This window comes from Rhinolophus sinicus, chromosome 1 (assembly GCF_057876585.1).
Source record: "Rhinolophus sinicus isolate RSI-liver-muscle chromosome 1, RSI-T2T, whole genome shotgun sequence".
NCBI lineage: Eukaryota > Metazoa > Chordata > Mammalia > Chiroptera > Rhinolophidae > Rhinolophus > Rhinolophus sinicus.
Window position 1 is genome coordinate 94,288,290 of NC_142501.1, and position 70,304 is coordinate 94,358,593.

The 70,304-nt window shown below is 46.0% G+C and overlaps 3 protein-coding genes and 1 non-coding gene across 11 annotated transcripts; 2 read left to right on the plus strand and 2 right to left on the minus strand.

Annotated features, from left to right (window-relative positions):
- Window positions 1-1,691: 1,691 nt before the first annotated feature.
- On the minus strand, window positions 1,692-1,763 carry TRNAE-UUC (transfer RNA glutamic acid (anticodon UUC)). The gene has a single exon. It is a non-coding gene; the product is annotated as a tRNA-Glu (tRNA).
- Window positions 1,764-2,752: 989 nt separating this feature from the next.
- VMA22 (vacuolar ATPase assembly factor VMA22) lies at window positions 2,753-6,967 on the minus strand. The gene is made up of 5 exons (XM_019718875.2): window positions 6,809-6,967; window positions 6,621-6,724; window positions 6,449-6,531; window positions 5,674-5,805; window positions 2,753-3,955 (listed from the first exon to the last, which is right to left on the minus strand). The coding sequence occupies exons 1-5, from the start codon at window positions 6,917-6,919 to the stop codon at window positions 3,843-3,845; spliced, it is 543 nt and encodes a 180-aa protein (XP_019574434.1). The 5' UTR covers window positions 6,920-6,967; the 3' UTR covers window positions 2,753-3,842.
- Window positions 6,968-7,049: 82 nt separating this feature from the next.
- IMP4 (IMP U3 small nucleolar ribonucleoprotein 4) lies at window positions 7,050-11,451 on the plus strand. The gene is made up of 9 exons (XM_019718873.3): window positions 7,050-7,679; window positions 7,821-7,929; window positions 9,489-9,572; window positions 10,262-10,371; window positions 10,443-10,575; window positions 10,663-10,817; window positions 10,903-10,997; window positions 11,106-11,179; window positions 11,263-11,451. Exons 1-9 carry the CDS (start codon window positions 7,677-7,679, stop codon window positions 11,373-11,375), a joined length of 876 nt encoding a protein of 291 aa, XP_019574432.1. The 5' UTR covers window positions 7,050-7,676; the 3' UTR covers window positions 11,376-11,451.
- Window positions 11,452-20,698: 9,247 nt separating this feature from the next.
- PTPN18 (protein tyrosine phosphatase non-receptor type 18) lies at window positions 20,699-47,932 on the plus strand. Of its 8 annotated transcripts, XM_074325084.2 has the most exons (16): window positions 20,701-20,891; window positions 24,024-24,132; window positions 24,403-24,479; window positions 24,558-24,653; window positions 24,754-24,792; window positions 32,346-32,414; window positions 32,974-33,036; window positions 33,252-33,394; window positions 33,750-33,816; window positions 33,907-33,984; window positions 34,080-34,169; window positions 34,419-34,507; window positions 35,238-35,440; window positions 35,814-35,888; window positions 44,874-44,979; window positions 46,196-47,932. In XM_074325084.2, the coding sequence occupies exons 1-16, from the start codon at window positions 20,799-20,801 to the stop codon at window positions 46,200-46,202; spliced, it is 1,404 nt and encodes a 467-aa protein (XP_074181185.2). In that variant the 5' UTR covers window positions 20,701-20,798; the 3' UTR covers window positions 46,203-47,932. The 8 variants fall into 8 exon arrangements, with proteins under 8 accessions (XP_088658089.1, XP_088658092.1, XP_074181185.2 ...); XM_088801963.1 differs by lacking the exon at window positions 44,874-44,979 and having other exon boundaries at window positions 20,699-20,891; window positions 33,252-33,379; XM_088801966.1 differs by lacking the exons at window positions 24,403-24,479; window positions 44,874-44,979 and adding an exon at window positions 30,606-30,640 and having other exon boundaries at window positions 20,699-20,891.
- The last annotated feature ends 22,372 nt before the right edge of the window (window positions 47,933-70,304 follow it).

Sequence of the window (70,304 nt, forward strand, 5' to 3'; positions counted from 1 at the left end):
AGTTTATTCAGTTTTTCTCTTGTGAGGACAGGAGTGATGAATTCCAAGCTCTTTGCATGTGTTAAAGAAAAGAATTCAACTTAGAAATCTAATTGGCTTTATTGAGCGATTCATGAATCGGGCAGCGTGCCATCTAGCAACTAGAAGGGTGCTCTGATGAGCTGTACAAAATGGAAGGATTTTCTAGGCAGAGAGAGGGTGACACTAAGAAGTTACGAGTGGATCATTTCAGGCAAGGACACTGTGGGGACAGAGTCCCATAGAGCAGTTACCGGTTAGCCATTAGCCACTGATATAACTGCCATGGCTAAGTTAGCAAGCGCGGATTGCAGTTAGCACGGCGATTGCAGTTAGTAAGGTTGGTTAACAGAGAAGTGGACGGCAGGTTGTGGATTGCATCGTGTGGCTCCTGCTTCCTGTGTCTCCAACCCAGCCGCCAGCGAGACTATAGTGGTGTGACTCCCCTACCTATGGCTCCGTGGGTGTTCCTTTTTGGCCTCACCATATTTTGCGTTCTTGTGTGGGGCGTGGGACCAGAGACCCTGCATTACAGGGAGTCAGGGAGGCCTTATAATGCAGATCTTATCAGGTCTTATAGGTTTAAAATTCCACTCCTGGGAGAAGCTGAAACTGCAATTAGGAAATTTTGGTTGGGTGACATAGCAAAAATGGCTCCATTTTGGCCTGTTTCTATTTTTAACACATGCCAGACCAGAAACCATTGTGTCCTATTTTACCGTTCACGCTTAAAATTAACATGATTATAAAAGTAGAGCAGTTCTTCAACTAATGTCCCTTTCAATTTAATGGTAATAAGATGCTGTAGACTCTTAACTCTTGTTTGTATCAATTAGCCTATGGTAACATTGGTTTCCTTATATGATGTTTCACTGCAGTTCCAAGAACTTATCATCTATGTTAAGTAAGAACTTACTGTAATGTCTCCCCCCCACCCCAACCCCGGAAAGTCTGTACGGATAAACGAGTGTTGTGCACTCCTGGGAGCGGGACCCAGCGTCCCTGATTAACTGAGCAGACCAGGGGGAAGAGGTGGAACGCTGAGGAAGGCATTTATTGACTCCTGTTTGTAGGTTTGGCTCTTCTTTGGGTGGGCAGCTTGCACGTGTGACGGGAGAGGGGTCATTTAAAAGTTTGAAGCTATTTCCATGAGGGAGTGGCAAGTTGGGATTGCTCAGGTGGAAAGAACGCTATACACTGAACCACAAGGGAATAAAACCCCGCAATACTACAGAAAGTTAAATTGTCAGGGCCCTCTTCCAACCTGCTCTCCGCAGTCTCTTGAGGTGCGCCTGACTTGGCTCAGCTCTTTTCCGCCAATCCCCTCTGCTTTGGGGGGGCGGCCCACCCGCAGGTGTGTGGGAGGGGCCCAGCAGGGGTCGCCTCTACAGGGAGTTTGACAATGAATTTTGAATATTTAAAATATTCTTATTTAATATTTAGATATTTATAACATTGTTCACATCTGTAATGTATATGGTATGTAACATAATTGAGCCATTGACAGAGAAAAAAACTAGCTAATGATGTGATGAATATGGACATTTCAATCAAAACACAGAACTTGGGGCCCAGACCTTCCCGGGCTTCAGTTTCTCCAGGTTTAAATGGAAAGACCTGAGGTGTTTTACTGCCGAGAGTCACGAAAAACAGGCTCCTAGCTACAGCTTCTGTTCCCATACCGGGAGTCGAACCCGGGCCGCCTGGGTGAAAACCAGGAATCCTAACCGCTAGACCATATGGGAACTGCCGAGTTGGCTTTCTCTTCGAAGTATTACATCATTTGAGGAGGCGCTCACGTTTAACAACGGCACACCAGCAGGCTTGCTCCGCCCCTGCGTAAATTCGTGCTGACTGCGGCTGCGCGAGCCGCAGCTCCTGGACCGCTTCCTCCGGAATCGGGAATCCGGTAATACACCCGGGCCAATCCTGGCGCGGGCAGTCTTCCTGAGCTGGAGCCCTTGCGGGTTGTAGAGCGTTGGTTGTCAGTACCATGCGTGTTTGCAGACCTCGCCGGGAGCACGGCCATACCCGAAACTTAAAACTGTAAATGCAGGGAGGCTATTGCTTGACTTTCGACATCAACTGACACCAAAAGTCTATGCAAAGGGCCCCGCCGGGGACCCGGGTTCCACGTGAGTTCCATGAACAGCAAAAAATGTGGTGTCTTGTATTTATTTTGCCTTCTAAATCTCACTGGTTAGCGCTTCGTTGGTAGCTGAAATTCAACCTTTGTGTGTGCAGAGCGGGATGTCTTTTTCTCCAGTCATGGGGTTTCCACTTGAGTGCTTCGTTTAGGGTTTTCACTGACAACTAGAGCTCAACATGGCCAAAAACCAAAAATGATCCCCCCCATTCCAAGCGCAAACCTGTCCTACAACGATTATAGCATATGTTAAAGGTTTAAGAATTAAAAGTCTGGTACCTGTGTGTTAGCTGACAGTAAGAGCAATGAAACAATATGGTATGGGTATACACTGGGATTAGATGAAAGAAAAAGGTGGCATCTCAAATCAGCAGAAAGGGTGGATTCAACAACACAATATGTGGACCTATGGTAGAAAAGACAATTGGATGAAGGACTCACCTCACACCTGAACTGAAACTGTAAGTTCTTGAGAAAAATTGGAGAATTCCTGTATCATCTATTACATTTATAACCTCAAATCCAGAAATCATAAAACAGCTGATAAATTCAACTCTATTAATAAAATTGACTAAAGAAACACACGAGTTTGGTGATGGTTACTATAGCTTTCACTTTAATTATGTTATTCAGTTGTTTTTTGTTGTTCTGTTCTTTTAGCTAAAAAGTTTTTTAAAAAACCACTGTAAGCAAAGTTAAAAGACAAACTGAAAAAACTATTTACATCACTTAGTATATTATGAACAAAGGGCTAAATTTCCCCAAGTATAAAAATTAGCTCCCAGGAACTGATAAAATATCAATAACCCAGTAGAAAAATGAAGCAAGGACACAGAGTTCTCAGAACTGGAAATATAATTGGCCCTTCAACAAATTACATGTTCAGCTTCACTCCTGGAAGGATAAAGGCAGGTTTTTAAAACCTGAAAGGTCTCTTCCTAGAATTCATTTGAAAATCTAGGTCATATTTTTTTCACTTTCTGGCTTAAAACCTGCCAAGGGCTGCCCATCTACACAGATGTTTGTATTTTTTATTCATGTGGAATCATCCTCTTCTGATCTGTTAGCCATGCATGCTTTTTTTCCTCCATCAAAGTCAGTTTTGACAATCTAGGGCAGGGGTGTCCAAACTGCGGCCCGCGGGCCAACTACGGCCTGCAATCCATTGTTAATTGGCCCGCAACAAATTCCCAAAATAGTTTACTTAAATAAACCAGGTGAGGCAATACGTACTTCACCTCGAATGAGTGGCCCGGCTGCTTATTTTACCACATATGGCCCTTGGTGAAAAACGTTGAAAAAAGTTTGGACACCCCTGATGTAGTGGAACCGAAGCACCTACTTCTTGTCCTTCCCGCCACAGCTGTGCAGCATGTCACCTATACTGATTTATGCTGAGGTTGTTCTAGTTGTTCACTAGCGTAAGCTAACCTAACAGCTTTGCACCTGTCCTATACATGTGTCCTAGAACACAGGACTAGAAGTGGTTTCATAGTGGTGACTTTCAATATCCCTCAGTTTGCCTCTTCAAACTTTCACACCTAACAAAGTTGGAAACACGCAGACCAGAGACGTTTTACAGAGGGGAATTCAGGCGGGGGGAACAGGGACAGGAAGGCCTAGACAAGGCAACCACACGGAAGAACAGCTGTGCTCATGGCCTGCCTCTGGCCACAGGTCAGGCGGCCCCGGACTCCAGCTGCTTGAGTGTGTCCTGGAGCCCCCGGAGCTGGCTTCGACCCCAGCTGATGCGGATCTGAAGGCTGGCCATGTCTGCAGCCAGCTGCAGGCCTAGAGGAAAGGGAGAGATTGTCACCGTGGTATCTGTGCTGTGACACACGATGGAGGGGACTCTGCAGAGCCTCAGGGACTGGAAAGGCTCCAGGCCTCTCTGGCCTTTGCACGATTCCTAACACTCCAGGTACAGCGTGGCACTAGCTGCTTTAGAACCTCATGGGACCCACACCCTTACCTCTTTCAGGTCTTTGCTAAAACGTCACCACACCTCAGAAAACGTCCTTGGCCCCCTTCTATCACCCACCAGCAGCTAAAAATCCAGATCATAACACTGTCTCATGCCCTTATTTTCTTTCTTCCATTATCACAGTTCCTTGCTGCTCTTGCCCTCACTCCCTACCCATTTTCTCTGCTCCACACGCTAGATTCACCTCAAGGTAGCTTTTGGCTGGTGCCTCTGCTACCCAGTCCTCTGGCCAGTACTGTCTCCAGCCTACCTGCATAGTTGGCCACACATCTGATCCCCTCCATCCAGGAAACACTCTCCTCCTGGCTTCTGGGACACCTCACCCTCTGGGTGTTGCTCCTGCTTCACTACTGCTTCTCAGTCTCCTCTAATGGTTTCTCACCTTCCTCTTCCTCACTTCCTGTCCATATTCCAGGCTCTCTGCGATCTTACCCCACCTCAGCTTTAATGCTGCATCTATGTCAGCAACTGGGGAATTTAAACATCAGTGTTATATGGTGGGCTCCAGAATTTCTCTCTCCAGCTCAGGCCTCTTCCAAATTCCAGATGATATGCTCAAATGCCCACTCAGGATCTCCAACACACAGCACTGGGAACACACCCACACCCAACTTCTTATGTCCCCTCGGCTGCTGCTCTGCAGCCTTCGCACACCAGGTGAGGGCAGCTCCATCATCCCAGGTATTCTGGCTGGACACTGTGGGCTCATCCTTCACTCCTCTCCTTTCCTTATTCCCAAACTGATCTGTCAGCACATCCTGGGGGCTTCTGCTCTCAACACACACGGGTTCCTTCACTTAGCCCCTCCTTCAACTCCACTTGCATCTCAAACCTGGATGCTCCCTGGCACCTGCTTCATCCCTCTTGCCGCTTCCAGCCCAGTATGCACTGTCACCCTGCTAGCCCACCCCGTCACTCCCAAAGTCCTCCTCAGGGCCTACACAGCCCTGCGTCCAGTCCTGTCTGACCTCAGCTCCAGGTACTCCCTGTTGCACTCCAGCCCACAGGCCTCTTCTCTGCCATGCCAGACCCTATGATCTCACCTTTAGGCTTTCGCCCTGGCTGGTCTCTCCGCCTAGAACACTGTTCCTCCAGGTCACCCACAAAGCTCCCTCCTTCATGTCTTCAAAGAAGCCTTCCCAGGCCACCCTTCTTAAAATAGCTCCCTCAGCCCACTTCTGTCCCACTCCATCCACCATAGCCTCTTATTTTTCATAACAATTCCCATTACTTATCTGCAGGTTGTCTTTCTCCCCTCAAGTGTATAACATTCTATAAGGGATGTTTGTCCCGTTTGTTTCCTGCTATATCCCCAGCACTTGTATCATAAGCCTGGACCATTGCCAACACCCAATAAATGCTTTTAGAAAAAATAGCAGGTATGCAACAAAAGTCTGCAATGGAGAAAATCTGCAAAGCCCTTTGAAGACTAACCCCAGCTTTAACATTAGCGCTCAAGTGCTCCCAGTAGGTAGAAGGTCCAAGTTTGGACCAGGGCTGCACGGCTGACACAGAGTACACTCACCCTCCCGGAAGCTGGCTTGGGCCTGCCGCAGACTGTGGGGAACCAGGATTCCAAACCAGTTCAGAGGGTCCTGGGGGGCTGGGGAGGGTTCTGGCTCCGGGGTTCTGGTGAGGCCCTTGCGCCTGCGCAGAGCTACAGAAAGAAAGGGTAGAGGTTGGGGTCTTGTTACCTGGCCCTTGTCTTCCAGGTCACAATGTTGAACTTGATCTAAGCTCATGATTCTGGAAAATACTGATGGTTGGAAAATCCCTCCAGCCTTTTATGTTCTGTAAACCAGCTTACCACAAAGAACCACCCTTCCCCACCTTATGATTCAGGTGAGGGTCTGTCCAAAATTGCTCATTACTCTCATAAAACCAACAGATGACACCCTTGTTTACCTGTGACAAAGCCACACACTGACTTTTCCCATTTTGCCTAAACATGCTCAAAGGCCAGACAGCCTCTCCAACTCTGTGTTCTCTGTCTCATGAATGATTAGCAAAGATTAAAACTTTGTTCTCCTGAAACTAGCTAGACAGAGATACACATTTTCTGTTCATTAACTGAGACTTGCCCTGATTGGCAAACAACCCCAATTGTAAAGAACTTCGCCTATAACTTGTCTATTTCTCCTTACAAAAGTCAAAGCCAAAACCACCTGCTAACAGTCTGATCTTTAGATCTAGGGCACTCTCTCTATCGCAACAACCTGAATAAAATCATCTTAATTGCCCTGTGCATTTTGTGTTTGCCATCCAGAAAGGGCCAAGACGTAAAGGAGAGGGCGGCTCACCTGCCTCGCGGGGACCCACGTCCTCTGGAGTCTGGGCGCTGGCTCTTACCACCCGAAATTTCTGGAGACCGTTTTGCGTCTCGCTAAAGAACGAAAAGGGAGAATGGACGTTGACAGTCCGGCCTGGGACACTGCCCGCCCACCCGTTCCGCCGTGCAAGGCTCCTCCTCACCTGGTACAGACGCAGACCTGGGGCTCCATGCGAGAGGCATACTGTAGGGGCCCTACCGACTTGGTACCCATGGCGTAGCGAGCTTTGGAGAGCGAGAGCCAGCCCTGCGGAGAGAGGAGAGGCGGTGAAAACTCAGTTTATCTCGGTGTGCCAGCCCGCCCGCCTGCCCGCCCACTCCAGGCTTCCACCTCCTCCACCCGGGCGTTCAGCGCCGCCCGCTTCGCCTCCAGTTCCTCCAAGTCCCGCAGCAGCTGCAGGAGCAGCGAGTCCAGCTCGGCCCGTAGGTCCGGTGCCGCCATGGGCCCGTAACACTCTGGTCTGGAGTCAGCCTCCTTCCAGGTCGCCCAGTCACCGCCCTCCGTGCGGGTATTTTGGCCAATAGCCGCGCGAGATCCGCCCCCGAGGGGGCGTTCCCAGCTGTGGGCCCACAGTGTGGAAGTCACCCGGTCACTGCTTTTAAAGGCAAGCGTCTTTTGAGTAGCATTTCGGAACTGGTTAGCCGCTTTTACCGTTTAGCACCCAAAGCGGATCAGCCAGTCAGACAGTCGGCGAGAGCTGTGGGTGGTTCCGAGTCGCTTCTGGAAGCGGCCGCTTTAAAAGTAGGGCTATCGCTGTGGCGATGGAAGGAGGCGTAGCAGCCATTTTAAGGGAGAAACGGCTTTAAATTTAATTCCCGAAGGAGCCGGTAAGCGACCCCATGGTCAAATGTGCTGCTTTTACAGTCGTTGCACTATTTGGAGCCGCCAATACTATTTTAGCGGTTCGTCATCTTAAAGTTGGGCATCCGGCATAGTGGCGATAGAAGGTGGTCACTGGCCGACATCTTCATTCACGGCTGTCCTAGACCACGTGACATCTTGACACTCTCTCCGCCTATTGGTTGGTCCAGTGAGCGTGCGCTTCCTGACTGACCCATCTTAACACTGGGCATCCTTGACCGCTGCTACTTTTAGTGAAGCCTCTAACGACCCTCTTGGTTGAGGGCGGAAGTGAGGGCTGCGTTGCGCAGGCAGCGCCTGCAGAGTTTCCTGGACCCACGTGGAAGCGGCGTTCAGGATGGTAGGGATGTTTGAGCTCTGGTTTTGGTGGTCGGGGGTTCGCGGAGGGCTGGGGACGTGGCCTCTGAGCTCGGGGGTGGGTGGTTCCAGGGCCCAGGCGTGCTTGGCGAAAGAGTGGCTGACCTGACCTGCTGTTCCCCAGCTGCGCCGTGAGGCCCGCCTGCGCCGCGAATACCTGTACCGCAAAGCCCGCGAGGAGGCGCAGCGCGTCGCCCACGAGAGGAAGGAGAAGGTGCGGCGCGCTCTCGAAGGTACTGCCCCGCCGCTCGGCGGCGCCAGACCAGTCTTTAGAAAGATTGGGTTTGCATTTTAAAAACCCCAGGGAAGGAGAGACCAAGTGGTATAAAACGCGTTTAATTAGCTTTTCTTCGTGGTAGTATGGCCGGGAACATCTTTTCGAGTATTTGTTGGCCATTTTCCTTGCCTGTTGGGTCTTCCTGTTGCCTTGCAAAGGTACTCTCCGTAGGATGGTATGAATTACTTGTGCTGCAGTATCCAGATTTTACAGCTTGCCTATTAATTTTGTTTACAATGTGTCTAGTTCTCAAATTTAAAATTATTACCACGGTCCTATAGACACTCCCCACATCCCTATAGATATTTCCCACATCTCTGTGGTTTTTCATCATGCTACCTTTTTCAGTACAAGCTAACAAGCATATCTTACTGTCTTTTGGCGGTATTATGATTCCCTTGCATTTTTAAAGTGTTAATCCGCGTGAAACTTAATTTTATTTGCGTTGTAAATTAGGAATCTAACTTTGCAATGTTTTCCCCACGTTCTGTTTGCTATACAAATGAAGAGTCTGTCACACATGCCTGATTTTTAGTTATCCTAATAGTGTTAGTTTTTGTGTCGGTGAAGTTTTGTTTCCTGTCTGATGGTACATGGACTCAATGTCTCTGATTATTTTTAATTCACTTTGATGTTCCTAGGTTTTAGATAAATAAAGTGTCTGGTTTTGTGTACATATGTTTACGTTAAGCATATTAAACACCTGTGACCTATCCGCCCACCTTAAGAAATGAAAAATGATCATCATACAGAAATTCAGGGATATTTTCCACAACTTACATGATCACAATATTGAATATTGTTTAGAAATAAACTGTTTCCTTGCTTGTCTTTGCGCTTGTGTCATACTTCTTTATATTCCTAAATCATAGTGGTCGATTTTTAGTTTTAAAGGTAGATTGTACATATTGTTTTGCAGCTTTACGTTTTTGTTCAGCAGTGTTTCTAAAGTATGTTGAGTGTAGTGGGGGTTTCCTTCAGGTGAATATCTTCATGTGCAAGAGTTCCTCCAGGGCACACTGGAAAGAATGCTGGGTCCAAGGGTATTCTCATGTTCAACTCCATACTGCAAAGTACACATGCCTGTAGCCTGCCCTTCGGCTGGCTGGAGCTTCAGTTCACAGAGCATTATGATTAGCAGGAGTTTTTGTTAGAGGGTTTCAGGATTTCTGGTCCACCTTCATACAGAAAGAGCAGTATGTATTCTTTAAAAATTAATTTGTTAATTTTTTTTCTAACTACAAAAGCAATACATGCTTGTGATTAAATATTTTAGAAAGCCTTCAAGCCATGAGACTCAGAAACCATAGAAAATGAAATCTGTAACCATTGTTAATAGCATGTAGACAAAAATAGTTTTGTCTCCCCACCCCCACCCCCAATAATTATGTATCATCTCTCTGCTCAGAAAGGAGTAAGAACGGTATTTTTTCCATCAAGTTTGTAAGCTACAGTGTTGTATTAACTGAGGGCTCCATGCATATGTCTCACTTGCCCCTCTATCTTCCCCTGCAGAGAACCGCCTGATCCCTACCGAGTTACGCAGGGAGGCTCTGGCCTTACAGGGATCCCTGGAATTTGACGACGCTGGCGGTGAAGGTGACGTTCCCCGACATTGGGCCACCTCCTTCCTGCACTCAAGCCCACTGGACTCCATGTCTTTTCTCAAGCACCTTGAGAAAAAGCTTTGCGATTCCTGATCCTGGAACTGTGCCCCAAGAGTCCTCATGGCTCTGCACCGATGGCACCTCAGGGAGCTCCCAGTTCCGTTTAGAGACACATACAATATTACTCTCTGCTTTGCTTTGTCTGTTAATTGTTCCCTTCACTGGAATGTGAGTTCTGCCATGGCAGGATGCTGTACATTTTGTTCACTGCAATTTCCCTAGCGCCCAGCACTTCACTGGCATCCAGGTGCTTCACTCATTGCGTTATTCAGCAAATACGAAAGGAATCACAGATGTTACAAATAACTTGTTCTAGAGATAGGAGTCTGTTCCCTTTGATCTTAATAGAATCTGACTTATGGTGACACGATAGCCACTAGCCCTGTGTGATTTAATACAGCTTCCATAACTGAAATTAAATCAAATTGAAAAATTTGGTTCCTCAGTCATACTTGTGCTTGTAGCCAATGTGGCTGGGCCCACCCTCTTGCCTAGGGTGGGTGTGGAATATTCCATCACTGGAGGTACTTAGATGGTGCTGTTATGGATGGATTCGTCCACCCTCAAGTTAGTGTTTCACTTCTCAAGACATTGTCACATTCTCGCTCATACTTCTCACAGGTGTGACCAACCATGTGGATGACGAGTATCGATGGGCAGGGGTTGAGGATCCCAAGGTCATGATTACTACCTCCCGAGACCCGAGTTCCCGCCTCAAGATGTTTGCAAAGGTACCAATAGTGGGGAGTGAATGGGAGACACCCAGTTACCGGGCCAGGTCCTAACCAGAGCCCATATGCAGGAGCTGAAGTTGGTGTTCCCAGGCGCCCAGCGCATGAACCGTGGCCGCCATGAGGTGGGGGCGCTGGTGCGAGCCTGCAAAGCCAACGGGGTCACCGACTTGCTGGTTGTCCACGAACATCGCGGCACACCTGGTAAGGCTGGTGGGTGGGAGCAGGCTGTCTGCTGGGGTGGCGTCTGAGAGCAGATGTGGTCTCTGACGGCCTGCCTGGCCCCACCAGTTGGGCTCATTGTCAGCCACCTGCCCTTCGGCCCCACTGCTTACTTCACACTGTGCAATGTGGTTATGCGGCATGACGTCCCCGACCTGGGCACTGTGTCAGAGGCCAAACCTCACCTCATCGTGCATGGCTTCTCCTCCCACCTGGGCAAGCGGGTGAGTCTTGAGCCGCAGGCATGGGACAAGGTTGGGGGCAGGGGTTGTCAGGCAGGGCATTCCCCTCTTCTTCCCTGTGCTCCAGGTCTCTGACATCCTTCGTTACCTGTTCCCTGTGCCCAAAGATGACAGCCACCGTGTCATCACCTTCGCGAACCAGGATGACTACATCTCCTTCCGGTGTGTCTCAGCTGGGCTCTGGGGTGATACCCTGACCTCTGTGTCCCTGTGCTGTTTGTTGTTGACTCACAGCTGCTCTCTGCCTCTCGCTCTTGCCCACCTCCCCAGGCACCACGTGTACAGGAAGACTGACCACCGTAACGTGGAGCTGACCGAGGTTGGGCCTCGCTTTGAGCTGAAGTGTGAGTTGGGGGCTTTATGTCATGTCTGGTGGTGGGGACATGGTTGCTGTATAGGTGACAACATTCCTGTTCTCCTCTACTAGTGTACATGATCCGCCTGGGCACGCTGGAACAGGAGGCCACAGCTGATGTGGAGTGGCGCTGGCACCCCTACACCAACACTGCGCGCAAGAGGGTCTTTTTGAGTGCTGAGTGAGCCCACTCTTCAGTCAGGATGTGGACTTGGACCCAGGAAGTGGGGGAGGTCAGAATAAAGTCTCTGCCACACCCCCTCTTTTGCCTCTGAGTAGCTTGGACAGGCCCGCTGTCAGTGAGAGTGTGGAGGACTGTCCGTGGTGCCCCCTCAGGAGGGGACCTGACGCTCAGGGACACTCAGGCCTGCTGTTAACACTGTGTCCAGGACAAGGCAGCCTGGTGTGCTGGCTTGCCCCTGAGCCACCAGGAGAGGTTGATGCTGCCCCTGAGAGATGTAGTGCTGCTTTCAGTTGGGAGTGCAGGTCCTGTGCTAGCTCGTCATCTGGGAGGGGGCATGGGTGCAGTTGGCAGGGCCTGTTGTGTTTGCTGCGAACGAGCCTGAGACTTGGGACTGACTCAGAGGACGGGACCTACTCAGTGCTCAGCAGGCTCCCTCTGCCTGTCCCGGTACACAAGCACACCTTTCCATTCACTAGGGACACAGTGACACTTTAGGGACTACCCACCATACATACCTCTAGCTCTTGTCAGGGAAGGGTTTATCTGACGTCACACAGGAGGGCCAGGGCTGCCCAGGAGAGACTGGGGTCTTCTGGCCTTGTCACACTCATCCACTTTGTCCTCCCTCTCTGCCCACTTCCATTGTCTGTACCCAAGGGCCCTGGTTTTACACACAGTGGGTGCCAGGACCCTACAGGATGCACACAAGTTGAAATCCATCACACCAGATGGAGACAGGCCTATGGAGAAACAAGTCAGGCAGGGTACGAGGGGCGAGGCCTCTGCAGGTGCTCTGAGAGCTACATGATGGCATGAAGTAGCAGGGGCCACCTGGCTGACCCAGGCAAAGACCCTGCAGTAGACAGTGCTCTTCAGGGCTCCAATGAGAGTAGGGGAGCGTATAGTGCCCACTGGGCTCAGCATTCAGAGAGAACAGGATGGGACCTAACAGGATGGCTGTGACATCTGGCTGCGCTAATACTAGTACAGTGAATTCCTTCTTCAGGGCCTCTCCCAGCTTGCCACAGCCTCACTTCACAAATGAAGACAATGCCATTAAAATATTTTGTAAGTCATGGAAATTCCAAAATACAAAAGGAGAGTAGTATGATACCGTGCCACAAACTGAATGGCTTAAAACAACACACTTATTCCCAGTTCTGGAGGCCAGATGTGGAAGATGAAGGTGTGGGCTCCACCCCCAGCTCCTCCATTCCATTGCCGCTTCAGCTTCTGGTGGCTGCTCCTTGATGTTCCTTGGCTTGTCACTGCATCACTAGTCTGCCTGTGTCTTCACTTGGCTTTCCTCTACTGTCTGTCAAGTCTCCACTGCATGCCTCCTACAAGGACACTTGTCATTGGATTTATAGCCCTTCGTAAAATCCAGGATGACCTTCATTTCACATATGCAAAGAACTATTTTCCCAAATAAGCCCACATTCACTGACTCTAGGGATTAGGCTGTGGGCATATGTTGGGGGCCACCATTCACCCAACTGCCTGTCCCCATACTAAAGGCGGGCTGCAGTAGGTGTGGGCCTCCTGCCCTTCCTGTCCTGTTTGCTTGCACCTCATGCTGATGTCACAGAGCCGTGACAAGACTGCGTCTGCCGACAGAGTGCCTAGGTTAGTGTCAGTTGGTTTCCCAGCACACAGCAGGCCCTTAGTCACGTGTTTTGTTTTTTAATGTGAACATAGACATATGTAGAGCGGGACTTGGCACTGGGGACCAGCTGCTGGCCAGGGACAGACAGAAAATAAGATGTAAACTACTTATGCACTTCTTGTGGCCTCCACTGTGTTAAGCATTTGAGTGTAGGTCTTTCCAAATCCTCAGAGAAGCCGACACCTCAGGCTCACCGACCTTGTTGGACTTTATGAAGGGTAATCAGGTCCATGTGTGCTCAGCAGTTGTGTTTAGCCGTTGGGGATGGGTGGCATCGAATGCTGGTGACATTGTGGGGAAACGGGTCCCCTCATACTCTTCTGGTGGAAGAACCTGTGGGTAATGGCTTTGTGAATGGCAGTTTAGTATGGTGGTTTCAGCATTTAAAATGTGGCTCTGCTTAAGTCACCATCCTAGGGTCACAGGGCTACTCCTGGGGCCATCCTGGACACAGCCGTGCCTGGATGTTTGAGTAGGGGCATTTGTGAAATGAGGCAATGAAATAACAGTAACTGAAGAGAGAAACAAGGTGGGGGAAATGTCCACTGGTGCCTTGTGTGGGCATAGGTAATGTCTTGAGGACTCATGGGGAGCCTTGGATTTGAGGGGTGGCACAGCATGCAGGGATGTCTGTCCATCTTTGCACTTTTCGAGGTAGAAATCAGTACCTGTGTAGTTTGGAAATGGAAAGGACAAGGGAGGAGACCGAGTAGGCATGGACTCTATTCCCAGTGCGGCATTCACCAGGGCCCAGTGGTGGCCCAGAGCAGGTGGCGCTTGTGCTCAGAAGCCCCACATGTCTGCAATTGACGTCTCAAGTTCTAGGGTTCTTCTCAATAAATTCAGAAATACTAACAACTGGGGAATCCAAGTGAATGGGCTTAGGGGAGATCCTGGCCCTATTTTTGTACTGAAATTCGACATCATTTCAAAGAGTTAACTAAAATCTTAAAGGGATTACTGTTAATCTTGTTGGGTGACATGGCATTGGGGTTACTTTAGAAAATGTCCTTAGCCTGTAGTTTTTACAGACATGGTGAAGTATTTGGGGGAGAAATACAAGCTTGGTACTTGCTTGAAAATGCTTCAGCAGAGGGAGAAAAAAGTAGCTGAAGCAAAATAATTGAGGTGATGCAGACGGGGTTTGTTGTATTTCTGCTTTTATGTGCATTTTAAATTTTTCATAGTAAAAGATTAAAAGGAAAATAATTACAAATGCTTTCATATTTTTGTTTCGCTTTAAATTACTAAGTTTTTAAATAGAAAGATCCAGAAGGAGACATGCCAACCATTAATAATGGTTGGAAGCCACTGAGAGGTAGAGGCAAGGGATAATGGAGATGTTTATTCCACATCTTTGTATCTGAAACTTTTAGGAGAGAGGATGTATTCTCTCTTGTACAAAAAGAAGTAAAAATGCAGGCTGACAGGAAGTGTCTTTTTGGCTGTGGTCCACCAAACTGGTTGCAGAGCCTCCTGCCTGCCATCCTTCATTCTTCCTTTAGGGTGCATTCCTAGAATTGGAATTTCTGCTCCACGGGGATGCTCAAGTCTGAGCCTTTAGATATTTACTACCAGTAAGTTTGTAGCAAGAGACCATTTTTATCTATCAGATTGGCAAAGCTGGACAAGATTAAATATGGTTGGTAAGGGTATGGAGGACAGGACCTGTAATAAGTTAGAGCTTGGGAGGGAAATTTCCTAATGGTATACCCCTACAAGTAATAATGTGCATCCACTCGTTGATCCAGTAGATGGACCTTTAGGCGTGTGCATGACACGCACACTCCAGTGGTGACTGTGCAAGGATCTGTCCCATGTTTGTAGCAGCAAACGCAGGGAGGCAGCCTAGATGTCCATCGGCAGGACTGCAGTTCCGTGAGTCAGGATGCATCCCCTGCAGCCATTAAGAAGAAACTCAAGATAGAATTGAATAAGCGTGTTGTGAACGCCATGTGTGACACGCTCCCAGTGTGCAGAAGAGGGAGGGCCTGTGCTTGTGGACCACGATGGCATGATATCGGCAGGGTGAGCATGCCACTGGTGCCTTGGGGGTTGGGTGGCACACTGGGGATCCAGGGAGGAGGGAGACGTCACTGAAATGCCACTGTGGGTAAACATTTCTTGTTGGCCACTTCTGTGAGCTGCCTTCTGGGTTTTCTGCCCACTTTTCTTTGGCATGCAGGGGAGGCACTTGGATTTTGTCTTTGGCTTTCCAGAGTTTAAAGATGATGCAAATACTTCTCAAATACTGATATTTCTTTAAATCGTAAAAGTAACGTACCTTCATGTTAAAAATAAAAAGCATACAGGAGCATATACATTGAAAAATAAACCACCTTTCTCCTCCCCATGCCCCCAAGAATCCAGCCTTACTTTCCAAAGAATATTGACTACTAACTTTTTAAAAATCCAGCCAGACATTTTCTATTCATGGTATTTTTTTTAACCCAAAGGGATCATGCTGTGCACACAATGCTGAGACTTGCCATCTCTCCCTCTAATGATCTCTTCAGGGTGCCCCGGGGTCACCGAGCATACTTCCAGGTTGTCTAGGAGATCCAGTACTTGTGGCTCCACCTCCTTGTAATGGCTGCACATTTAAGTTGTTTCCTGTTTTTATTTACTACCACAAACATTGCTTCAAGAACGTTATGGGATTTCAGTCTCATGGGATATAAAATAAAAAGCAACAAACAAACTCATAGATACAACAGAATGGTTGGTGGTTACCAGAGGGAAGGGGTGTGGGGTATGATCAAGAGGGTCAAATGTGAGGTAACATAGACTTTGGGTGGTGAGCACATGAGCACACGTGTCAGACGTCATATTATAAGGTTGTACACCTGAAATTTATATGATGTTACTAACCAGTGTTATCCTAGTTAATTAAAAAAAAAAATCATTGAACATACTTCTGTGCATTCTCATGCAATTATATCTGATGAATAACTTCCTACAAGTGGAATTTTGTCTTTAAAATGATCATACATGCTGCTGAATTGTCCTTCACGAGACTGTCCTGGCCACTACGAATAGATCTGTTTCTTGTGTCCTTGCCAGCACTGGGCACTATCAGACTTGTCATTTTCGCCAAGCTTTAGGTGCAAAATGTTTCCTAATTGAATTTGCATTTCTTTAATTATGATGAAAGTTGTGCATTTGTTCAAATGCTTACTGGCCATTTGTGTGTTCTCTGTGACGTGTTTGCTCTTTTTTTAGAAATGATTGTTCACCTCTCTACTGGTTGATTATTTTAAATCTTTTAATGGTAGCAAATTTCAAACATAGCAGATGGACGTGCAGGAGTCCATGAGCCCATCTATGTTGACCAATCTGGTTTCCTTCACAGCCTACCCACTCCCTACATCCACTCCACTCGCTTATTTTGAAGCAAATCTCAGACATCATTTCATTCATAAATGTTTTCATATATCTCTAAAACATAGGGACTCAACAAAAATCATACCATGATCACACATAAAAAATAAACAATTATTCAAATACATATTTTTATGTATCATATATTCCAAATATATTATTTCAGCTACTTAGTGTTGTTTGTCCTGAGTACAGGGCTAAAGTTGGGCAGAGATGCTGCAAGCCAGGATGCAGGGTGGCTTGACCCTGATGAAGGTGCTGCCCGCTCACTGTCAGGACACTGGAGGTCACAGGAGCCTGAGCTGTCAGCTCAGAGCCAGGGCTGAGTTGGCTGCCTCCAAAGGCGCATGCTCCCTTCTGGAGCTCACTCTGGGTGATGCCCAGGCTCAGCCCTGGAAGAGGGGGCCCAGCCCGGGGAAGAGTTGGGATGAACATATTAAGGATGTCATTTTTTAAAAATAGGTAAGAATGCTTTTTCCTTCCCTGCAGTTCTGCTGCAGGGCAGTTCCTGAGGGTGGAAAGCTGGCCTCTTCAAAGAGCAGGTGTGGTGGGGGTTGGGGTTGGCAGTGCAACAGAGAAAGAGTAGGGTGGCTTTCTTCGTGGGTTGTGTCCCCCCCAGCTCTGAGCTGCTGACCGTTTTCCCAGAAAGGGACCTGGAAGGATCTTCCATTCAGAACACAAACCAAGAACCTCTGAGGAGAGAGGAGGCTGTAACCAAAGCCCTCCCAAAGGCAGTTAGCTCCAATCACGGAAGCTGCCACTTTGTAACTGGAGTCACATTTTTCCTACTTGCCGAATGCCAGATTTGTGGATGGGCTATAGCTCAGCAGCCCAGACCCAGCTGCAGGTTCTTAATAAAGGGAGCAGTGGGAGAATATTTTTCAATTTTTTTTCTGCCCTGTACTGGCCTAGCAAAGGAAGGCAGAGAAGGACTGTTAAGTAGAGATGTCAATAATCTCAGAGTATCCCCCCCACAACTTCTCAGATTAAGGTGGTGTCTGCTAGGTTTCTCCACCATAAAGTTAGGATTTTCTCCTTGGCAACATGAAGGCAGGCTGGATTCCTCTCAGCACTGCGAAAGCATCCTTGAGTACATTCCAGCATCCAGTCCACTTGGCTCTGTTGAGTGGCCAGTTCAGCAAGCACTCAGGTGGCAGACTGTCATGTGGCATGTAGGCATCAGGGTGCTCAGCATATGCAGGGCCATGCCATCTGCACCCAGTGCACAAGACTGCCGCCAGTAGGGTGAACAAGAGAGCCACCAGAAGCAGCCCATCCCACTGCAAGAACACAGCTTGTAGTCCTCTGGGAGAAGGGAGAGGTGGACCAGCTGAGGCTGGTGTGGAGGTTTTAAGGCTCTTTCCATTCCCCACACCCAGCCTGAGTGGAAGACAAGCCAGGAGAGTTTGAATGTTTGGAGAGACGGAGGGATGGTCAGGAGGGCAGGCAGGTTAAACAATGAGGGGGGGCATGGAGTGAGGGTGAGCATGCAGCCAGAAAGACATCCAAACCAGCAAGAAGCATGACAGGTGGGCCACAGCCTTGGCCACTTGTGTTTACAGCCCATGAGATCCCAGATAGGCAGAAAGATCCCCAGGAAGACAGACTTCTAGATGGAGTCCTGGGGAGATGAACAGACTCCAGCAGGACAGCCAGACAAACGGACAGATTCTTGGACAAATGGTAAGATGCTTAGCCAGACATCTAGAAAGACCTGTGGCCTGACACATGGATGTCCCCCTTACTCCACGTCCAGACAACCAAAATACAGAATCCCTCAAGGACAGCCCCCCCCCACAACTGGACAAAGAGACGTTATCCCAGTGGAGAGGTACCCCACCTACCCAGTCAACTAGCCAGCCAGACCTTTAGCTTGACAGACTTAACCTCTGCCAGTAAGAAAGATCTCAGCCTATGAGGAAGCCAGGCCCCTGGCAGGATATACAGAGAGATCCCCTCAAGTCAGATGGATAGACAGACCCTGAAGTCAGGTGGACAGATACACGTCACCCTGTCAGACCAACAGAGCCTACACCCCTAGGTGGACAGAACATCCCCAGCTAGTCAAACCCCTGTTGCTGGGTCAGCCTCCCTTTCAGTCACTACCATGGATGATAGGGATGGCCCACTGATCCCTCAGTGTCACCTCTATCCCCAGGTACCACCAGTTTGCAGTGACCATTGACTTTCAATGACATCTACTACCACCAGGGTCCACAAAGCGCTTTCATGATCCCTCAGTGACTTCCCCATTTGCTCATATGCACTAGTCCCGAATGACTGCCATTAGTATCCATGAGGACTCAGAGACACAGGAGTCTCTGTGACTCCTCCAGTGACCTCTTATTTTCTCAGAGTTTATAGATACATCTGTATCCCACCTCCCTGACTATCCAACAAGCCATGACCATCCACGAAATCTCAGTGATTCCACCGACATTCACTATTGTGTCCTGAGTAGGAGCCCTCAGTGACCTCCCTGACTCTCTTGACCCCTCAATTACTTAAACTAAGACTCCAAATCCCAGGAGCCCCTCAGTTACTTTCACTGTCTTTTACTGACCTCCCAGTGACTGCTGTAACATCAACTGACAGTCCCCAGAAACATCCACGATCTCCTACTGGCCTCCAATGAATTCACTATCAATGTCCATCCCCAGTGATTCTGACCACCTTTGAACCCTCAAAAATGAAACTGACAAATGGAGTCCACAGTGACCCCCAGTAACTCCTCAGTAAACGAAACATCCCCACTGATCCACTTTGACCTTTCAGTCACAAACCAGGGTCAGCAAACCACAGCAGGCAGGCCATGGGGGGAAAAATAAAGAATATTTTTGTAACACATGAAAATTACATGAAATTAAAATTTTAGTGTCCACAAATGAAGTTTTATTGACACACAGCCACACTCCTCCCTTTATATATTGCCTATGGCTGCTTTCACACTGCCATGGCGGAGTTGAGTAGCTGGCACAGACCACAGAACAAAGTCCTTTAAGAAAGGGTTTGCCCATCCCTACCTTAAACATCATTCTGGTAATTCCCTAATGAATTAAATCCACAACATGAACCAATGACCCTGTTGATCCCTCAATGAAAAGGTACACCTCACCCACTGGTCACCTTTCGACACCTCAAGGACCTCAAACTGGATTCCACAGACACCCTCTCCATTGACAACTCCCTTCCCAAAATTCCTTCCGTGACCCCGGGAAGGGGCTGGGCTAGCCTACCTGCCCAGGACAGTCCTACGCCATGCCCCTGGGCTCCTATCTGCTCTTTCCAGCCTCTCTTTGGTGACTCCGGAAGCTGGGGCAGCAGCTGTCCTCTGGCTTTTTCCTGCACATTTTCTGAAGCCCAGGGTGTGGGAAGAGAAAAAAAGAAGCTCTTTGAAAGTGTTGATACCACCTTGTCCCTGGAACCCATTTCCAGGCCTCAGTTCTGGGTTTCTCCGTAGGTATATGCAGATTGAGATCCTCAAACTGTGTTTCCCAGAAAATAAGACAGGGTCTTATATTAATTTTTGCTCCAAAAGACGCACTAGAGCTTATGATTTTTGTCATCCTGAAAAGTCATGCTAGGGCTTATTTTCCAGTTAGGTCTTATTTTTGGGGAAACAGGGAAGGACTGGATCCTGGCGCTCCCAGCTCCTCCTAGCCCAACCTAGAAAAAGGACCCTCAGGAAATACTCGGATTCAGGAACATCTGCTTCCACTCGGTCTTTCTCACAGCACGGGTACCCGTGTGCCCGTGTGCATTCCCCCCCACCCCCCCGCGGTTACTTTTCCGACTTCCCTTGTACCACACCGGAACTCACAGAGCGGGATGTCCCCCACCCCGGGGTCCCCGAAGCAGAAGCGGCAGCTCCATCGCGGCGCCGTATCCACTCACAGCTGCCGCGTGCCGCCACTCCCCTCCACCCCACCCCCAGCCCGGCTCGCTCCCCGACGCAGCCTAGCCCCCAGGAGATGGGCCGGGGAGCCGGGTGAGCGCGCGCGGCCACCCACCCAGCTCGGGCACCATGAGAAAGGTGGGCCCCGGGCGCGGATCCCGGGTCCAAGCGGGAGGAAGTGTCCGTGGGACTGTGAGGCCTCAGTCGCCGGCGCGGCGGCCACAAAAGAGGGAAGCGCCAGCGCTGGACTCACTTCCCCAGCCCAGCGCGCGAGGACCAAGTCGGGAAGTTGCCTCCGGGGTCTGGAAGCTTGTGAAAGAGGCTGGGAAGGCTCTGAGTGTCATTGGCCAAGGGGCGCCGGCCGCTGCGCGCTCCCATTGGCTGGCGAAATCGGAGGCGGGGCCTCGACCGCGAGCAGCACCCGCTGGGGCTGCGAACTCCGGGCGCAGCTGCCCGACTGGACCCAGTTGGCCGGCGGCGCCATGAGTCGCAGCTTGGACGTGGCGCAGAGCTTCCTGGAGCACTTGGAGGCACTGGGCGACCGGGAGGGGGCGGTCCTCGCCGGCGAGTTCAGTGTGAGTGGGCGAGTGTGGACGGCTGCGCGGCGCGCGCTGCGGCTCCTCTCCCTGGACGGTCCGGTCGTCTGTCTTGTGCGCCCTGCCTCGCTTTGCCTCTGACTCTCTGTCTCGTCTCTCTCTCCCCCTCCCTCCCTCCCTCGCTCTCCCTCTCTCCCTCCCTCTCATTACCTCTCTCCTTTCCCCCTCTCCCTCTCCCTCTCCCTCCCCCTTCCTCTCTCCCCCTCTCCCATTCTCTTACCCCCCTCCCTCTCTCTCCCTGTCTCCCTCTCCCCCTCCCTCCCTCTCTCTCCCTCCCCCTCTCTTCTTCTTCCCCCTCCCTCTCCCTCTCTCTCCCTCTCCCCCCTCTCCCTCCCTCTTCCCCCTCTCCCTCTCCCTCTCCCTCTCTCCCTCTCTCTCCCTGTCTCCCTCTCCCTCTCTCTCCCTGTCTCCCCCTCTCCCTTTCTCTTCCCCCTCTCCCTCCCTCCCTCTCCCTCTCTCCCCCCTCCCTTCTTCCCCCTCCCTCCCTCTCCCTCCCCCTCTCTCCCCCTCCCTTCTTCTCCCTCCCTCTCTCTCCCTCTCTCCCCCTCTCCCTCCCTCTTCCCCTCTCCCTCTCTCCCCCTCCCTTCTTCTCCCTCCCTCTCTCTCCCTCTCTCCCCCTCTCCCTCCCTCTTCCCCTCTCCCTCTCTCCCCCTCCCTTCTTCTTCTCCCTCCCTCTCTCTCCCTCTCTCTCCCTGTCTCCCTCTCCCTGTCTCCCTCTCCCTCTCCCCCTCCCTCCCTCCCTCTCCCTCTCTCCCCCCTCCCTTCTTCTTCTCCTTCCCTCTCCCCCTCTCCCTCTCCCTCTCTCCCCCTCTTCCTCTCCCTCTCCCTCTCCCTCTCTCCCCCCTCCCTTCTTCTTCTCCTTCCCTCTCCCCCTCTCCCTCTCCCTCTCTCCCCCTCTTCCTCTCCCTCTCCCTCTCCCTCTCTCCCCCCTCCCTTCTTCTTCTCCTTCCCTGTCCCTCTCTCCCCCTCTCCCTCTCCCTCTCCCTCTCCCCCCTCTCCCTGTCCCTCCCTCTCCCTCCCCCTCTCTCTCCCTCACTTTCCCCCTCCCTCCCTCCCTCTCCCTCTTCTCCCCCTTTCTCTTCCCCCCTCCCTCCCTCTCCCTCCCTCCCCCTTCTCCCTCTGTCTCTCACCCTTTCTCTCCCTCTCTCCCTATCTCTTTCGGTGTCTAGAGTGTCTACTCGCCTAGAGGTCTCTCAGTTTTTCTCTCAGTAGCACCTCTCTCTCTGTCGCTCTTTATCCCTGTCTACGTCTTCAAGCTCTAACCACAGGGCCGCAGAGGGCGAAGTCCATTGCCGGGCTGGGAGGGGCCGCACGCACCCTCAGGCCCCTGTGCCGGGATCGTGTTCCCCGAACCTTCCGGCTGCTGGGTGGGGTGGGCGGGGCAGGCGCGCACCTGCTCCTGACGACCCGGCGGTGGTCTCTCACTCCTGTGGTCAGTGGAGGAAGCGTCTGGGGAAAGAGGAACCTAGAGGCCCTGTGGCAGCGAGGGTGTGGACGGATCGCCACACAGGCTCGGATCGCCTCTGTGACCTTGGGGCGCTTTACCCCTCTGGCCTCGGTTTCTCCTTGGGTGAAATGTGGATGCTGAAGACTAAACTGGCCTGAGGATGAAATAACTGGTGTGGGTAAAAAGCGCTTCGCACATCTTGCGCACTCACTCTGTAAGGAGTCTGTCACTAGTTACAAACATTCTAAACATTACATGGGGCAGTGCAAGCCCTGTGTAAGGAACGCTAATATAGCCTCATAAGCATCGTTTACTACACGTAATAAGATGTTTTAAATATAATTTATGTAACAGAAACATGCAAATATGTAAATGCAACATGATGACATATATCAAATTTAGGAATATGAGATATACAATAAATATATAAAAATAAGTTAGATACATTCAGTACAATAAAAATAGGTAACACAAATTTATGAAATAATTGTATTAATAAATATAAATATATAGTGATTATGTAAAAATAAATATAAATTATAATTTACACAAACATAACTTCATAAAACAATAGAATAAACATAAATGCAACATATAGAATTATAATTTATAAAATAAGCAGTTATCCAATAAGTTCCTAAGTAAATATAACATATATAACAGATAAAAGTGTAAAATAAATCTAAATAATTTACACAAATAAAATAGATACTTTAATGAGAAATGTACAATAATACAAAGTATATAATTTATTCAATATGAAAATGTGCATATTAGATGTAAGCATATAACACCCGGGTGGTATATGACGTCATGCCCATCCAGGTCTCAGTCCAGTCTGGGGCAGTAAGCAATGCTGAGGACCTGCTCTAGGGTGGGTGGGTGATGAGCAAGGCCAGCCCTCTACACTCACAGGAATCTTTGGGCCTCTCTAGGCCTTGGTTTCCTCATCTGTATAATAGAAATATCAACAGTAGTACCTACTACACTAGGGTGTCCATGAGGGCTTGCATGACCTGATGGGCATAAGTAAAGCACTTAGAATGGTGGCTGGCACCCAGTGGTGGCTTAGCAGGAGTTATTGTCATCATGATTGTGAATACCTGATAATGATGGTAATATGCTGTTTTCTAATTATAATAATCTAACAGTAAAAATGTTCCTATGGTATCTTATTATATGAGTAATGTTATACATTGTAATTCATACACATTGCATATTATATATCATGTTTTTGTTATATTAAATACATAATTTATCACAATCATTGTATACAGGGTAACACGGATTAAGTCTGTACAGGGTGGATGCTGAGAGGTCTGAGTTCAACTCTCACTGTACCACTTCCCAGGGTGGGACTTTGTGCAAGTCGCTCAAAAAAAAGTTGTGCTGAGCCATGTGGTGCCTCAGCTTTCTCACCTGCACAATGCAACATCAATAATAGTACCCACTTGGGAGGGACCTTGTGATCTAATGCTCTTAGCACAGAGCCTGGCATAGGGAAGGTGCTCTGAGTGGCAGTTGTTACTGTATCATTGTAATTAGCCGGGCCCTGTGCTATCTGGAGCCTGCACTCCCCTCTCACAAGCCACAGCCTTGTGTCTCTATGAGAACTCTGACCTGGCTCCTCTCTTCTCCTCCCTCCCTGCACTCACTCCCGCCAGGACATCCAAGCCAGATCAGCTGCCTGGAAGGCTGGTGACTTGTGCTCCACGGAGGCGGGCAGTCAGCCAGGAAACGTGAGGAAGAACCGCTACAAAGACGTGCTGCCCTGTAAGTCAGGGCTTCAGGGTGGAGAGCCACTTTGCACCCCTACCCCACCGCAGACCTTGTCACCACTGGACCCCAGGCACTTCCTCCCCAAGCCTGACTGGGTCACAGCCCAGTGGGGTACCTTTGTGGAGTCCCTGCTGGGTGCCCGCGGTGATGGGGAGTGGGGGAGGACGCGCCCCCTTCTCCACCAGCTTTCATCCAGAAGGCTGGCAGGGCCTTGATGCCCCTGTCACCCCCAAATTCCACGTTTCTCATCTCTCTTGATGGCAGATGATCAGACACGAGTGATCCTCTCCCTGCTCCGGGAGGAGGGACAAGGCGACTACATCAATGGCAACTTCATCCGGGTCCGGCTGCAAGTCAAGGAATGGGCGGATGGGGTGGGGTGTCAGCGGGATCTCAGTAGTGAATTTGGATTTTACCAGGGCACAGATGGAAGCCCGGCCTACATCGCCACACAGGGACCCTTGCCTCATACCTTGCTAGACTTCTGGCGCCTGGTCTGGGAGTTTGGGGTCAAGGTCAGGTTTGTGGGAGGGTGAAGTGGGGCCTTCCCTTTGCCCTGTTTTTCCTATCTCCTAACCCAAATCGCCTCCCTCTCCTGTTACCCCTCTTGTCTAGGTGATCCTGATGGCATGTCGAGAGATGGAGAATGGGAGGGTAGGTGTCCCTAACCCCTAGAATCCATGCCCTCGTTCAGGGAGGAGGCAGGAAAGTCTTGCTAGCTCCTCTCTGATCCCAGGACTCCAGGGCCCAGTTGTTGCAGTGACCTGACTGCACTGTAGCTCTGTTGGAAGCCCACTATTCCTCTCTTTAATTTTTTGTTGATCTTTTCCCTTTTATTCGTGAGGCTCATCTCTCCAGTGTTCACTAACTCTCTCCTGCTGGACTTCCCATCCCATTCCACAACACAGACCATAAGGCCCTATACTGTGGCTTCCCTGTGACAGCTCTCTCCTCTCCATCTCTTCCCTTCATTCACTCCACTCTAACCACTCCTGCTTTGCTGTTCCTCAGGTGCGCCCTGGACTGCTCTGCCTCATGGCCTGTGCCCTGGCTGTTGCCCTCTGAAAGAGGGGTGTTGGAATCTCCAACTCTGATTTTAGAGTTCTCGATTTTCATTTCTCTTAAGTTTTTGCTTCAGGAATTTTAAAACTCTATTATTGAGTAAGTGTAATACACAGTTAGGGTTATGTCTTTCTGATGAGTCAATCCCTTTTCCAATATATAATGTCCTTCTTTATTGCTAGTACTATTCCTTTTTCTAAAGTGTACTTTGATTTTAATACATAGCTATTTAAATTTCTTTAGATTAGCGTATGCATAATATATCTTTTCCCATTCTTTTACTTTTTAATCTATGTTCATCTTTATTTTTAAAGTGTATTTCTTGTAGGTGGCATATTGTAGGGACTTACTTTTGTACCCACCCTGACAATCTCTGCCTTTAATTGGAGTATTTAGTCTTTAATGTAATTATCATTAATGTTGGGTCTAAATCTACCTATCATCTTGCTATTTGCTTTCTATTTTTTCCATCGGTTCTTTGTTCCTTTCTTCTTTTCTGTCTTCTTTCAGACTGAGAATTTTTATGAATCCATTTCATAGTCATTATTCACTTATTAGTTATACCTCTTTGTATTATGTGCTTAGTGGTGGCTTTAGAGGTTTACAATATACATCTTTAATTTACCACAGTCGACATTCAAATAATATTGTATCATTTCATGTAAAAATGTGAGAACTTTACAGTAGCATATTCCAATTTCCCCTTTCCGTGCTTTATGCTATTGTTACCATAGGTTTTAATTCTAAATATGTAATATACTCCACGATACACTATATTATTTTTACTATAGATTATCTTTTTAAAAAAAGGTTTATTGAGATGCAGTTCATCCATTTAAAGTGCAATTCAGTTGTTTTTAATCTATTCCTGAGTTATGCAACCATCACTACAATAACTGTTAGAACATTGTCATTACCCCATTAGGAAACCCTGTATCCATTAGTATTCACTCCTCAATTCCCACCAACCTCCACTCTAGGCAACCCCTACTCTAGTTTTGGTCTCTCTAGATTTGCCTACTCTGAACTTTTCATATAAATGGAATCATATGCTATGTTCTCCTTTGTGACTGGCTTCTTTGACTCAGCTTAATGTTTTCAAAGTTCCGGCACATTGTAGCATGTGTCTACTTCACTCCTTGTTATTGCTGAATAATACATTCCATTGAATGGATCTGCCACCTTTTATTTATCCATTCATCAGGTTATGGAATTTGAGCTGTTTCTACTTTTTGGCTATTAGGAATAATGCTGCAATTTGTGTGCAAGTTTTTGTGTAGAAGTATGTTTTCATTTCTCTTGGGTATATACCTAGAAGTGGAATTGCTGGGTCACTTAGTAACTATTTTTAACATTTTGAGGAACTGTCAAACAATTTTCCACAGTGGGTACATCATTTTACATTTCAACCAGCAATGTCTAAGGGTTCCAACTGCTTTACATCCTCACCAACCCTTTTATTGTCTTTTTTATTATAGCCATCCTATTGGGTGTGAAGTGATATTTGTCTTTTTTTAAATTGTGGTAAAATATGCATAACATAAAATTTGCAGTTTTAATCATTTCAAGTGTACAATTCAGAGACAATAGGTACATTCACAATGTTGTATAACCGTCACAACTATCAATTTCCAGACCTTTTTCATCACTCCAAACAGAAACTCTGTACCCATTTAACACTTACTCCCTTTTCCCCGTCTCCCAGAATAGAGGCTATGCTTCTGGTAGCCTCTATTCTACTTTCTGTCTCTATGAATTTGCCTGTTCTAGGTCCCTCATAGAAGTGGAGTGAGACAATACTTGTCCTTTTGTGTCTGGCTTAGTGCACTTATAATATTTTCAAGGTTCGTCCATGTTGTAGCAGGTATCAGAATTTCATTCTTTTTAAGGCTGAATAATAGTCCATTGTATATATGTACCACATGTTGTTTATCCATTAATCTGTTGATGGACATTTGCGTGGTTTCTACCTTTTGGCTGTTGTGAATAATGCTGCTATGAACATTGGTGTATAAATATCTGTTTTGAGTCCCTAATGTCAATTAACTTGGGTATATACCTAGAAGTAGAATTACTGGATCATATGGCAATTCTGTGTTTAATTTTTGGGGTTTGTTGTTTGTTTTTCTGGTTTTGTTTTATCCTAATGGGTGGGAAGTGGTATGTCACTGTAGTGTTTCATGTGCTTATTTTCCATTTGTATATCTTCTTTGGAAAAATATCTGTTCAGATCTTTTGCCTATTTTTTAAGTGGGTTATTTGTTTTTTTCATTCTTGAGTTGCAAGAGTTCTTCTGGATACAAGTCCTTTATCAGTATATGATTTACAAATATTTTTCCCATTCTGGGGGTTGTCTTTCCCCTTTTCTTTTTCTTTCTTTCTTTCTTTCTTTCTTTCTTTCTTTCTTTCTTTCTTTCTTTCTTTCTTTCTTTCTTTCTTTCTTTCTCTCTCTCTCTTTCTTTTTTTTTTTTTGTTAAACTTTTATTTATTTTAAGTGTGTTTTTCCAGGACCCATCAGCTCCAAGTCAAGTAGTTGTTTCAATCTAGTTGTGGAGGGCGCAGCTCACACTGGCCCATGCGGGGATCGAACTGGCAACCCTGGTGTTACGAGCATCGCGCTCTAACCAACTGAGCTAACTTGCCGCCCCTCCATTTTCTTGAGAGTATCATTTGAAGCACGAACTCTTTAATTTTGAGGAATTCTAATCTATCGTTTTGCTTGTGCTTTTGGTGTTGTATTTGAGAAGTCATTGTCTAACCTAAAGGTCATAAAGATTTACTCCTATGTTTTCTTCTAAGTGTTTTATAATTTTATGTCTTATATTTAGGTCTGTGATTCATTTTGAGTTAATATTTGTGTATTGTGTGAGGTAGGGGAGCAAATTCATTCTTTTACACATAGATATCCAGTTGTTTCAGCATCATTTGTTGAAAAGACTATGCTTTCCCCATTGAATGGCCTTTGTATCTTTGTTGAAAATCAATGTAAGGATTTAGTTCTGGACTCTCAATTCTATTCCATGGATTGACATGTCTGTGTTTGTGCCAGTACCACATGGTTTTGATTATTGTAGCTTTGTAGCAGGTTTTGAAATCAGGAAATCCGCCAAATTGTGCTTCTTTTTTCAAGATTGTTTTGTCTATTCTCAGTTACTTACTGTATAGAAAAGAGTTAACAAAGCATGCAGAAGTGCTTATGCTTAAAAAGGCCTTCCTGCAAGGTTGTCTCATAGCTGGAAATTGGATTTCTAATAAGAGTGGCTCACGGTTTATACAAACAATATGATTTATGTGAACACTTGCTTTGGTACAAGTTTTGCTAGTCAGAGGGTGCCTACATATGATGTAAAGTGCCCCAATAAAAACCCTGGGCACTGAGTCCCTAATGAACTTCCTGCGGACATTTCACACATGTTGTCACAGCTCATTGCTGGGGGAATTAAGCACATTCTGTGTGGCCCACTGGAAGAGGATCCTTGGAAGCTGGCACCTTGTTTCCCTCAGACTTCACCCCATGTGCCTTTTAGCTTTGCTGATTTTATCATATCCCTTCATTGTAATAAATCACAATGAGTACAATTCTATGCTCAGTCCTATAAATCCTCCTCGTGACTCATCAGACCTGAGGTGGTCTCAAGTACCCATGACACACCTATTACCGTTAGCATATTGATGTTAATATCAATTTGCCAATATCTTTGGAAAGCCTTCTGGGATTTTGATAAGGATTGCATTGAATCTGTCTATCAATTCGGAGATATTGCCATCTTAATATTGTCTTCCGATCCATGAACATGGATGTCTTTCCATTTATCTAGGTCCTCTTTAATTTCTTTCAGCAATGATTTGTAGTGTCTAGAAGACTTGCACTTTTGTTAAATTTCTAAGTAGTTTATATATTTTGATGCTATTGTAAATAAAATGGTTTTCTTAATTTCATTTTTCAGTTTGCTTATTGCAAACCAAATAGTTTTCTCTATATAGAAATATAATTGGTTTTTCCATATTGACTTTGTATACTGCAACCTTGCTTAACTCACTTATTAGCTCTAATTGTGTGTGTGTGTGTGTGTGTGTGTGTGTGTGTGTGTGTGTGTATTCTTCAGGGTTTTCTATATATATAACATTATGTTGTCTGCAAATTGAGATAGTTTTGCTTCTTCCTTTTCAGTCTGGGTTTCCTCCTTCCCTCCCTCCCTCCCTTTCTTCCTTCCCTTCCTATCATCCTTTCTTTTTCTCTGTTCCTCCCTCCATTCCTTCCTTCCTTAATGTCTTTTTTCCCAATTGCACTGGCTAGAAGAAAGTGCAAACACCCTTGTCTTGTTCCTAATCTTAAGGGAAAAACATTCAGTCTCTCACCACTAAGTATTAGGTTTGCTGTGAGTTTTTTGTTTTTTTCTTTTGTAGACTTTTAAAAAAATTATGATAATGAATTTCCTTTCTATTTCTAGTTTCTTTCATGTTTTTATTATGAAATGGTGTTGAATTTTGTCCCCCAAATTTTTGCATCTATTCAGGTGATCATGTGGGTTTTTTCTTTTTTCTTTTTTTAATTAACATAGTATATGACATTGATTGATTTTCATATATTGAACCAACTTTGCATTCCTGGGGTTAATCCCAGTTGGTCATATTGTATAATCCTTCGCTAGTATTTTGTTGAGGATTTTTGTGTCTATATTCAGGAGACATTGATCAGTAGTTTTCTTGTGATGACTATGTCTTGTTTTGGTATCAGAGCAATACCGGTTTCATATAATATGTTGGGAAATGTTACCTCTTCTTCACTTTTTAGGAAAAGTTTGTGAAAGATTGCTATTAATTTTTCCTTGTTTGGTACTATTCACTAGATGAATTTTAAAGATGTTAAAAAATCTCCTAAAGATTTTAAAAATGAGGAATATATATTACATTTAGCCACACTTTTTATCTTTTTTTTACTCTTCATTCTTTTGTGTAGATCCATATTCCATCTAGTATAATGTTCCTTTTGTGTGAAGAGCTTACTTTAATAGTGCTCATAATGCAGGTTTTCTTGTAATAAGTTCTCTCAGCTTTTGTTTGTTTGAAAGTTTTTTTCTTTTTTCTAAATTTCATCATTTTTAGGATATCACACCATTGACCTCTGGCTTGAAGACTGTCTGACAAAATTCTACTGTCATTCTTATCCTGTTCATACTCAGCATGTAATGTGCCTTGTTTTGTGAGATGTTTTTAAGATGTTATCTTTATCATTGTTTTTTTCAGCAATTGATCATGATCTGCATTGGTGTGGTTTTCTTTATATTTATATGATTCATTGACCTTGGATCTATGGGTTCATAGTTTCATCAAATTTGAAATTTTTCCCAGCTATTATTTCTTCAAATATAGTTTCTCTTCTCCCCTCTCTCTTCTCCTTCCAGACACATGCATTAGACCACGTGATATATTTCCACAGGTAACTGATTCTCTGTTCATTTTTTTCTGTCATTTTTTTCTCTCTTTTCCACGTTGAGTAGTGTCTATCACTATGTCTTCATGTTCACTGATCTTTTCTTCTGGTATCTCATCTGTTATTAGACAGTGGATTTTTCATTTCATATACCCAGGGTGCCAAAAAAAATGTATACAGGTGGACACTTTGGTCCACGTTGATCAAGCAATAGTTCGCTGTAATCAGAAGTGTCTGGATGCTGATGGTAACCACTTTAAGCACCTCTTGTAATTGCAGAAGTCAAGTGTAAATTATATTCATATTTTGTTATTGGTATATATATTGAGTATTACAATTTTAATACAGTTTCCCTTTCTTAAAATGTGTATACATTTTTTTGGAACTCTCTGCATTTTATTTTGCCTCTCTAGAAGTTCTATTTAGGTCTTTTAAAAAGTCTTTGATTTCATTTTTCATTACATTCATGTTTTACTTTTCATCTAAGTATATTTATATTTATAAAAGCAATTTTAAGGTCTTTGCTTCTTTCATCATATCTATTGAATCTTTTTCTACTGATTTCTCTCATGGTTATGTATCACATTTTTTTGCTTTTTTGTATGTCTAGTAAATTTTTATTGGATGCTTGACTTTTAAATTTTACATAGGTAAGTGTTGGATTTTGTTGTCTCCCTTTAAAGAGTGTTGGACCTTTTTCTGGAAGGCAGCTAAGTTACTTTCAGATGTTTGATCATTTTGAGGTTTGTTTTTAGGCTTTTTAGGGCAGGTCTAGAGTAGACTTTATTCTAGAATTAATTTTGTTCTAATGTGTGGTCCTTCTGGGTCCCCTACTGAATGCCCCTCAGGTCTCTCCACTCTGGCTGGAGGGAATGTAAATTATTTTTGTCCCATTGTGAACTATAGGAAGCATTCATCTTATAGGTCTCCAGTTATTATTCTTTGATGGAAAGTTATTCTTGCCTTGCCTCATGGGGTTTGACATTATACGTATGTGCTCAGATTATTATTCAGCTAAAGACTCAAAGTGAATTCTATGTCGACCTCTGGAGTTTTTTGCTTTTGTTTGCATCACTCTGTTCTTTTCAGGACTCTGTCCTTAAAATCGTAGCTGCCTTGGCCTTCTTGAGCCATGATCTTCGGCTTCTCAGCTCAGTGGGATCATTGGACTCTGTGTCCGGCAGCCTGGTGACTGCCTCACAGCAGTAAGCTGGAGCGGTCACAGGGTTTGCCTCATGTCTTTCCCTTTGTTCAGTGATCACAGTCCTATAATGCCTGTGGTCCAATGTCTGAAAATAGTGATATATATATAGATCCCAAAAATAAGCCAGACAATCAGCTCTAATGCATCTTTTGGAGCAAAAATTAATATAAGACCTAGTCTTATGTTACATTATATAAAACCCGGTCTTATAGTAAAATAAAAATGGGTCTTATATTAATTATATATATATATATATATATCTTAGATTTTTTGTTGCTTACAGTAGGAGAATATTCTGGACTGTCTTCCTCCTGCGTAGTCAGAAGCTCAAGTCAACACTGAGTCTGTGTGTTTAAACTGAGGAGGCTCTGGCCTTTATTAGAGCTGCAGCTGCCTGTGGTTTCACCAGCAATGCCTGGGATCCTGTGGGGTGCAGATGTATTGAGTTGGAACTGTGAAGCAGTCTCCCCCTCTTCACTCCCTGCCCTTTCTCCTTGCCTTTTACAGAAAAAGTGTGAGCGTTACTGGGCCCAAGAACAGGAGCCACTGCAGATTGGACTTTTCTGCATCACCCTGGTGAGCTGGGCACAGGTGGAAAAAGCATTTAATGGAGTCTTGGGTATTATGGAAGCTTTCATGGAAGATTCTCAGAGTGGAAAGCTTTTGGGCTGGGCCCAAAAGGACGAACAGTTTTCCCACAGTCCCCTCACACTACAAGGAACTCTCTAGTATTAACATGCAAACTGTCATAACTCAATATATGCATTGCTTTTGCATTTTAACCATGATCATGGTTATGTCTGTAAATAATAAATCTTTATGTCCCTTCCCATTTCAAAACAACTCAGGAAAATCTCTCACCTGAAGTGATGCATACAGTTGGTAGTAAAACTTGTTTTAGATTCAAAGAAATCTTTTTTTCACTGTCAATGAGCTTATTTAGGTTTTTAATCGTGGTTTCTCTTTCTACCCTCTGTCAAATGTTTCCTTCACAACAGCCATGAGGGATGCTTGGGCTAAATTAATTTTTTAAAGTATGTTCTTTGTATTTGATTTTATTCAGAAATGCATTGTTTTCTGTAAATGTGTCTTCGGGCACTAGTAATCTTTTTTCTCCTCCTGTCCCCATCCTCAGGCCAGGGAGACATGGCTGAATGAAGACACCAAGCTCCGGTCCCTTCAGGTCACCTTCCAGAAGGTATTGAAAGGAGAGGAAGAGGTTCCCACATGGGGAGAGCTGTTTCCTGTCTGTTTTCTCATCTGTAAAATGGGCATTAACAGTGGCATCCATCTCCTCACTTATTGTCTGTTGGATTCAAAAGGAAGATTTTAGAACTGGGCCTGACATGTGGCCCAATAAATGCTTTCCTTTCTTTTTTTTAATATGCTTTGCACACTTTTCTTGTGTTTCAGAAATCTCGTTCTGTGTACCAACTGCAGTATATGTCCTGGCCAGACAGAGGGGTCCCTAGCAATCCTGACCATGTGCTTGCCATGGTGGAGGAAGCCCGTCACCTCCAGGGCTCTGGCTCCAGCCCCTTGTGTGTCCACTGCAGGTTAAGGAGATGGGCTTTATGGGGGTCTGGTTGAGACAGAGGAGCCAGAGGGTGGGGGCGGGAGGCTTGGAACCTGTCCTGCAGTGTGAGTGCCTAAGGCCACAGTTGCGCATGCCCCATCACCTGAAATTGTTAGCATTTATTGACGGCAGTCTGCCTGCTGGGAAGCAAGCACACAGTTGATGCTCAAGAAATGTAAGCAATTAAAAAGTTTTTCCTTTTAAATTATAATCTGAGGATTCTGGGAATCCAAAGGTGATGCAGGGGATCCCCCATTAGGGCCCCCAGGCCCAAATGCCCACCTGAAAGGGGCTGTGGGCAGACCCCCACCAAACTTGCTCTTCTTGCATTTCAGCGCGGGCTGTGGGCGAACAGGCGTCTTGTGTGCGGTGGATTATGTGAGACAGTTGTTCCTGACCCAGGTATGAGGAGGCTGAGCATGCGTGCCTGTGTAGCGTGGTCCCCTGCCCACCAGGGCCTGCCTGCTCATGGGCCCCATCTCTCTGCCCCAGATGCTCTCACCTAATTTCAGCCTCTTCGACCTGGTCCTTGAGATGCGGAAGCAGCGGCCTACAGCAGTGCAGACAGAGGTGTGAGCCTCAGGCTCCCCCCCACCTCCCCCATGCCAAGGACACATCTCTCCTCCTTTGTCTTCCCTCCTTGATGACCCCTCTTCCTCCTCCAGGAGCAGTACAGGTTCCTGCACCACACAGTGGCCCAGATGTTCTCTTCAGCACTCCAAAATGCCAGTCCCCAGTCCCAGCACCTCAAAAAGGTACCAAGACCCCCTTTCATCCACCAGCACCCTCAGACCAGGACCCAGAACACAGGTCTATGACCACCACTATCGCACATCCAGCCCTGGCCTCCTTTGGGGGCCACGGACTGACTCACTAGATGTCTACCTTTGACCTCCTTCTGGCTCCCTTATCAGACTGTCCCCTCTTCAGCTTACCCCCACAGTGATCTCCATCAGGGCCAGTTTTCTTGAAGCCTCATGACCTTAACCTCCTGTCTTTTCCAGAATTGTGCCCCATTCTATGACGATGCCCTCTCTCTCCGGACTTCCCTGGCCCTTTCTGCCATGTCCTGCCCACCTGGCGAGGTCCTCAGGTACCCAGCTCCAGCCCCTCATTCTTCCCTTTGCAATTTCTCACACTCCTGCTCCCTTTCCTCACCCTTGAAACACCAGCCCCGCCCTTACTGTTCCCTTCACCAAATATTCATTCGTCCTTTCTTTGAATTGAGCTCTGGGAACCTGCCCCTTTAGACCTCCTTAATCCCAGAGATCCTATTGCCTCTGCCTCTAAGGCTAGCCCTGGGGTCCAATGTTAACCCTTTCCTCGCTCGCCCAGTCATTCATTCATTAATTCAGCGAATATTTTTTGACGCCACCCACTTGTCAGGCCTCCTGTCTGGTGCTGCGGACACGGAGTTGACCCTCCTTTGCAGCAGAAATTACACCCCCTCGTCCTTGAGACTAGCTCTCCAGTTTGAGGCTATCCTTTCCTCCTCTTTAGATGCTACTTCCTCATTCTTTTATCCAATAAACAGTTACACAGAAATGACCGTCCCTCAAAACCAGTTCCTTGCCCCATTTCCCTGCCAAGCTGGCCCCTTCCCTCCTTCACCCACCTATCTTGCGGGGAGCTGGAGACAGGGAAACAAGAGCCTGTTATACAGAGACCTTGCCCTCTCCCCCTAGACCCGTCTGCTCCCCGCCCCCAACCTTGCGCCGCCTGGGGCGGGAAGGAAGCGAGGGTTTGCGGGCTGAGCACTCTTCCCCCACCCAGCCCTCCCTCAGCTCAGCGGTTTCACTTCCTCCCTGCCTTCCCTCCGGTAGGAGCATCTCAGCGCCGGGGCCCCGGGCCCTCGCCATGGCTGACATATACGCAGTGGTGCAGAAGCGCGGGGCCCTGGCGCGCACCGGGTCGGGGCCCGGGGCGCAAGGCACCGAGGTGACGCCGCTCTACAGCCAGGTTATGCCTTCTGCCCGGCGGCCACAGGCGCCCGCGGAGGACGCGCCAGGGGCGCTGCCCTGCCGCGGTGAGTCGGCCTGGCGCCGGGCTGGGAGGGCCAGCTCCTACCTGCTCCTTCTCGGGACCCCATCCTGCGGGACCTCCGCCCACCAGGCCGGACTGGCCACCGCCCGGGGCTGCTGCCCGCTGGTTGTCGCGCCCGGAAGTGTCCCGGTCCAAACCGTGGGCCCGGGGCTGGGTGCGCTTCTCTAGGGATGCCACCTCGTCTGGGCGGCGGTCTTGGACCTGGCGGCGCCCCAAGTGTACACCCCTCAGGATGGGTTCAGCCCCGCGCCCCCAGCCAGCCTTTTCCGACCCGATGGAGGTCTTTGCCCTGGGCTGGTTCTGGCACTCCACGGGCAGCGCGAGCTGATGCGTGGGGGATGGTTTCCTGCCTGCAGTTTCTGCTGATCCCAGTCCTGCTGGGCCTGGCACCTACGAGGATGTGGCCGATGGATCTCAGACCGGCGGGCTAGGTAAGTCAGACAAAACCCGATTAGTTGGGACTCTGCGACGTGGACTGAATCCCCACTGTATGGGGTTTAGGGACGGTGGCCTGGGGCTCAGGCTCTCAGAGCCCTGTGGATGGCACTGCAGTGAACCAGGATTGCCGGAGGCTGGGGGATGGCCACCCACAAGTTGCCTACCTATCCACATCTCTGCTTCTTCATGAGATCCACCGTGCCCTTCCTCTCCCAGGCTTCAACCTGCGCATCGGAAGGCCTAAAGGGCCTCGGGACCCGCCTGCCGAGTGGAGCCGGGTGTGAATGCTGTGCCCAGGCCTGCCTGCTTCTCCACGTGGTTGCCTGGACTGCTGAGGCCATGCTCTGCTGTGTGAAGTGTTGGGCGTGGGAACGTTGGGGCTGCATCAAAATAAAATTTCTCAGGGTGGGAACTGTGGGGGCTTTGTGCCAGTGATTATAGAATTCAAGGCTTGAGGCTGGGGGAGGCAGTGGGAGATAATGACTGGGGAGGCTACACTGAGCAGATTGAAAAATGAACATCAGGAATGGGCCCAGCCCGAAGGGCCCCCCAGTTGTGAAGGAGAGGATGAACAGATAGGCTTCTGGAGACTGCCCCCATTACCACATAATAGACTAGTTCATCTCAGTGTCCAAGCCTCCCTCAGTCAGACATTCAGCTGATGACAGGGAGATGTGTGGACCCTGAGAAAGACTGATGGACTCCCCTCCATTCAGAAAGATCCAAGCTAGGCATGACAACAGCCAAGCGGGCTGATTTCAGACAGACTGGTAAAACGATCTTTAAAATGGGCAGGCATACAGATGGACCCTGACCTCGACAGGCAGATAGCCATACACCTACACAGCCAGACCTTCAAAGCGTCAGTCCACAGCTGGATGGATGGATATTCAGCCAGAGAGATAGACAAAAGAACGGCCTGACAGACCACCCCCAGCACAAGAGACCACCAAAAGGATGGACCCCCTCTCCCAGTGAGGTAGCCAGACAGACACCAGCCACATGGATCACTAGCTGGACAGATTCCCAGACAGATATAAACAGATCCCTCCTAAACAGACACACAGGCAACCTCTAAGCTAGCCAGACACACCCTCAGGTGGGAGGACAGTCTCCTAACTAGCTAGATGGATTCCCAGACAGACAGACATCAGCCACATAGACCCTTGATTGCACAGACAATGCTTGGTGGCAATGACTTAGTTTGTCAAGTGCTGTAAGGTCTCTGCAACAGAAATCAGCTCAATCAGCAGAAACCAGGAGTTGCAAGGAAACCTAGGGATTCTCCAGTTTAATGGAGAACAGGAAGCTAACATTACTAAACTCTCAGGCAAGAACGGGAGCTAACCTTGATGGAAAGAGGCAGGAGGGAGACCCTGGGGCTGCTGGTAACACAGGAGCGTCAAGGTGTATTTAGAGGCCCTAAATTATTAAATGAATACAAATAGCTAACACTGACTTAGTATACACATAGACTGCCTTATTAATCTTCACAGCAACCCCACAGTAAAGGTGGCAAGAAAAATTCTGAGATGTCCTAAATTAAATTACAGTAGACAGGAGATTAAGAGAAAGAGACAAGAATGATTAACCAGTTAATAGCTGTGGGCCAACTAACAATAGACTGCTCACATTCCTGAATGTAAGTTGGAGCTTTGAATCACCTTCCAGGGGGCTATCTAAAAGGAAGTAACAGACCAGACCCCACAGCATCTCGCTTAAGCATCTCGCTTAAGCATGAACTTTCAGGACTGTTGCCCAGCACCAATCAAAAGTAGTAAACGTGTCTTCCTTAAAGACTGTGCACCTATCCTAGAACTGTCCCCCACCTTCACCTTTTCCTGCCCCCTTATCTGTAGCCGATGTAAATTTCTTTCAAAACAACTTACACGTTTATTTCTCAAAACATAATGTATAAAAGAGCCTGTCAACGTCAGGACGGGCGGACAGGTTGCCTTCTCCAGCTCGCCCTGCTGCTGGTGGTTTAGCCTGCATGGCCCAGGCCTGTCCTTTCCTGGCTAGCATGTGACTCAATAAGCCTTTCTTTCAGAAAAGCTTTTGGCTGTGAACATTTTTGTTTAAGGAGGTAATGTTTTATCCCCATTTTCTGTAGCCCAGTGACAACTGCAATCATTTAATGTTTCTTTAAACATTTAGGCCTGGACCATAATGGTTAATAGCTTGGAGTCAGTCACTGACTAGTGTGGTCTTGAGCAAATGTCTTCATCTCTCTCTGGTTCCGTTTCCTAGTCTGTAAAATGGCGACAATAGAGTTACCTTTATCCCAGGTTTGCCACATAGGTGATTGTTCAGAGCAAGAATGAACCTGGATTTTTACAATAGGCATAGAAAGGAAGATTTCTTATTTTTTCAGGGGTTATCCCCACCATAACACAAAATTCTATGTACTCATAGTTGGAATAATAATATCGAAAGCTCTTCCTAAGACCTAAGTAAATGAAGATAAATTTGAATATGTGTTCTCCTTCTTTAAACCCAGTGGCTCTAGTCTTTGATAACAGTTGCATTTTAAATCAGTGGGCAGAAAATGGTTTATTCAACATAGGTTATTGAGATAAGTAGTAATTTAGGAAAAAAAGTTTGAGCCATGCATCATAACTTTGGAATAAATTCCAAATGCATCAAAGATTTAAATGTAAAATATTAAACCATAAAAGTATTAGAAGAAATTATGGGAAAATGTCTTTATAATCTTGGACTGCGGCAGTTCTTGCAAACTATGGAATAACAAATCAGAAACCCAAAAGAAATATCAATAAATTTTAATGCATAAAAATATTCCAACCTCACAAAAATCATCATAAGCACAGTCAGAAATGTCAATGTAAGAAACATCCAAACCTGTAGAGGATTTTTATGAGTTTACTTGAGCCAAACTGACAATTGCCCAGAAGCAAAACCTCAATGGATGGAGAAAATGCTCTAGAAAATGGCAGTTTTGCATCTTATTTTATACATTAGACTAAAAGTAGGAGCTGTAAGGAAGTTTACATGAAATCCATTGCTGGTAGATTAAGAGGGCAGGAAAAAGCAAAACGGAAATCTCAGGGATTGGATAAAAAATAAAACAGACACATACATTTTTTACATTGGTAGGTACAGGATAGTTAATATTTACAGCACATAGATGTGGTATTTGGGTAACAAGATAACAAGGTGAGGTTTTGTGGTCTCCTGCCCTGATGCTGGTAGGTTGTGTCCTGAGGAGTCTGGAAAAGAAGATTACTCTGATCTTTCAAAGGCATGTTATCTTTGAAAAGACAACAATGGACAAGCTCACTTAAGGTAAAGATTGACAGTTGTCAAGAAAGCTATAGGCCTAGAATGACCCGCTTTTAGTTAGGAATTTTTATGTTCAAACCTTCCTATGTGGTTACTTTTAGTCTCTGAGTTTGTAGTGCCTGCCATGCTGGCCTCCCCTGAGCTTGTCAGTTTAGTTTGTGGCCCTTCTTTTTCATCCATAGAAAATTAATGACAAACTTGAAAAAAATTTACAACTGAGATCAAACAAAAGGCTTAATTTTCTGAGAGGTAAGAGCTCCTGTGAATCAATAAAGGCCAAAAAAAACAAAAACAAAAACAAAACCTCAAAATAAAAATGTGTAATGATGGCCTATCTCATGTGTAATAAAAAAACCATGAAAATCAGAGCTATACTGAGATAGTCATTCTACTTACGTTAGCAAAGATCAAAAAATTTAATGCAGTGTGTGGACTGAGATATGAGGAATAGATGTTCTCATATAGGGCAGGTGGGGGTATAAATTCATACCTCTGTGGAGAACACTTTAACAATATCTGTTAAAATTAAAAGTGCATGTATTCTTTGAACCAGAACTTTCATTTCTAGGCATTTATCTTACATGGGTAGTCACAGAACTCCAAATGACTATTTCACCTGGCCGTCCACTGTATTACTATCTGTAGTAACAGAATATGGGAAGCACTTCAAATTTTATTGCCAGGGTCTTAGTGAAATAAATGCTACAATGGAATATGCAGCTATAAAAAAAAAGGAATGAGAACACCTCTATGCACTGGTGTGGACAAATCTCCAAATCACATGGCAAAATAAAAATAAAAGTATATTAACTTCTGCTAAAATTTATTTTTATATGAACATACATAAATATGTTTTTCCTTGGGTATGCATCAAATATCTTTAGAAAGAGCACAAGGAACTTGACAGAAGACTGGACGTCTGGGGCCCTGGTCTCAGTCTCCCTGCCTTCCTTTCACTTCTTCAAACTCTCCACACTCAGCATTTGTGTTTGTTGTCCCGTCTCCCCAGCGCCTTGAGTGACTCTCTGGCCCTTGTGTGCACCAAGGTCCCTGATGGCACTGCTGTGGTGCTCTGGGGTCCCCATCTAGCTCTGTCCCCCCTCTACTCAGAGTGAGGGCTGGCCTGCCTCCACCTGGCCACTTCCTTGGTTGACCAGAAGTGCCTTGAAATGAATTCTCCCTTCCATCCAAGGGCCTTCTTCATTCAGTGAATAAGGTGCTGTTCCTCATGCAGGATAACAGAGGTGTATATTTCATGGGCTCTCAGGAGGACTGAGCTTCAGTGGCCTGTGCTGGGAGGCAGCATGTATCACACCCTTGACGGTCTGCCTCTCCTTTCCTGTCTTACTTCCTCCCTCAATCTCCCAGATAAGCAACTTGCATTCAAACGCTTGTGTCAGTCTGCATCTGGGACCCCACTTCCTGCTCCAGGCACTTCCTTGCCTCATTTCTCTGTTTCCTCAAAAGAGCTGATTCCATGCTGTGTCCCACTCTCTTCCCTCTCTCCTCTTCCTGCTGCTCTTGTGAAACTGCTGCTAATAAATCCACAGCATTCTCTGTGTTGCTAAGTCCCAGGCCAGTTATACCCATCAGTCATCAGTGTTTGACTCTCTCGAAACACTTGGTTCACTTGGATGTTTGGACCCCACAGTCAACTTCCTGGCCTCACTGCCATTCTTTCATCATCTGTTGCTGTTTGTTCCACACTGCCCTGACCCAGGGCTTGGCCCCTGGTCCTCTAGTGATTGATCCAGCAAATATAGGGCACGGAACTCCATTTCTCAACATCTCCACTTGAACATCCCAAATTTCATATTTCTAAAATTGAAGTCATGATCTTCCTACTCAAACTGACTCTACTGAGAGTGGAGCTCCCTCATTCCCTTCCTGTCGTCCAAACCTTTCGGCCATCCTCCTGTGACACTTACGTAAGCTGTTGGCAGATCCTATCAGTTCTTCCTTCACTAGACTCTGGCCACTTCTTTACCTCCTCTGACATTACCTGCTCTGCCAGCCCCATTTCCTGCCTGGATTATTGTAAGGAATAGAATATATGAAGGTCTGCCTGCGAACATTTAGGGATGTAAACTCTCACAGTGGCTGGGGTACGTGCTTGGCCGTGGAAGGATTGGCTACCCTCCCAAGGACCAAGAAAATATTTACAGGATGTGGAGCCTGGCCTTCGCCTTCGCGCAGGTGGGCTGAGCTCCGATACATCTAATCTCGTACCAAGGACTGGCCCCGGCTCCTAGCCAGATCCGAGACCAGTTCCTTGTGTTGCTGACACGTGTGCTTATTGGCTCCTTGCCGCTGTTGTTAGTGAAGTCCTCAAAACCCCAGAAAGCCGAGGCAGGCACAACAGTAGTTGTTGTACTCCGGCCTCCTCGGCTGCTGCAAGATATTCCTCCTGTGCTGATGACTTTACTTGACTGGGATTTCGCCCACACTGATGAAGGGCCGGTGCTGTTTCTGCGCATGATGTTTCGCCCGGGCTGTTGAAAGGCCGTTGCTGTTTCTACAACGCTAATTGACTGGGCCCTGGTGGTATGATGAATTGCCTTCTTGCTTGTTAGTGGTATGATAATATATCCCCCTAATTTCTGTCTTGTCTTACTCACTTTCACTTTGTAATAAAACTCTTTAACCCCTTCATCCTGGCTTGTGGTGGTGTGTCTTGTCTATCGGGCCTTGAAATTAAGTCTGTGCACAGCAATCGATAATACTTATAGATACAAATTGGCGTAGTTGGCAGGACACACACGACCACCGAAACAATGCCCCTGTTTAAAAAGAAAAGTGAGGTGACTTGTGTACCTTGTGATGTTCCCGGATGGGAAGATCCTCAGTTTGCTTCGCTGGCTAAGGAACGGGCAATAGGGATGGTTTAAGTAAAAACTGGGATGGCAAATTACAGACTGCCGACCCCCTCGGTTGCTCCAAGTGTTGAGGACTGTTCCTATAGAAAAAGGAGGGGAATCGGTTGCTGTGGCAAGGCGAGGTGGATTCTGCTTACTGCTTATCACCGCATGTGTCAACGTGTTAACACCTTAGTTGAAGAAAAATGTAATCTGGAAAAAGAGAATACTGATTTACAAGGCATGATGGCCATGCTACAATATCAGAACTATATTCTAGGTGATCAAGCCCGTGGCTATCAAACGGTAGCTAAGAAAGCTGCTGTGCGGTGTGCTCAACACAAATATAAGAAAAGGAGAGGTAGAATTCGGGTGCCCTGAAAAGAAATGTTTCAAGCCTTATTAAAGGCCGGGATGAGCCTGGACAAATTGGATGGCATTCCTACTAAAGATATGTGACAGCTGTACGAGGACAAAGTAAAGTGAACAAACTGGGTAGAAGTCCAAAAGTCAGAGACTGAACCCATTCCCCTTATGGTTCCTTCCCCCTCTACCACACCTGATGGAATCTATCCCTTTGAGGATTTGTGCAAATTTGAATAGGATGGAGGCTAAGCTTCGGTATCCCACAAATTAAAGAAATACACCCATGGGACTACCGCCCTCATATACAAATAACACTACATTGGAAAAATGGGTCCACTACAGTGGCTAATGCACTTGTGGATACTGGAGCGGAGGCCTCTTTAATTTATGGGAACCCAGCCAAATTTAAAGGAACCCCAGTTACTATTTCAGGTCTTGGTGGCCATGAAATTCCAGCTAAACAAATTAAGGTGATAATGAGCATTGGTGATTTGCCCCGCCGAGAATATTCGGTGGTAGTAGTCCTCATTCCTGAGTATATAATTGGTATTGATATTTTAAGGGGAATGTCCCTTAAACTACAAGATGGGACTTATCATTTTGCAACCAGAGCTTTGCAAATGCATTCTGTAATAGTAGGCAAATCACTCATTGACCCCATTCATCTCCCTGAGCCCACAAATATTATCACGAGTAAACAATATCGTATCCCTTGTGGGCATAATAAAATAACTCAAACCATTAAAGACTAATGCTGGTGTAATAATTCCAACTACTTCAGCTTGGAACAATCCAATCTGGCCAGTAAGGAAGTCAGATGGGTCTTGGAGATGACAGTGGATTATAGGGAGCTGAACAAGTCACTCCCCCACTGACGGCTGCCATACTGGACACTATCACTTCAATTGAGCGTATTCAGTCTCATCCCGGTACTTGGTATCTGTTATTGATCTGACTAATGCTTTCTTTACTATTCCCATTGATCCATCCCAATGGGAACAATTTGCCTTCAGCTGGCAGGGGCGTCAATTTACCTTTACTAGGTTGCCCCAAGGCTACAAACATAGCCCTACCATTTGCCATCGACTAGTTGCTGAACATTTGGATGAATGCAACATTCTCCACCCCTCAGTTTTAATTGCTCGTTATATAGATAATATCCTAATCCAAGCTTCCACTGAAGATTCTGTAAGATATTGTTTAGAACAAATTGTAAAACATTTAAAAAAGAAAGGTTGGGAAATTAACCCTGACAAAATCCAGGGGCCAGCCCAGGAAGTCAAGTTCATAGGAATACATTGGAATTTTAGGCATAGGGCCATCCTTCCAAAAGCCTGGCAGAAAATTTTAGACTTTGCAACACCCCAGAATAAGAAGGAGGCTCAAAAATTTATAGGCCTGTTTGGCTAGTGGAGAAATCATATTCCTCATTTAGGTCAGATTTTACAACCTCTGTATAGAGTTACTAGGAAAAAACATAAATTTGACTGGGGAGCTGAGCAGGATAAGGCGTTTGAAGCAGCACAAGCTGCAATCCAAACAGCCTTAGATCTGGCCAATAAGAGAAGGACCCTTAGAATTAATGGTTACTGTGGACACCGGGTATGCTAACTGTAGCTTACGGCAAAAGCAGGATGCCAAGCGCGTCCCTCTAGGGTTTTGGGCCCGAAAATTACCAGAGGCTGGACAGAGTTATACTCCCTTTGAACAAATTACTCGCTGCTTACTGGGCACTAACTGAAACTGAACAGTTAACAGTGGGACATAAGGTGAGCTTACGGCCCTGAATTCCTATAATGCAGTGGATTATGAGTGACCCAGTGTCCCATAAGATTGGACACGCCCAAGAGGCCAGTATTATTAAATGGAAATGGTATGTACAAAATAGAGCCAAAACAGGCCCAGCTGGAATATTATCTCTACAGGAGTTAGTTATTGAGGCCCCAATTACCAATGATGATTTCCAACCAATAGCCATTGAAAGAACTGAATCTCCTGTAGTATATAATCATGGATATAATTCCCTTTCTGCCGAACAAGAGGCATGCCTGGTTTACTGATGCCTCTGCCAAATATATCGGTAATACTCGGTACTGGAAGGCTGTAGCCTATAACCCTGTCACCAAAATGGTGTTAGAGACTAGTGGAGAAGGGAAAAGTAGTCAATTTGCTGAGCTGCAAGCCGCTTATCAAGCTATAAACTTTGAAAAGGATGGACAGTGCCACATTTTCACTGACTCTTGGGCTGTGGCCAAAGGTCTGAGCACCTGGATGCCTAGATGGGAAAAGGACCGTTGGAAAATCTATGACAAGGAGTTATGGGGTGCTGATATATGGAAAGAAATTTGGGAAATTGCAAAAACCACTAACATCTCTGTGTTTCACGTAGATGCACATGCTAAGAAAACCTCGGTGGAACATGAGTATAACGCTGATATCTATATTGCCTCACAGCAATTGCTGAAGTAGAGTGTTCCACTCATATAAGTGAAGAAACTCTGGCACTTGCTCGATGGATCCACCAAAAGACAGGACACACTGGTTCCGCTGCTATGCATAGGTGGGCACAGGACAGAGGGATAAGTGTTCCTACGTCTAATTTAAAGAGCACTAAGGAACAATGCCCCAGTTACCAATTGGATGAAAAATGCACCTTACCAAAATTAGTTACTGGAGAATTATTGTGGGGGCAGGCTCAAGCTCAAATTTGGCAAATTGATTGTATTGGGCCCTTTCCCCCTCCAAAGGGTGTTGTTATACTTGTACATGTGTAGACACTTATTTGGGAGTTCTGATCACCTGTGCATACAAGCGTGGCACACAGCTTAATACAATTAAGACTCTTGATATTCTTACCCTATATTATGGAACACCTCTACAAATTCAAAGTGATAATGGGTCCCATTTTAAAGGTAAAGAGATTACTAACTATTGTAAAAAGAACAACATTGAGTGGATCTATCATATTCCCTATTATCCACAAGCAGCTGGCTTAACAGAGTGCATAAATGGGTTGTTAAAAGAAAAATTACGCAAAATGGGCTCCATTGCTGAGCTCCATTAGTATTATAAGTGGAAAGATCATCTTTTTACAGCCCTACAACAACTCAATAATCTTGCTCTCAGTACAGGAGGTACTCCCTTATCTAGAATGATGACTCGCAATTTGCAAATACGAAAGGTCCATACTTTCTCAGCACTGCACTGGTGGGCAGTCCACCCCAATGCCCAAGCCCCATATGTGGGCACTACTGCATCTGCAGGGCATGATTTACATAATGTTGAAGAAATCTGGCCAGAGCCTAATACTAGCCAAACAGTCCCCACCGGAATTGGAATTTAAATTCCTAAGGGTTACTATGGTCAGATTGCTGCCAGGTCCAGCCTGGCACAGAAGGGAGTCCAAATCATGGCTGGAGTCACTGATGCAGACTATGTGGGAGAAATAAAGATTTTACCACATAATGTCTCAAAAGAAACCTTGCACTTTCTCCCAGGCACCAGGATTGCTCAAATATTGATCATTCCATGTGCCTCCACTGACTTTTGGGAGAAGTTAGATACTCCTCCTAATGCCACCACACGATATGGAGGCTTTGGCTCAACAGATTATGTGGCTGGTACCAAAGTTTGGGCCAGAAAACACACCACTTACCCTCCGAAGGCCGGAGAGGTCATAGCCCTAGGAGACAACAATGTAGTAGTTGTCATGTTCCCTGGGCAAGATCAACCTGAAATGTATCCAACTACCTAACCAATTGTTTTTACGAAATTAGCTCCTGATTTATGGCGGCCTAGTCTGGACCTGTTTCCTGGTTGTAGCTTGGACCCCTGGCGTACCTGTGCAGCTCCTCCATCATACAAGCCCAATCACATTCCATTGGAGATGGCGGAATAAAACTATCCTGTGCACACAAGATAACTATACCTGCAAAGAAAACCAACAATGTATTATAGCTAATGGAACTGTAAGAGCCACAAACCTCACTGGATGGATAGGAGACCACAACCCATATCATTTTGTTTTCTCTGGACCTCCACCCATTAATATAACTTGTTATATATCCACAATAACTAACCTGCTATGCTCTTTTCATGTTCTACCCATTATCAAGGGTAATTATTTTTTACAACCATGCATTGAAGGCACCCATATAGGTCCTAATAATAATAGCACTTATAAGCTTACAGATTGTATACCCACAGATAAAGGCTTTGCATGTAATGGTTTATTTCGAATGATAGAACCCTGTTTACTTTCTCACTCTGTTAATGTATGTACTCTAACGATTTTTCCCATAGCCAATTTCTCTGTCCTATATAAAATAGAACTACAGCATATATGCCTTACTATCTCTAATACTGCCGAACTAGCTGCTATGGGATTGCCCTCCCCTTTCTTGGGATGTCTGCAGCATCTCGAGTTGTTCCAATGGAATGGTGATATATTCTACTTAACGCCCGATCTAGAGGCTAATGTATCCCTTACTTGGATCCCCTGGTGGCTACAGCCTCCTGCTACCTATATACGCTTGTCCTTAGCTCGAATATTACAGAACCCTCAACTCTTGCAAACCCACCTAGATCATAATGCCCAGTCCCTCGCTGAACATAGGATTATCACTACCATTGTCAGTAATAAATTGAAGGGCCTCTCACATATTATAACCCAAGACTCCAATCATCATTGGTATTATTTTCTATTCACCAACACAACTGCGCATTAGTATTTTAATGCAATATTTACTCCCCTATTAATTATTGTGAGCATTTTACTGTTATTATGTATATGCAACCGTTGGATGTACTGTCGCATACAAAAAGTACACACTACATTCATGTTTCAAAACCGCTATGTAAACTATGCTTATGCCCCCACGCAGCCCTCGGGTCGAATTGTAAGGAATAGAATATATAAAGGCCTGCCTGGGAACATTTAGGGATGTAAACTCTCACAGTGGCTGGGGTACGTGCTTGGCCGTGGAAGGATTGGCTACCCTCCCAAGGACCAAGAAAATATTTACAGGATGTGGAGCCTGGCCTTCGCCTTCGCGCAGGTGGGCCGAGCTGCGATACATCTAATCTCGTACCAAGGACTGGCCCCGGCTCCTAGCCAGATCTGACACCAGTTCCTTGTGTTGCTGACACGTGTGCTTATTGGCTCCTTGCCGCTGTTGTTAGTGAAGTCCTCAAAACCCCAGAAAGCCGAGGCAGGCACAACAGTAGTTGTTGTACTCCGGCCTCCTCGGCTGCTGCAAGATATTCCGCCCGTGTTGATGACTTTACTTGACTGGGATTTCGCCCACACTGATGAAGGGCCGGTGCTGTTTCTGCGCATGATGTTTCACCTGGGTTGTTGAAAGGCCGTTGCTGTTTCTACAACGCTAATTGACTGGGCCCTGGTGGTATGATGAATTGCCTTCTTGCTTGTTAGTGGTATGATAATATATCCCCCTAATCTCTGTCTTGTCTTACTCACTTTCACTTTGTAATAAAACTCTTTAACCCCTTCATCCTGGCTTGTGGTGGTGTGTCTTGTGTATCGGGCCTTGAAATTAAGTCTGTGCACAGCAATCGATCATACTTATCAATACAATTATGCAACAGCCATTCTCAACTGGTCCCCTTGCTTCAGCCCTTCTTCCCTGAAGTCTGTTTTCACACAGAAGCAGGACTGAACCATTTGTGGCTGGAGCTTATCTGCTCAGGTCATGAAGCTTACCTGTTCAGAACCCTCTTGTGGTTCTCTTTTCACTCAAAATAAATGCCAAGGGCTGCTCCTGGTATCCACACACAGAAAGGCCTATGTCACCTCTCTAGCCATGTCTGTGAGATGCTCTTGCTACCTGACATCACTCCACCCAATTTTGGAAGACAGTTCTGGCTCTCTAATATTCCTGCATAGCCGGGCAGAGCACTAATTAGCTTTGCAAGGGTGACTGAACAGCAAATTAAAGACAGACACTGTCCAGGATGGCAAAGTCCTCTCTTCTGCAGAGTAGTCGGCTCTTCTGCAAAAAGGCCATAGATGCAAAGTGGCCCCCAAATGTCGAAGGAACCAGGAGACCAGTGAATGAGGCAGACAAGTCCAGCTTGTCAGTTATGAGTTTAACAGCGAACTTACACACAGAAACACGGGTGGGGAGAGGGGTCGGCAGCAGGACATGCAGGTCTCTGCCTCTCTCACCCCAGACCACCCGCTTACATTCCTGCTTAGGAGTGAACTTAGTGCTAGGAAGGGGATGCATGGGTGCTCGGGTAATGAGGGGACCAGATGCCAGGAGGACCTGGTGCCAAGGTGACTGACCTAAGAGATGCAAGGTATGATCAAACAATACAGCGAGTGTTTAAATTAAAAAAAAAAAAAAAAGTATTACAGTAAAAGGCACATTGCCATTAAACTGTCTCAAAATACTCCCACTCGCCTTGAACACTCTTATCCCATTGTTCTTGCCACTTTCTGAAGCAGTTCTGGAAGTCCTCTTTCGTGAGTGTCTTTAGTTGTGCTGTCATGGCTGCCTTGATGTCCTGAATCATTTTGACTTTGGGGAAGAACAAGAGTCACACGGTGCCAGATCCAGTGAATAAGGTGGATGAGTATACACCAAAATGTTTTTATTCGACAGAAACTGCTGTACCAGAAGCGACTGACATGGAGCATTGTCATTATGTAGGATGATTTACTGCACACTTTAAAACACACCTTCTCTCAACCAGAGCTTACACCTGATTGATTGCACTGAACAAGTTGAAACTTGTCACACACTGTTACTAAGCTTTGCCATGCCACTTCTCGCATCAAAGATCACTGCCTTTCTGTTGGATGGCACTCGGCAGCAGCATTCACTGTATTTTGTGATCACAACAGAAATGCTCCGTGTCACACACTGCTTCTTGTATGGCAACTTCTGTCAAATAAAAACATTGCGGTGTGTCTTCATCCACCTTATTCTCCGGATATGGCACCATGTGACTTCTGGCTCTTCCCCAAAGTCAAAATGACCATGAAAGGTAAACGTTTTGAATCGATTCAGGACATCAAGGCAGCCATGACAGTGAAACTAAAGACACTCATGAAAGAGGACTTCCAGAACTGCTTCAGAAAGTGGCAAGAATGATGGGATCAGTGTGTTTGAAGCGAGGGGGAGTCTTTTGAGGGGGATTAATGGTAATGTGTCTTTTACTGTAATAATTTGTTTTTAAATTTAAACATTCACTTTTTTTTTTTTAAGATTTTATTGGGGAAGGAGAACAGGACTTTATTGGGGAACAGTGTGTACTTCCGGGACTTTTCCAAGTCAAGTTGTTGTCCTTTCACTCTTAGTTGTGGAGGGTGCAGCTCAGCTCGAGGTCCAGTTGCCATTGTTAGTTGCAGGGGGCGCAGCCCACCATCCCTTGCAGGAGTCAAGGAGTCAAACCGGCAACTTTGTTGTTGAGAGCCCGCACTCCAACCAACTGAGCCATCTGGCCATTCGGGAGCTGAGCGGCAGCTCATTGACTTCATTCTAGTCGCAGAGGGTGAAGCTTGCTGACCCATGTGGGAATCGAACCGGCAGCCCCATTGCCCAGAACTCATGCTCTAACCAACTGAGCCACCTGGCTGCCCTGTTCATTAACGATTTTTTTTTTTTTATCACACCTTGTAGAGAGCGTCCAGGGCCTTGCCCCAGAGGAAGGAAAAATGGGAACTCTGTAATTAGCCTGGAGCATCTGTACACATACCAGAGTCCATCCTGGGGGAAGGGAAAGGGTTTGGGGTCAAGGATCCAGGTTCAGTTAGTGGCAGATTAGCTTCAAGATGGAATCAGTTCTGTCCACACACCTGCAGTCCAGGGTGACATTTCCAGAGACCCTTTTCTCTCGCCCGGAAACACTTGTGTTGCAAGAAAATGAGTAATTTCTGTCTGGAGGAGAGGAGAGGTAGGTCATCTGCAGCTCTGATAAAAATCTCAAAGCCTCCTAATTTAGGGGTTCCTCTCCCGTGATTCAAACTACATGCACAGTTGAGAGTCACATCCCCCCCATGAGTAGTAGGGGCTTCAGAAAATACTATTCTGGCTGCTGTTTTTTTACTGTAAGTGATGAACGATTTCTCTATCCAGAGCACTAATGAGGTATATTCATATATATGAAACTGGGGTAGGCCAACCTGTTAACTTTCAAGGACATTCTAACCTCAGGGGCTTTATACTCTCTAGCCACTGGTTTCAGACTTTACACCCACTAGCTTCCTGCCTCCTCTAATCACAGGCCTGCTCCTGCCTCAGACATTTGCACTGGCTGTTCTCTTTGTCTGAAAAGGTTTTCTCCCAGATTCTACTTTAATATATTAGAAATTTTACCTCTTAATGTTGTTTACTATTTGTCTCTCCTGACCAGAATATAAGCTCCATGAGGGCACGTATTTTTTGTTTTGTTAACAGACAGCTACATTCCCAGCACCTATAACAGTGCCTGGCACTTAGTCGATGTGTAAGTTAATTTATCTCACACTATTTATTCCTAGGCTTCCTAATTTCTAATAAAATATACCTTGTCTCTCATGTGCCCTTAACCTTTCCATACTAGTTCTTGGCTCACATTAGTCATCGCCTCAGGATGGCACAGCAGCTGTCTTCTTGTTAAGGAGACACTCAGTTCTAGGAGAGCAGTTCTCTGTGGGTTTCTTGCTTTCCTACATATTTTTGGTGGGTGTAGTGAGTTGAACCCCCCCCCCCCACCACACACACACCACGGCAAAATGGTATGTCTAAATCCTAACTCTGAGAATATGTGAAGGTAGCATGATTTGGAAAAGGGGTCTTTGCAGATGTAATTAAGTTAAGTGCCTTGATATCATCCTGGATTTAGGATTAGCCTGCAATCCAATGACTTACATCCTTCTAAGAGAAAGGAGCAGGAGATTTGAGAAACAGACGAGAGGGGAAGTCCATTGGAGATGGAGGCAGAGATTAGATTGAGCCATATACAATGCCAGAGATTGCCAGCAAACCACCAGAAGCTGGCCCTGGGACAGATTCTCCTTCACAGCCTCCAGAAGGAACCAACCCTACTGACACCTCAATTTTAAGACCTCTGGCCCCCAGAACTGTTGCTATAAACCACTCAGTTTATGGTCATTTTTTATGGCAGCCATAGGAAACTCATACACTGGGTGTGTCAAGAATGCAAAGCTTGACCACTCTTTACCTGAGCCATTCTGAACATCTTCTGACTTTGCTTCTCTTCTATATATGGTGTTTGTTTTAGATTGTGAAGTCTCCGAGAGAAAAACTAGGCCCTGTCTATGGCTAGGTTTGTAATTTTTAATCCCAGTGGAACAGAGCTGTTTCATGCAGTGATGAAAACTTTGTTTCAGTTTCTTAATTCTTAATTCAATGCTCTTTTCACTTACCTCCATGCATATATATATCCCATTGCTTTCAGAAACAAAACGTGGTACTGAAGGATGCTACTGGATGTCAGGCAGTGGGTATTTGATCTCTTGCAGCAGCAGGAAAGAGGGTGAAGAATATCGACTTGGCCTTTGTGTCCTCAGCGAACTTCTCAAGTGTACAGGAGTCCCTGAGGTCTGGGGCTGCTGAGAGCCAGATAGCCTGTCATAACGGCCTGCCTGGCCCCCTTTCCTGCTTAACTTGTTTAAATTACCGTAGAGTGCAGGACCCTAGTTTTAAAAATCTCTGAGCTCCCCCATGGGTTTAGCAGAGCTTTGAGTCAGTAAATATTCATTGACTTTAATAAGAAAGGAAAACTGTTGGTAAGAAAGAGCTCTAAGGTATAACCATGCCTAAAAGCCTGAAGTTGAACTTTTGTAACAATGGAAACAGCTCAAAATGGTCCTATCCTGTTTAATGAAATACTGAGTTGTTTTTCAGAGACAGCAGACCAAATTTACACTCTTTGCAGCTGAAGCAAGTGCAGAGGATTGAACTTTGACTTTCAGCTGCATCCAGAACCAAAGTCTCACCCCCGACCTGCATCCCCACTCCTGCCTGTGGAATCAAGGGGCAGGGACACAGCTGGAACTTGAACACCAGAATGCTTTCAGAGCAGAAGGTCCATTGTCCAGGAAGATCCTATGTTGATGCTCCATTACCATAAACAGCCAAGTCCCCCAATTAAAACTCGCTCCTCCAGGGCTTCCTCACACTTGCTCCCCGAGCCTCTTAAAAACCCACCCTGAATGCTGGATGCGGGGGTTCAGGCTTTTGAGCATTAGCTTCGCCTTCTCCTGGATGCCACCATTCATAACAAAATAGCCAGTCTTTCTCCACTGCAATTTTCAGTGCTTAGTGTTTGGCTCTGCTAATGCCAGGTGGACAAACCCTTTCTGTTCTGTGAACTTTCTCCACCCTGACCACCTTCAAACAGGCCAAAGGCCCCTTTAGAGTGTGGGATTGGAGATATATAGCAGGTCAGGAAGAGACTCCTAGAGGAAGTGACAGTGGGCTTGAGACATAATTAGTGAGTTCATACTTGTGGGTAAGTTAACTGACAGTGAAAGTTAACCATATGTATCCTTCTGGCCAGACCATTGACGGGGAACCACAGAGACCCCACAACAAATGAATTGGTGCTTTTAGTAGTGGAAATATATTGGCAGTGGGAGAATATATTGGGGTAACTGTGTTCAAGAATTAACAAATTGGCAAATCAGTTTAAGTAGGAATCTACCCTCGGGATGTATTCTCAAAAGTTCACTAAAAATTGGTTTTCTCTGGAGCTAGGGGGGTGGTCTGACCATGAAGGAGGTCACTCTCTGGCATAGTACTGTGTAATTGTTGAAAGGAGCCCAGTGAAACACTCCCCCAGGTGGATCGTGAACATGCAGACATGTTCTGTGTGATTTGGTGGCACAATGGGGAGAACCAAGTGTGTTCACTGACTTACCCATCGCCCCGTGGCCGCTCTCCTCTCACTTGAGAGAAGCTAAAACCTAAAGGGCTCTTGAACAGGGTTCTGTTGTGGCTGTGCCCTACTTTTATGGGCAAAGTTGTGAGCATAGAAAGAACACCCAATCGGCTGGCAAGAAGGAAGAGGAAACGGGCGTTTGAAGCATGGCTATATTCCCTCATTTTTTTACACTGTCTGCTTTTCCACCCAGAAACTGTGAGGCTGTTTCCTGGGACAACTGACCTCTCAGAAAAACGTGCCCATGGTATGTGCATCACCCCCAGGGTTGACATCTGGAAAATGGGGGAATCTCACGCTGTCCCCCTGACAGGTGTTTGGCACCCTCTGCACTATGACTGAACACAGCCCAGTCCAACCTTGCAGTACAGAAATGCAGCCTGGGTGCTGAGTGAGCAGCGAAGAGAAGTCTGGGTGAGGAAAGTAAGCCTCTGGCAAGGATTTGTGCAGAGGGCTTTGTTTGTTTTGCATAGATGATCTTAACCACATAAGTATACTCATCCCATCAAATTATGTGCCATACACACATGTCAGCCACAGAATAAAATGACTAAGAAATGTTCTTTAAGTGATTGTACATTTTCCTGCTTTTCAGGTAATTTGATGATTGGTGGGGATCTGACCAAGAATTATTTGAGTTGAGGGGCATTTTTGACCACACCGATACAATTAGACTTCATGACATTTAGAATAAACACGAGTTGCATGCACAGCTCTCATCATTAGCACCTGTCTTCCATACAAGATTATTAAATTATGCTTGCTTTTTTTTTCCCTGGAAAGACAATTTTAGATGTATAGAGAATTTCCTGTCTGAAAAATGCTCATTTGAAGGCACATTACAAAGAAATTTAGACTCCCCAGGACTAAGTGTCCTTGTGGTGATGAGTACACTACTAAAACTGCTGCACCATTTGCTGAACGGAGACAGAATGTGCTCCCCAGCCATTCCCTACCAGTTTTGGGCTCCTTCCTTCCTGTTCCCCCAACCCCCACCTCACAGTTTCCCCAACATCAGCTATGTCTGCATGTTTCCCAAATCCTAAGTTTCTTGATACATTCATTTTTTCAAAGAGATGCACATAACTGGTTTCTTTTGAGCAATTCAGTTCTGTGGTTCTAAGATGAATAGGTATTTTTAGTTATAACGTGGACATGAGGACACAGAGTTTTGGGTAAGGGGGAATGAAAAGTGAAAAGAAATTGTGGTATGTTAGAAAGCACAGTGTTTTCTGGATGACGGAAGTGGGGAAGGGGGCAGGTAGAGGGGAGGTGGTCATTTAGGAGACAGGCATCCGTGGATGTGAATAAGAATGAGGCAATAAAATGGAGGTGCTAGTGCAGAAGTGTGAGAAAGCACGCCATTTGCTCAGGACTGGTCACTTGTAGGCAAGCAGGTTAAAAAGTTGTGTTCCTGGCAGCTGACATTTATACAGAGCTAGAGTATGTTTGTCACAGAATGCCTTGTTCCTCAGGGCAGGAAAGCAGGAGGCATTGTAACATGGGTTTAGGACTCAGGCAGGACTGACTGATTCATTCTGTCTTATTCACTCTAGGTGATTCCTATAAGTTTTGAGGATGGCTAGAGGAGATGCTCCCAGCCTGTGAGCAGGAGATGAGCCCACATCCTGTGTGGCCTCCTGCCACAGGCCTGGGGACACTGCCTATGGGATCCAGCTGAGGAGTCCAGGCCACAGGGAGAGCAGAGCAGGGCAGTGACTGCAATGTCAGAGTAGCCAGCCTCGTCTCCGGTTCCATGCAGTGGGCTCCGGTTTAAGGGACAGAATTTGCTCCAGTGCCATTGGCCACTTTGGCTCTCATTCCCACATTCACATCCACATGGGTGCCGCTTCAAATGTGTGAACGGAAGAACAGGGAGTACCAGGGGGTGGGGCTCAGCAGTGGGGGTGCGGGGGGTGGCGCTTCTTCTGCCTAGTGAAGCTACAGGAGTGGGGCGCTGGTCCCTGGTCTCTGGCCAGGAAGATAGGGTTGTTGGCACTACAGGATTTAAGGTGCCAAGCTCTAGGCCCACTCCAGGAGCAAGGTGCTCTGTATACAGGAAGGCATGTGACCTCGCTCTGAGGACATTCTATGCCATCTCCCTTTAATATCACCATGAGTCACAGAGAAAAAGGATGGACTAGGAGTGGGTCCCTCCGTTAGTGAGCCAGTATTCAAGCAATATTTATTGAATAAATAATTTCCTAGAATGTCATTTATATTCTCTATATATTTATATGTTTATACTTGGTGTTGTATACCTCGATTCGCTATTTCACATTATCTGTGAAGGGTCCCAGTCACGTGCAGCGTTTGTAGACATCACTGAAGGGCAGTATCATGCTCCTCCTGGTGCCAAGCACTTCACCAGCCTTGTTCACACTCTGCCCTGCCCGCATGGCGCATGGCATATATTTGCTTCATAGAACTTCTTTACTGTGCCTGTGTTTAGGAATATTTTCTCTATTAATAATCATGCTGAGATGTATATACATTTTCATTTGCATGTGTATCTTTCTGCTTATGATTGGTTCCCAAAACTGAACTCTGGGTTAAAAATCAGCAAAGAAAGACAGCAGCAGCCAGGACATGCAGAGCCAGCCTGGCATCACAGCTGGGCCCTGGTGGTCTCCTGTGGGACATGAGCAGTGTCACAGAACATTTGTCAGGCAAGGCCACTCTGAGACCATGATGGAGCAAGACAAGAATGAGCCCCCTCTGTGTCCATGGCTGGGCACAGACAGAACACGATCGTCATCCAGGCCACTCTGAGCGATGGCTGCTGCTCTACCAATCCCAGAGTCAGTCTTGATTCCTTCCTCCTGCCTCCTAGATAAAGATGCCGAGTCATAGAATTGCCCCCACTTCCTGACAGCATCCCAAGAAAGCCTTAGGTCCTCTCCTCCAGTAAGACAGGGGTACATTCTCCCTATGGTGTACATTCTCCCTCAATGCAATGGGTGCTAAACCCAATTTGTTTCCCTACAGATGTGTTCTGGTGGTCTCTGGGGCAAAGGGACATGATTAAGACACTGTGTACGAACTGCTTTCCTAGAGGTTCTGCTAATTTGCATTCCCACCAGCAGTTAAACCCACTTTGTCTCCTCCCAGAATTGGTGAGATCAATGAAATGAAATGATGTGTTGCTGACCAAAGAAAGGCCTTTCACCACCTGGGCAGCTACTCCTCCACACCAGGGAGCACCTTCTGAGGATCTCCTACATGGAGGAGAGTCAGCCCTAATTGGCATTCAGGTGAGGTGGCCAATTTCACATCCCAAACACCATCACTCCAAAGTGACTCATTCACTCTACAAATACTGAGTGTCCACGATGGTGTTGGGAATAGAGCAGTGAATACAACTGAAGTCTCTGCTCTTTTTAATTAAGCTTTCATTGCAGAGAAGAGACAGACAATAATAAAGCTAAAATATACATAATGTTGACATATGTGCTATACCAATAAGTGCTGTGAAGAAAATTAGAAAGGAGAGGGAGAAAGGCTCCTGGGGTGAGCGGGGACAGGACGTGCTATGTGAGAACCGCTGTTCTCCACCAGCAGTGTGTGTTGTATCAGGGTCAGTGGGAGGCCAGGTGGAAATGGCGGGTGGTATGGGCCGGGAGGAGGCAAGATTCATAAAAGATAATCTCTCATGTCCTGCTATGTAACCAATCAGATGACCTAAAGGATTTTAGAGTTAAACTTAATAAACTGATTCTAATATTCATCTGGGAGACAAAATGTAAAACTATGACTAAGAAAAATTTTGAAAACAATAGCAATTAAAATGGCAGAGATACTCATAGATGGAGCAATAAAACAAAAATCTTAGATCCAGTAAAAGCCCATGTATACCTGGGAATGTGGTAAGTGTTTAAGATGTCTTAAATGAGTGGGGAAAAAGGAATAGATCAATGTTTGGAAAACTGATTACATATTTGGAAAACAAATATTTCGGCAATTGTCTGTTCCACTGTTAACAAATATAAATTCACAAGGATTAAAAAACATTAAAAAAATTTTAAAGTTACATTATAAGGGACTATTATATATCCTAGAGGTAGAAAATGTCTACATATTTACCTTATAAGTATATTCATAAGTTACACATATGACCAAAACCATGAAAAAGAATGGATGCATTTTTTAAAGGTTAGAAAAATATGTTAACTGAAATTGGCTTATAAGTCTAACTCTCTAATAAATTGGAGAAGGCTTATCTTGAATGGGGTCCCAAGATGAATTCTCAGGTGTTTTCAAGAATACTTGCCTTGAAAAGTGTCATTCGATGGAATGTCAACCAATAGTTCGTGCCAACTCAGCATTAACAGGAATCCCCAGTTTGGAGTGTGGTGAAGAAGGAAACTTTATTCAGTGCAGGCAGCTCAACTGTGATACAGCTCAGCTGTGAGAAGTGTATGGCGGTGGGATAGATCAATAGTGTTACAGCTCATTATGAAGCAGCATGGCTGTGGCTGTGAGGCATCTCTGGAGTGAGGCCCCTCTCAGGTTAGGGTTAGACAGCTCAGCTCTGCTCTAATCCTCTCTGCCTGCCCTGCTCTGCCTGCTCTTCTCTTCTCTGGTTAGGGAGACATCTTGAGTGTTTCAGCTCCAACCAGGAAACACAGAATATGCACTCTCTGAGACAGAGGGGAGCTGACTTATATAGAGAGAAGTCTCTGTCCCAGGTCCCTCATTAGTCCATTCTCATGCAAATGAGGACTCCAATCCTCACAGTTTGATTGGTCCAAAAAGCACTATCTTGATTGGTCAGAATGGAGCTGTTCTGATTGGAAAAGCTTCAATCCTTTTGGTTGAACTACAATTCCAGGATCTCCTTTATAAGGGTTGCTTCAGTTGTCAGGAACACAGTATAGGAGACAGGCAGTTCAATGCAGAAGGCAGGCAGCTTAGTGCAGGGTTCTCCCTGAAGCCTAGCAGTTTGCTAGGCTCTCTTTTTAAATGTGAGCCCATTTAGCCACCAGGAGTCCTTCTTGGTAGGTGTCTTCTTTCTTAGGGTCCACAAAAGGATCGCAGTGGTTGCTCACTTGGGGAAATGTTGATGCATACCACAGATGGTACAGGAAACCAAGAGAAAAAACAAGCTAATTGGCACAGTGAGTCATTCTTCTGCTGCCCCCTATGTTGTTATTACAAACATCTTCCCCACTCTGCATGAGACTGGATCATGGAGAAACTAAATTATGCTTCATTTTGTGCAAATTCATTCTATGCACATCCAGATTTATAAGCCACTTTTAGGAGGTAATGACTCTTTTTATTAAACCATCCAGTAACATTTTTGGTTGCATATTTAGGTGCCAGAGAGTAGTGATCAGGCCGACCTCATTGCAAGGAGCAGAAAGACCTCCAGTTTTGACAGGTACTGATGGTTATGCGGAGCCGTTGGAAGCAGCAAAGACCCTTCTTGATGGCTGCACAGCTAGAATACATGCAGGCGTGGGCACTGGTCATGGCCATTCAGGTATAGCCATAAAACCTAGAGACCTTGCCATTTTGCCACACTTCAAAAGCAGGCACCGTCTCATTCTTCTCTTCTGTTTCTCTCACTATTTCCATTTTCTATTCTTCCTTATTGTGTTACACACAGAATTCCCTGAGAAGTGACTTACTTAGCCCAGCGAGCCACAGCCCAACATGGTGTGCTCAGAGAGTTCTCAAAGCAGACCCCATCACAGGCTGCTGATGTTCCTAACATTTGAGAGTGTCGCTTGTCCATACACCAGCCAGGAACCACATACAGTTATTTAAATTTGTGTTTAAGAAAAGTAGATAAAATTAAAAATCCAGTTCCTCAGTTGTACTAGCCACATTTCAAATGCTTAATAACCACTCGTGGTGTCCTGTGGGAGACCCTGCTCGCTCCGCCATTTGTCGTACGGGGCGGCCTGCGGGTTCTCTGGTCCCACTCCCCACATAAGAAGGCAGGATATGGTGAGGCCAAAAAGGAACACCCACGGAGCCATAGGTAGGGGAGTCACACCACTACGGTCTCACTGGAGGCTGGGTTCATTGGACGTGCGACCTGCTGTCCGTTTTTCAGCCAACCTCTACTCTCCTCGACTCTCCTCCTCTATTCTCTTCCGCTCTCCTCGGCTCTCCTCCATAGCCGTCAATGCAGATTGCTGGTCCAGGGAACAGTTCTGGATTCCCATAAACGAGACTGCAGTCAGCACCAGTGTCAACTAGAGCCAAAACCCTCTGCACATTAGAAGGGGACCAATGTATGGACAGTTCCACGTGGGGCCTCCGGTCCCTGCTCGTCCCCTCTGACCGGGTACCTTGGCCCCACCCCTAATCAAGCTGCAAGGAGTAGGCCTCAAGCGGCTGCGTGAAGTCCTGGAGGGACACGGGTCGCGCTTTCCCAGACTCCTCCTTTATGCTTCTCCGGAATTGTTGTTCCGGAAGCTACTGTTTCCAAAGTTCCAGCAGGAGTGCATTGGGTTTTCGGTCTATTTTCTTCCTATCGACCTTTGCTGCCACGAGATCACGCCACATCTGTGCGCGTGTTACTCTCTGAGGCCTGCGACCTCGCCCCTTTACTTTTGATTTGGGCTTCCAGGTCTCAACTGCGCGGACCTCCTGCCTTAACTTCCTTCGCCTCCGGCTTTCAACATCCCCTAGGGTGGCCATGGCAGTTGTAACTTCATGGATCCGTCGCCCTACATACAGTGTAAGAATAGCAACCAAGGATCCAAAAGCACTAGCAGGTGCAGTATCCAAAACCAGATCTCTCATGCTGGCAGTAAAAAGCTCATCATCTGGGCCCTGCATGTTGAGGTTAAAAATAGCATGTCTCACACCCATTTCATGGATTATTTGCGTAAGTTCTGTATATGACTGCCATTGACTCACAGTGTCTGGCAGCTCGCCAGCCTGTCCCCATACTGTGCGTACCGCAGCAGTGAGCCACTCCATTAGAGAGTGGTTGCCCTGGTTGTGAGCCAACCTATGGCAGTTCTGTAACCTTTGTCGCAGGGACGGATGCACTGTCACGAAGGCTAGCTTTTCCATCTCAACTGGGGAGCAGAGAATGCTGTCTGCTCCCTCATCCCATAAACGTAACAGCCAAGCCGAGACTGGCTTTCCAGGGCTCTGTCTGTACCACCTCCCCAGCTCCTGCAACTCAGTGGGAGTGTAAGGGGTGTAGGTGGTGAAGTCAGTCACAGCTGGGTTGCCGGCAGCAATGCCCCCGGGACCCAAAGGTTGCTCATGGTTTATCCTTTGCTTCAAGATTGGCCGGGCTTGGGGGTTGGGAGCTACATTGTCTCCACTTGCTTCCTCCGCCTCTGCCTCAGAGTCTCCACCTTGGGGCCCCTCTTCTAACAGGTGGACCCGAGCTTCCAGCGCTTCCAACCGAGACACCTGGTTCAGCACCTGGGCTATTTCATTAAGCCCATTTTCCGTGTTGAGACTCAAGGCCTTGAGGAACATCCAGCCCACACGGCCGGCTGTAGCCTTCTCCTCCTCCGGCAACCGCTCAGCCAGAGCCTGCAGGGCCCTCTCCACACTGGCCGGAGAGCCGTCCATGTCCTCCCACCCCTCCTGGGGGGTCCAACTCCTGAGAACAGTGGCCACCGGACACCACACACTGTGTGGGGGCCACACGTCCTCCGCCCAGAGTCAGACGCCATTCCTACCTGGTCGGAATCTTGCTCACCGTGCCAGGTGTCTGAGTGGGTGGAGGCCTCCTTGTAAGATGTCCACCACCCTCGGAGCTTAAGGCCACAGCAGATCACCAAAATGAAGGCAATGCCTTCCATGGCCAAGAAGATGGTGTGCCAGCTGGAGGCTTGAGTCTCCCAGGCAGACCGTGCCTCCCATTCCTGGTGTCGCTCCTCATGGGCGTCCCGAAGCTGGGGTCCCACATGCACAAACTGCTCCACCGTGCTTCGGTAGGTTTTGGCTGGCACCATACCCTGCTTATGAAACTGAGCTTTTATACGTATAAACTGCTCCAGTACATTCCGGAGAGTTTCGGCTGACACCACCCCCTGCTTGCTGTGCCATGCGTCATGCGGGGCGGCCTGCGGGGTCTCTGCTCCCGCTCCCCACATAAGAATGCAGGATGTGGCTAGGCCAAAAAGGAACACCCACGGAACCATAGGTAGGGGAGTCATATCACTATAGTCTCACTGGAGGCTGGATTCACACGACGTGCGACCTGCTGTCCGCTTTTCTGCCAACCAACCGACTCTCCTCGACTCCACTCCCCAGTGCAGCCACGGCAGTTATATTATTGGCCAATGGCTCAAAAGTTACAGCTGATGGCCAACTAGCCACAGCTGACGGCCATCTACTACCCGAGCTAGCATCTTTCCTCGTGAGGCCGAAAGCCTGGAAACTGTTCTCTGGGGCTCTGTCCCCACACTCCTTCATCAATAACTTTCCAAGTGACATTCTATAGAAATGCATTTTTTTTTTATTAGCGAAGGGTGAAACCTGCCCCAGGGGAAAAGGGGCAGCTGCTGGCCTGGGGCTCCATGAAACCCCGTGAAGTGCAGAAGTAAACTTAGTGCCCAACACCGAACTATTAAAGGTTTTTTAATCCCCAAATCCAGCTTTAAAACATTTTATTTATTAAAAAAATTTTTTTTATTCTCATTCTTCCACCCCTCCCCTTTGGCAACCATCGATTTTTCTCTATACCTGTGCGTCTGTTTCTGTTTTGTTTATTCATTAAAAAAAAATAAAAAAAAAAAAATTCCACATATAAGTGAAATCATTCAGTATTTATCTTTCTCTGACTTATTTCACTTAGTATATGTGGGGACAGAGCCCCAGAAAGTAGTTTACAGGCTCTCGGCCTCACGTGGAAAGGTGCTGGCTCGGGTAGTGGATGGCCGTCAGCTGTGGCTGATTGGCCGTCGGCTGTGGCTGGTTAGCCAATTGGCTGCTAGTGTAACTGCTGCGGCTACGGAGGAGAGCCGAGGATTGCTGAGAAGTCGAGGAGAGTGGAGGAGAGTCGTCGGTCGGTTGGCGGAAAGGCTGATGGCAAGTCGTGCGTCTGGTGGGCCCAGCCTCCAGTGAGACCATAGTGGTATGACTCCCCTACCTATGGCTCTGTGGGTGTTCCTTTTTGGCCTCACCATATCCTGCGTTCTTATGTGGGGAGCGGGACCAGAGACCCCGCAGGCTGCCCCGCACGACAAATGGCGCAGCGAGCAGGGTCTCCCGCATGACAGTATAACATCCTGTAGGTCCATCCATGTTGTTGCAAGTGGTTAGATTTTGTTCTTTTTATGGGTGAACAATATTTCATTATATGTATGTATATATATGTATATTTATACACATACCCACACATACACCACATCTTTATAACCCATTCATCTATCGATGGACAGAAAAGTTGCATCCATATGTTACTACTACTGGTAATGCTGCAATGAACATTGAATATTGGGGTACACATGTGTGGGGACAGAGCCCCAGAAAGTAGTTTACAGGCTCTCGGCCTCACGTGGAGGAGTGCTGGCTCGGGTAGTAGATGGCCGTCAGCTGTGGCTGATTGGCCGTCAGCTGTAGCCAGTTAGCCAATTAGCCGCTAATATAACTGCTGCGGCTACGGAGGAGAGTAGAGGAGAGTGAAAGAGAGTCGTCGGTGGGTTGCAGACAAAAGGGACAGCAGGTCGCACGTCCAGTGAACCCAGCCTCCAGTGAGACCGTAGTGGTATGACTCCCCTACCTATGGCTCCGTGGGTGTTCCTTTTTTGGCCTCACCATATCCTGCGTTCTTATGTGGGGAGCGGGACCAGAGACCACGAATGACACCCGCATGACAAATGGCGCAGCGAGCAGGGTATGGTACCGGCCAAAGCTCTCCAAAGGACGGTGGAACAGTTTGTGTGCATGAACACTCAGTCTCTGGAAGACCAGGAGGAGCAGCTGCTGGAGAGCTGGACCCCCGTGGAGGGGTGGGAGGACGTGGACGGTTCTCCCACCAGCACAGGAAAAGCCATGCAGCTGCTGGAGAGCTGGACCCCCGTGGAGAGGAGGAAAGATGTGGACGGTTCCCCAACCAGCACAGGCCAGAAAAAGCAAAGGTTGTTGCGGCCCTGTGGGCCGGGAAGTGCTTGCTGAGGCTGCCTGGATGCGGGACTTGTCCCAGGAGGAAACACTTGCTGAGTCCTTCTTGGGAGATGAGGGTGAGGTCAAGGTCGTCCCTCACCCCCAGGACAACCCTGGCGAATGACTATGGACTGTGGGGAGTTGCCTTCTATTCCTAATTTAATGGACCGCTTGACTGTTTGTTTGGGAACTGTTGTTAGTGGAACTGGGGGATATTTGCTTTTGTCTCTTGACTGGCCGCCATTGAGAATATGTAAGCACCTTGATTGTGAGTCGCTGTTGTACCAGCAGGGTACCCTGAGAGGCACAGAGAGAGTGGCAGTGCCCTGAGAGCCCTGGCTGAGTCCAGGAAGTCTGGCTGTGCCCAGAGAGAGTGGCAGCGCCCTGAGAAACCCTGGCTGTGTCCGGGAAGACAGGTGGTACCCTAAGAAGCCCAGGAAGTCTGGCCGTGCCCAGAAGTACTGGTGGTGCCCTGAGAAACCCTGGCTGTGCCCAGAGAGCCTGGCTATGTCCAGGATATTGCATTCACCTCCAGGCTCCTCGCACAGGTCCCCTCGCGGAAGACGCTTGTCGCGTAGATTGTGAGGCGAGAGCCTGTAGGGGTGGAGTGTGGGGCCAAACCCCAAAAAAGCAGTTTCCAGGCTCTCGGCCTCACATAGACAGGTGTTGGCTCAGGTAGTAAATGGCCATCAACTGTGATGGGATGGCCATCAGCTGTGGCTAGTTGGCCGTCAGCTGTAACCAGTGAGCCATTGGCCACTAATATAACTGCTGTGGCTACGCTAGCAGCAAATGGGGGCTAGCAAGAAGATGGTGGCTGGGCTGGCAAGTGTGGATGGCGGTTTGCGGACAGTGTGGATCCAGCCTCCAGTGAGAGTATAGTGCCGCCAGCGAGAATATAGTGGTATGACTCCCCTGCCTATGGTTCCGTGGGTGTTCCTCTTTGGCCTCAGCATATCCTGCGTTCTTATGTGGGGAGCGGGAGCAGAGACCCCGCAGGCCGTCCCGCACAAAAAATGGCGCAGCGAGCAGGGTCTCCCGCATGACAACATGTCTTTTCAAATTAGTGTTTTTGTTTTCTTTGGACAAATACCCTAAAGTGGAATTTCTGGATCCTATGGAAGCTCTATTTTCAGTTTTTTGAGGAAACTTTATACTGTTTTCTATAATGGCTGCACTCATTTACAATCCCACCAACAATACATGAAGGTTCCCTTTTTTCTGCATCCTCACCAGCACTTGTTGATTGTTGATTTATTGATGATAGACATTCTGACAGGTGTGAGGTGATAGCTCATTGTGGTTCTAGTTTGCATTTCCCTGATGATTAGTGATGTTGAGCATCTTTTCATATGTCTATTGGCCATCTGTATGTCCTCTTGGTAAAAATGTCTATTCAGGCCCTCTGCCCATTTTTTAATCACATTGCTTGATTTTTTTTTTTTTTTTTTTTTTTTTGGTGTTAAGTTGTATGAGTTCTTTATATATTTTGGACATTACCATTTATTGAATGTATCATTTGTGAACATCTCCTCTCATTTAGTAGGTTTCTTTTTATTTTATTGATTGTTTTCTTTGCTGTGCAAAAACTTTTTAGTTTGATGCAGTCCCATTTGTTTATTTTTTCTTTTGTTTCCCTTGCTTGAGGAGATATGTTCAAAAAGATACTGCTAAAAGTGATATCTTAGAGTTTCCTGCCTATGTTTTCTTCTATGAGTTTTATAGTTTCAGGTCTAACATTTAATTCTTTAATTCACGTTGAGTTTATTTTTTATGTGGTATAAGAAAGTATTTGAATTTCACTCTTTGCCTACACCACTGTCTAGTTTTGCCAGCATCACTTGTTGAAGAGCCTGTCTTTACCTCATTGTATATTCTTGCCTCCTTTGTCATAGATTATTTGACCATATTAGTGAGGGTTTATTTCTGGGCTCTCTATTCTATTCCATTGTTCTATATATGTTTTTATGCCAGTACCATACTGTTTTGATCATTGTAGCTTTGTAGTATAGTTTGATATCAGAAAGTGTAATTCTTCCCACCTTGTTTTTTTTCCAGATTTATTTGGTTATTTGGGGTGTTTTTTGGTTCCATATGAAATTTAGGATTAGTTGTTCTAATTCGGAAAAGAATGCTATTTGTATTTTAGTAGGGATTGCATTGCATCTGTATATTGCTTTAGGTAGTAAGGATATTTTAATGATATTAACCTTCCAATCCATCAGCAAATTATATCCTTCCATTTATTTGTTTTTTTTTTTTTTTTTCAGTTTCTTTCTTCACTGCTTCAATGTCTTATAGTTTTCAGAGTATAGGTCTTTCACCTCTGTGGTTAAATTTATTCCTACATGTTTTATATTTTTTAGTGCAATAGTAAGTGGAATTGTTTTCTTAAGTTCTTCTTCTGATCACTCATTTTTGTGTAGAAATGCAACAGATTTCTGTATATTAATTCTGCATCCTGCAACTTTACTGAAGTCATTTATTCTAAAAGTATTTTGGTGGAGTCTTTAGGGTTTTCTATGTATAACATCATTTCATCTGCAGATAATGAGAGTTTACTTCTTCCTTTCTGATTTGGATGACTTGTATTTCTTTGTCTTGTCTGATTGCTGTGGCCAAGACTCCAATACTGTGTTGAATAGAAGTGGTGATAGTGGGCATCCCTGTCTTGTTCCTGATCTCAGAGGAAAGGCTTTCAGCTTTTCACCATTGAGTATGATATTCACTGTGGGTTTGTCACATATGGCCTTCATTATGTTGAGATATGTTCTTTCTATACCACTTTGTTAAGAGTGTTTATCATAAAAGGATGTCAAATTTTGTCAAATGCTTTTTCTGCATCTATTGAAAGGATCATATGGTTTTTATCCTTAATTTTGTTAATATGATGTGTTGCATTGATTGATTTATGGATGTTGAAACATCTTTGAATCCCTGGGATGAATCCCACTTGGTCATGGTGTATAATCCTTTTAATGTATTATTGAATCCAGTTTTCTAATATTTTTTTGAGAAATTTTGCATCTATGTTAATCAAGGATATTGGCTGTAATTTTCCTTTTTTCTGGTTTAGCCAGAATTACCTTTAGCCAAGGTAATTCTGGCTAAAAAAATACATTAAAAATATACATTATTGATTGTTCTTACATAAGAGTTTCCCATTTCTTTAATATTTTACATTTTACAAGTAATATGTTCTTTTTATACAAAATTCAAATAGCATAAAGAATATAAAGTGAAGAATCATAGATGCTGCCCACTTCCCATGTTAAATACAAATGGACTCAACTATGCTTACATTGCACGCCAGCGTGTACTTTGGGAGTGAACCTCAGTGGATGTCTGGGCTGTGCGAGCAGATCCACTTCCTCCCATCCATGGCATTCTCCGATGTACCTGTATCATAATTTATTTGACCAGGTCTCCCATGGGTGGAGATTTAAAGTCCTTCTAGTTTTCACTATTAAAAAATATGTTGATGTGAATACAATTGCTCTTCTTTCTTTGCGTACTTTTGTATATGAGTCTTCAAGATCTAGTCTTAGAAGTATAATTGCTGGGTGAGGAGGCATACACATTTTAAGTTTTGGCAGTGATTGCCAAATTACCCTTCCCTAAAAACTTGTCTATTCACATGTCTACAAAGATAGAATGAAAGTGGTTGTTTCCCTGGGCACTACCTTCAAGGAGTGTTATTAAACTTTCAGACCTTGCTTATTGGATAGATATCTTTTCTTTGCTTGAATTTATAAATTTTTAATTATCAGTGAGGTTGAGCATTTATCATAAGCTTATGGTCAACTATTTCTTTTTCTCTGAGAGGACATTCATATCCTTTGCCACTTTTTCCACTGGGTTTTTCATTCCTTTCTTCAAAAAATTTATTTGCATATTAAGAACAAAGGTGACCATCATTTTTATGGGCCAAGGGGCCTCAAGCTCTGTGGGTGTGGACAATTAAGAAGTGATGAAAATGTATATCTATCTCACTTACATGAATTTGTTCTCCCAAAATAACTAAAATTTCAATAGTAAGACAAGAGCTATGTGTCCAATGGTATTCATTTTTATAAAATGGAAACAACCAACTCTTAAAATGAAAACTATATGCAACATGGAAAATGCTTCTGATATAATACTGAATGAAATAAGCCAAATGCAAACTATCTTTATGATAACAAAAACCATGAAAAAATATGCATGCAAATAGCTTCATGCAAATGGCCTCTTCCTGGAAAGGAATATGGAGAAGTGAAAACAGTGGGGGAAATGCAGGACACTCTCCTAATGATAAACATTACACTAAACAAATCAGGAGATAAAGTGTAGTGAGCTGGAGAGTGATGGAAGCAGAGATGCACGTATCCTCAGCATGGAGGCTGTCACGGCGTGCTGTCTAATGTGCTGGCTTGTGCAAAACCTGCGAAGGACCTCCTTCCACCCAATTGCAGTGCTCAGCATCAGTCACTGGTGCACAACTTCATGATATTTGTCATGGATATCTAGGTTTTTAATTCTATTTTTCTCTGAATTGACTTTGAATGTAATCTTCTATTTACTTGATTGCATCTTAAATAATAGCAATATTTTGTTAGCTATAATTTATTAATACATATGAAAATTATTAAAACTATTAAAATTAAAAACTTTTCATCAGAGTCCCCGTAATCAAATTGTCACCCCCAGGAGCACACACTCCATAGGCTAGGGAACACAAAAGACTAGACGAACTACATTTTTGTTTGCAACATTTATTCTGTTTGATAAACTAAGCTCAGACAGGATTCCAATCAGCAGGGTGTTTCTGGGGAAGTTGGAGACTACAGGTCAGCCAGGTTATTCACAAAGGTGCAAGAGACTGTTGTTTTCCTTAAAAAACCTCTTACCCCTCTTACCCGGGGCCGGCCCGGTGGCTCAGGCGGTTGGAGCTCCGTACTCCTAACTCCGAAGGCTGCCGGTTCGATTCCAACATGGGCCAGTGGGCTCTCAACCACAAGGTTACCAGTTCGATTCCTGGAGTCCCACAAGGGATGGTGGACAGCGCCCCCTGCAACTAAGATTGAACACGGCACCTTGAGCTGAGCTGCCGCTGAGCTCCCAGATGGCTCGGTTGGTTGGAGCGCATCCTCTCGCTGGTTTTGACCCCTGCAACTAGCAACGGGACCTGGAGCTGAGCTGCGCCCTCCACAACTAAGACTGAAAGGGGAAAAAAAAAGTCCTGGAAGAACGCACTGTACCCCAATAAAGTCCTGTTCCCCTTCCCCTATAAAATCTTAAAAAAAACAAACAAACCTCTTACCCCAAATCAAGTCGTGGGTAAGATAAATATTCTTAGGAGTTAACCTACCAGATCAAAATACGAGCTCTGGGAAGCAAATAGCACAGATGCTGGGTGACAATCATGATATCCAAATTTGGCTGCAGCTGTCCCAGCCTCTAGAGCTGAGAAAACTTAAGAAATAATTACTACTAAAAGTGAGAATGCTAGTCACTGTATATACATTTCCACATTATTTGATTCCACTGTTTTCCTCTAGCAAGTTGGTGGACATAGGAAAAACGGGGGACATAGTCTAGAGCACGTCACTAGACGGTTCTTCTTTAATCAAATGTTATTCAGTAGCTTTTACTGATTACTTCTTTTTCTTTTTGCATTAACACACTGTTTCATTGCCAACCTTTTTTCAGTGATATTAAAAATATGGTGATGAGGAGGGGGATCTGTAGGAGCAATGAGCATGGGCTCATGACTTTCTGTCCTCAACAGTTGCTGTAGCTGATTCCATGACAAAGTGGAGGGCGTCTACAGGGATCATGCAATGCGTGCCTCATACACTGGTGTGAGTATTCCTGGCAGGCAAGGCTCTACCTTATTGTTACTGAGTTCCACAGAAGTGGATTTGCCACCTCCTTTAGTGACTTTGGCCAACGCTGAAAAACCCTCACGACCAGGAATTTCTTACGTTTGGGCTTAGGACGATATCTTCATACCTGTTCTTATTGTCCATCTTAGTTCAAGGTTGAGTGTCTAGGTATGCCTCAAATTCAGGAGAGAAGTTGGAGGCCTAGACAACACACTGGTCAGTCTGTAAGGGAGCATCCATGTGCAAGCATAACATCTGAATTCTCATGCCTGCTCTCTTGACCGGGTGGGCTGCCCAGAGAGCAAGTTCATTCACTACCATCATGCTCCTCTTCAGTCCATCAACCAATGGGTCACATTGCCTTCATAGAACCCTGAATATTCTGTCTTCTAACAAAGGGCAACATAGTATAGAAAGGGAGGCACAGAGTGAAAATGTAGTAGGGAGATTGCCACACTGACTCATGTAGCACTCCCAGGCTTTCCCATATGTGCTGCTGCTGATTCATACTTGTCTCCACCTATATTCTGCACTTCTTCTTTCTCCCCAGTTGCGTTTTATAGGAAAGGGAGCACATGACCATGGTAAAGAAAATGGTACCTGGTGAAACTATAAAAATACTTTAAAACACACACAAAAAAATGTTCTCAGCACAAAGAAGTCTCACAAAGAAGTCTGAGACTCCAGACTCAGGCCCTCTTGTTAGCAAGCACTGTTACAAGTTTCTCTTCCATCCTTCTAGAAATATTCTAAGTAATGTCAACAAAAGGTTATTGCCACAAATCTAATGCCAGCAGGAGTTCCCAATCCGGGATACAGTAAAAGAAGAGACTTTAATCAGCTGAACAGTTTGCAAAATGGGGCAATGCAGTCTCCAGTGGAAACCAAAAGTTCACTCCCCTGAGACAAAATGGAGGCCTACTTATATAGAGGAAGTGTCCACCCTGGTACTTGATCAGTCTATTTTTATGCAAATGAGGAATCCCAATTTACATTTTAATTGGTCCAAATAGCA

Bases quoted from the DNA above. Each gene is read 5' to 3' on its own strand.
- VMA22 (XM_019718875.2), bottom strand. From the start codon at position 6,919: ATGGCGGCACCGGACCTACGGGCCGAGCTGGACTCGCTGCTCCTGCAG. The intron at 6,532-6,620 runs GTGAGGAGGAGC...TTCGTTCTTTAG, and splicing joins CAGGTCTGCGTCTGTACCAG to CGAGACGCAAAACGGTCTCC. The intron at 5,806-6,448 runs GTGAGCCGCCCT...TTCTTTCTGTAG, and splicing joins CGTGGGTCCCCGCGAGGCAG to CTCTGCGCAGGCGCAAGGGC.
- IMP4 (XM_019718873.3), top strand. The intron at 7,930-9,488 runs GTACTGCCCCGC...CTTCCCCTGCAG, and splicing joins GGTGCGGCGCGCTCTCGAAG to AGAACCGCCTGATCCCTACC. The intron at 10,576-10,662 runs GTAAGGCTGGTG...TGGCCCCACCAG, and splicing joins CGAACATCGCGGCACACCTG to TTGGGCTCATTGTCAGCCAC.
- PTPN18 (XM_088801961.1), top strand. From the start codon at position 20,799: ATGAGTCGCAGCTTGGACGTGGCGCAGAGCTTCCTGGAGCACTTGGAG. The intron at 33,037-33,251 runs GTATTGAAAGGA...CTTGTGTTTCAG, and splicing joins TTCAGGTCACCTTCCAGAAG to AAATCTCGTTCTGTGTACCA. The intron at 33,817-33,906 runs GTATGAGGAGGC...TCTCTGCCCCAG, and splicing joins GACAGTTGTTCCTGACCCAG to ATGCTCTCACCTAATTTCAG.